This window comes from Lytechinus pictus, chromosome 16 (genome assembly GCF_037042905.1).
Source record: "Lytechinus pictus isolate F3 Inbred chromosome 16, Lp3.0, whole genome shotgun sequence".
Lineage (NCBI taxonomy): Eukaryota > Metazoa > Echinodermata > Echinoidea > Temnopleuroida > Toxopneustidae > Lytechinus > Lytechinus pictus.
In genome coordinates, this window is record NC_087260.1 from 8,374,161 (window position 1) to 8,445,411 (window position 71,251).

At 35.9% G+C, this 71,251-nt stretch overlaps 1 protein-coding gene across 2 annotated transcripts; it reads right to left on the minus strand.

The window, feature by feature from the left end:
* Positions 1-1,520: 1,520 nt before the first annotated feature.
* On the minus strand, positions 1,521-44,340 carry LOC129279187 (glycerophosphodiester phosphodiesterase domain-containing protein 5-like). 2 transcript variants are annotated; one of them, XM_064110842.1, is made up of 14 exons: positions 44,068-44,340; positions 35,991-36,682; positions 32,791-32,894; positions 26,310-26,403; positions 25,703-25,861; positions 21,093-21,186; positions 17,955-18,100; positions 16,694-16,776; positions 15,427-15,577; positions 13,719-13,940; positions 11,736-11,890; positions 9,032-9,179; positions 8,307-8,389; positions 1,521-6,830 (listed from the first exon to the last, which is right to left on the minus strand). In XM_064110842.1, the coding sequence occupies exons 2-14, from the start codon at positions 36,114-36,116 to the stop codon at positions 6,590-6,592; spliced, it is 1,806 nt and encodes a 601-aa protein (XP_063966912.1). In that variant the 5' UTR covers positions 36,117-36,682; positions 44,068-44,340; the 3' UTR covers positions 1,521-6,589. The 2 variants fall into 2 exon arrangements, with proteins under 2 accessions (XP_063966912.1, XP_063966913.1); XM_064110843.1 differs by lacking the exon at positions 44,068-44,340 and adding an exon at positions 43,968-44,060.
* Between the last annotated feature and the right edge of the window lie 26,911 nt (positions 44,341-71,251).

Sequence of the window (71,251 nt, forward strand, 5' to 3'; positions counted from 1 at the left end):
AAAAGAATGAAGTAAGATTTCAAAACATGTTAAAGTTGGGATGATAAAATCTCAGATGCATGTATTTCTTTAAAAAAATATCTAAATGCCAACACTCAAATGAAAAAAAAAAAATCCAAAGGAAACCAGTACACTTCCTCAAATGCAAGATCGCTGCAATGATCTGAAAGAGCATTTACATTATTTATAGTTGTTATGGTGTTTAAAACATGTACATTTGGTGTACCAAAATTTGTGGGCTTTGTGTGGTATAGCATGGAAAAAGTAGTCATGGTTTTCATGTCAATTAATCCTTCCGCGTGTTTGTTGTGATCCAGCCGTCGTCCTTTTAATTGTAGGAGTGGTGGTAGATTACAACATAGATACATGTAGGTAGTGTTTTTGGTTGTGGTTGAGTAGTGGTTTTGCCCAAACACAATGGCCCGTATTCTGAAGTTGGGTTTAACTTAGACCATGGTCTACATGTAACTCTGCTAAAATTATGGGAAGCCAAAAGTATCAAAATTTTTATGAAGTTGTATGTTTCTTATGTTTACTGTGCTCTTTCCTGATTCATCGATGATGAAGACAATCATTTATTTATACTTCCTACACAATTATGAATGATTTGAGAGCCAAATGAGCTGAAATATTATATCTCTACTGTTAGTGTAACAATTGGCTGTCCATACTTAAACCAGACTTCAGAATACGGGCCAATGGTTATATCCTGTCATTAATTGATCCACCATGATCTTGAAGAGAGTTTACTGTTATGCAATGTCCGCTATTCACCCTATCCATCTAATTGTTCCCAACCGCTGTCCATCATCTCTTCCAAACCCCGAATCACTACTTTTTCCTTACTATACCACACAAAGCACACAGATTTTGTATACAGTGTAGCAAATTTACACTTTTAAACAATAAAATCACTAGGGATAAGATTGGTACATGTAGTGTACTCACTGCCAGTGCCATGTTTTCCACATTCCTGGCTGTCCGCAGCGGGATGGGGGGGGGGGGCAGTTCCAGAAATTTAGAAAACTTAACATTTTTCAACCGAAAATTTTCACAAAAATGAACAAAATGGGCCACAAAATTTTTCCATTTCACTTTAGAATCAACAAAGCGCCCTCATGGGTTTCTTCAAAAAATTTCACGCGTCTTGCGTACCAAGGAAAAAAGTGGCGACGTCCACATTCCTAAGTATATTGGAGAAACAAGGATTCATCTCTAAAATAATATGCTGATAACATGACAGAATTCAATAGCATAAAAACTAAGAAATACACTCAGCTCTTCATCCCTTTAGAATGGAAATAAAATGAATGACAAAGTCAGAGCTAAAGCAGATGTTTTTATCTTATAATATCAAATGCTTTTCCCCTGGGCCAAATGGAATTAAACTCCATGAGTATAATTATGAATTATATGCCAAATTTGTACAAAATAAAAGACAAATTATGAAATGTTTGTCTTCACAAAACAAATAATACAGTAATGTAGAACCCTGATAGTTTTGTATATCTTTTTCTTTTGAAATACCTCATGTAGGAACTCTGCAAAGCTGGTAAGAGAAAACATTTTGCGTCTGAATTAATCGGTCATAGAGGCTGACCTGATACTGTTGATGACAGAAATTACTGTTGGACCTAATTGCTGAGCAGGGATTTGAACTCAGAACCTCACAATCTTGGGTCCAATGCTCTAAACACTAGACCACACGACCAATTCCAAGGAAGCACTTTCAATGCCAGACCTGCCAACCTCTGGGAATGAAAAACTGTATTTTTCCACAAAAAAGTGTATTTCATAATAACATGCTTGGCGCACTCGCTCATCGCGGCGCTCAAGCTGCATGCAAGCTAAAATGCGCACTGCTCTTGCAGATGAAAAACATTAAAACATGTGTATACATGTATTTTCACCCTGGTTTGAACAAAATGATTGAAAAAAAAAACAAGTTACCTGCAATTACATTGATCTAATAACCATATTTGTGCACGTTTTTTTTTTTTTTTTACAAAAAACGTATTTTTCAAAGAAAAAACGTACTGCCGTATTTTGGTTGCAAAAACGTACTAAATACGGTTAAAACGTACTGGTTGGCAGGTCTGCAATGCCCTTTATTAAAAGTCAATTTTTGTCATACATGCATTTTAATTCTTAATGTCTACAAACATCATGTTACATTTATTTGTGATCACAGAAGTATTGCCAATAATTTTTAATTAAATAGAAAAGCAGTAAGAGAAAGTAAAGAAACACATCAGACATACAAAATATAATAAAATATATGTCATATAAAATCATAAGAAATTGATTTTAAAAGCAATTTCTGTTTTTTGTGTACTCGTTAAGAATACTAAAAAGAGTTTTTTTTCCTAGAATCTGCGTAGTTGGAGCATCATTTAATGATTCAATTCAAACATCATATTTTACACATGAATTAGCATTAAATACTGAATTATAATGAAATAATTTTGGAAACTGAATTATGTGATTTTGTAGACAATATCACTTGCAACCTGTATACCGAATATCATCCGCGGCCGATACGACTGGAAAGCACAAAAAGCCTGGCGTGTTTAAAGGGTTTCATAACTCTGCTGTTTTATGTTCTGCACACTTCCTTTATACATAACATTTCCCTTGCCAGTTTTAAAGTGAAGGGGATATAACAATCACAGCTCATTCAAGTCATGATATCAGTACAACATACAAAACATTTTGAGCAAATTTATTATGTTTTTTTCCCCATAAATTTGGTCGGGCACCAGTTGACCGACCGGTTCAACTCGGGCCTAAACACATGTACTAGCAAGCAAACAAAATGTGGATATCATGGACTGATAATCTACTTGATAAAGACCATTTTACTAACATTTCTACTTTGTACATTTAAAGTATAAAAATAAATGATATACATGTATGTAAAAGTAAAATGAGAAATAAATCTATTACATGAGGTTACATAATATTACAATAATCTTTTTATTTCATGATGACTATGGAATACAAATGGTGGCTAAGATTTAATGGGTTAAAAACATTACCCAAAATTAATAAGAATTGAACAATGATACAATAGATATAGTGATGCCTGACAACACAAACAAAATTAGCAAAATATATTTATATTTGAGTGACCTTTAACTTCATATGGATTGATTTGCAAGTTCCCTCAATAAGATAATACATATTGTACAACGCCTACTTAGCTTGTTGTACGCAAGCAAATGGGAGGCTGAATGTCAAACATTCGTACCGTTGCACACACGACGTACCATCCAAAATGTACCGCTGCATGGCTTTAGGAGGTGACGTCACAATACGATTTTATTCATTGCGCTCAGTAAAAATGAAGGTCCAATACGCGTATAGCCTGTTGGCTAAATGCGCAATGCTGCCCAAGATCATGTGCGCTTGTGGGATTTTGCTTTTTGCTTTCAATATTTTTGCTCCCTTTTCTTTGATTACTGCAGGGAAAAACTCTTCTTTTTTTCATAGTTTCGCTAATCTCCGAGGCGTTGTACAACAAAAATAGCGAATATTCTTATTCGTGCAATGGTGCAAGATTTCGCATTCGGTGAAAGAAAGAAACACTATTCAACGCCTTGTTGAATAGAGCATCTTTCTTTCACCTCATACGAAATCTCGCACCATCGCACTCATGCCTATTCGCTATTTGTATATAAACAGTAGTCTTCAAATGCAGGAACATCTTCATTACTCTGACCAAAAAAAATCTGGAATTCCTCTTTTCAAAGATTTATGATTAATTTGTCAACCTGAGCTATGGAAAGCCACAGACACCATCACATAAAATGCATATCATTAAATTGTTTATGATGGATTCAGACTATGGAAAGTCACAGACATCATCACATAAAATGCACATCATTCAAAGTGTTTATGGTTGATTCAGACTATGGAAAGTCACAGACATCATCACATAAAATGCACATCATTCAAAGTGTTTATGATTGATTCAGACTATGGAAAGCCACAGACACCATCACATAAAATGCACATCCTTCAAAGTGTTTATGGTTGATTCAGACTATGGAAAGCCACAGACACCATCACATAAAATGCACATCCTTCAAAGTGTTTATGGTTGATTCAAACTAGTGAAAGCCACAGACACCATTACATAAAATGCACATCCTTCAAAGTGTTTATGATTGATTCAGACTATGGAAAGCCACACACACCATCACATAAAATGCACATCATTTAAAGCGTTTATGGTTGATTCAGACTATGGAAAGCCACAGACAACATTACATCAAATGCACATCCTTCAAAGTGTTTATGATTGATTCAGACTATGGAAAGCCACACACACCATCACATAAAATGCACATCATTTAAAGTGTTTATGGTTGATTCAGACTATGTAAAGCTACAGACACCATCACAAAAATGCACATCATTCAAAGTGTTAATGGTTGAAGCAGACTACGGAAAGCCACAGACACCATCACATGAAATGCACGTCCTTCAAAGTCTTTATGATTGATTCAGACTATGGAAAGCCACAAACACCATCACATGAAATGCACATCATTTAAAGTGTTTATGGTTGATTCAGACAACGGAAAGCCACAGACACCATTACATAAAATGCACATTGTTTATAAGTATTTATGGTTGATTCAGACTGGAAAGCTACAGACACCATCACATAAAATGCACATCATTCAAAGTGTTTATGGTTGATTTAGACTATGGAAAGCCACAGACACCATCACATAAAATGCACATCCTTCAAATTGTTTATGATTGATTCAGACTATGGAAAGCCACAAACACCATCACATAAAATGCACATCATTCAAAGTGTTTATGGCTGATTCAGACTATGGAAAGCCACAGACACCATCACATAAAATGCACATCATTCAAAGTGTTTATGGTTGATTCAGACTATGGAGAGCCACAGACACCATCACATAAAATGCACATCCTTCAAAGTGTTTATGATTGATTCAGACTATGGAAAGCCACACACACCATCACATAAAATGCACATCATTCAAAGTGTTTATGGTTGATTCAGACTATGGAGAGCCACAAACACCATCACATAAAATGCACATCCTTCAAAGTGTTTATGATTGATTCAGACTATGGAAAGCCACAAACACCATCACATAAAATGCACATCATTCAAAGTGTTTATGGTTGATTCAGACTATGGAAAGCCACAGACACCATCACATAAAATGCACATCATTCAAAGTGTTTATGGTTGATTCAGACTATGGAGAACCACAGACACCATCACATAAAATGCACATCCTTCAGTGTTTATGATTGATTCAGACTATGGAAAGCCACACACACCATCACATGAAATGCACATCATTTAAAGTCTTTATGATTGATTCAGACTATGGAAAGCCACAGACACCATCACATAAAATGCACATCATTCAAAGTGTTTATGGTTGATTCAGACTGTGGAGAGCCACAGACACCATCACATAAAATGCACATCCTTCAAAGTGTTTATGATTGATTCAGACTATGGAAAGCCACAGACACCATCACACAAAATGCACATCATTCAAAGTGTTTATGGTTGATTCAGACTATGGAGAACCACAGACACCATCACATAAAATGCACATCCTTCAGTGTTTATGATTGATTCAGACTATGGAAAGCCACACACACCATCACATGAAATGCACATCATTTAAAGTCTTTATGATTGATTCAGACTATGGAAAGCCACAGACACCATCACATAAAATGCACATCATTCAAAGTGTTTATGGTTGATTCAGACTGTGGAGAGCCACAGAAAACATTACTTCAAATGCACATCCTTCAAATTGTTTATGATTGATTCAGACTACGGAAAGCCACAGACACCATTACATAAAATGCACATCGTTTAGAAGTGTTTATGGTTGATTCAGACTATGGAAAGCCACAGACACCATCACGAAAATGCACATCATTCAAAGTGTTTATGGTTGATTCAGACTATGGAAAGCCACAGACACCATCACAAAAAATGCACATCCTTCAAAGTCTTTATGATTGATTCAGACTATGGAAAGCCACAAACACCATCACAAAAATGCACATCATTCAAAGTGTTTATGGTTGATTCAGACTATGGAAAGCCACAGACACCATCACATAAAATGCACATCATTCAAAGTGTTTATGGTTGATTCAAACTATGGAGAACCACAGACACCATCACATAAAATGCACATCCTTCAGTGTTTATGATTGATTCAGACTATGGAAAGCCACACACACCATCACATGAAATGCACATCATTTAAAGTCTTTATGATTGATTCAGACTATGGAAAGCCACAGACACCATCACATAAAATGCACGTCCTTCAAAGTCTTTATGATTGATTCAGACTATGGAAAGCCACAGACACCATCACATAAAATGCACATCATTCAAAGTGTTTATGATTGATTCATATCATGGAAAGCCACAGGCATCGTTTACAAAATGCGTCATCTAGAGTGGGCGTGTCTTCATTGGACTGGTAGAGTACCTCCTTATCACTCTTCCGATGGTGATGATGGTGGAAAGTCTTCTGACGTGGTAAGTCGCTTTAGCTTATTCAAATTTCAGTTGGACCTCGTCGTGATCCGGGGGAGTGATGTTAGCGACAGGATTTTCCATCATGATGTTCATGTTTCTAATGGTGTCATCCGGAGTGGGCGTGTCTTCATTGGACTGGTAGAGTACCTCCTTGTCACTCTTCCGATGGTGGTGATGATGATGATGAAATGTCTTCTGACGAGGAGAGTTCAGAGAGATCGCCTCTGGGTTGATGCTATGATTTGGGTGCCTCACTCTGTAGAAACAAAAGAATTAAAATCTAAATGAGTCATCGAAACTAACATCATTCAGATTTTACCATCCACTCACCCGTCATTGCATTGTACCATTATATTTGGCAACTCCCCCCCCCCCCCCATTCCCCTTTCTGTCAACCTGTCCTTCTGTAAATTTTGTATATACAGTCTATATTTTAGTTTTAATATAAAATTACTTTTGTTTCTTGTCTTACTTGTCATGGCCCAATATTTTTTTGGCATTAACTGTATTTCTTTAAGGAGTGAAGAAGCTTGAAGCTCCCAGCTTATTTCATTACACCTCTGTATGTTACCCACTATTTAAAGGACAAGTCCAACCCAACAAAAATTTTATTTGAATAAAAAGAGAAAAATCCAACAAACATAACACTGAAAATTTCATCAAATCGGATGTACATGTAAAATAAGAAAGTTATGACATTTCAAATTTTCGCTTAATTTTATCCTGGTTGGTATGCAAATGAGGAGACTGATGAGATCATCCACTCACTATTTCTGTTGTATTTTATTATATGAAATATGAAATATTCAAATTTTCTCTATATTGTCAAGTGATACAACAATAATTCCTCCCTGAACATATGTATTTAGCATTGTTTAATACTATATGGTTCAGTCAAGTTGGTCTATATTGTCAAATTTGTAAAACAATGAAATATTGTATAATTCAAACAATAAAAAACAAAAGAAATAGTGAGGGACGTCATCGACTGTCTCATTTGCATGTCACCGAGTTGTGCATATCACTGTTTTTTTTTAAATAAGCGAAACTTTAAAATGTCATAACTTTCTTATTTTACATCCGATTTTGATGAAATTTTCAGCATTATGTTAGCTTGATTTTTCTCTTTTTATTCAAATCAGCATTTTCCTGTGGTGGACTTGACCATTAAAGGGGAATTTCACCCTGACAAAAACTGTGTTGTAAAAATATGAAGAAAAAAAATAATGAGAAATATTGGTGAAAATTTGAGGAAAATCCTGTAAAGATTAAGAAAGTTATAAGAATTTCAAATTTTTGATTTGTGATGTCATAAACGAGTAGCTGCCCCATACGTTATGTAATATAAAATAAAATGCGTAAATTTCATTTTATTAATGGTTCGTGATGACTTATTTTTCATTTTCTTTTTAGGAGTGGGTTTGAAATAATTTGTGTATTGATATACTGAAGGTACAATAAAAACCATTTCTGATTTTCAGAGAAAATGACATTTCATTGATTTTTTACCATACAATATAATATAGGAAAGCTACTCGCATATGGCGTCACATAATATTAAATGTATTTTAATCAAACCTTTGCCAATATCTTTAACTATTTTTCATGCTATTTTTACAATAAAGTTTTTGTCAAGGTGAACTTCACCATTAATACATTTCATTCAATGTGTTTCATATTGCTGTAATTACTGTTCACATACAGGTATTACTGTTCAAGAAAGGATGCTTACCTTTGTAAGAGGAAGATTAAACCAACACAGACAACTGAAACAGCATCTACTAGTACCCAAGCCAACAGATAGGTGCTCTTTGTCTGAAAAGATACAATGATTATGAAATATTATGTGCATGATAATAAATAAACCTCCTCCTCTTTCCTCCACCCTCTCTTCCTCCCTCCTTCCATCTTCCTCCTTCCCTCTCCCTCCCCCTCTTCTTCTTCATCTCCTCCACCTTCTCCTCCTCCTCCTCCACCTTCTTCTCCTTCTCCATCTTCGTCATCTTCTTCTTCTCCATCTTCTTCTTCATCTTCTTCTTCTTCTTCTTCTCCATCTTCTTCTTCTCCATTTTCTTCTTCTTCTCCTTCTCCATCTTCTATCTCCTCCTCTTCATCTTCCTCATCTTCTCTTCTTCTTTCTATCAATGATATACTTTGTAACATGCACACTAAAACATTTGTAATAATAAAATATTTCAAACTTTGTTAACTTTCACAATTCAACTTTTGCCGCAAACATAGTATTCTAATAAATCAATTTGAATGAAGTAATAAATAAATATAAGCTCACAATGGAGGTTACACAAACAGGGATAAAATCAGTTTAAAAGGCCTGTTTTCAGAGTATATCAAGTTAGATGAGATATACCGTTATCCAAAGAAAATAAATTTTAGATCATTTATATCAAAATATTAAGCTCACATACAAGCACTAGAGAATTTTTATTTTGCACCTACCATATGCCAGATGGGTGTTTGCACATCATTGAGTAAGTGGCAGGCACTTGTAGTAATAGATTCAGCCCCCACACACCAGTAGAGCGAGTACAGCCACACTTCATTGATGGTGTACACATTTGCAGATATATTAACTTGGGAATACTCACTGGAAATAAACAAAGTACAAATCAAGTAATAATATAATGATAATAATAGCTGGATTTATATAGCGCTTTTTGCCTGAGATACAAAGTGCTTGCTATTTTCACGCCGGCTTTAGCTCGAGCTACCATCATCGGCGCTCAGTGCATACAAGGAATTCATCTTGCCGGGTACCCATTCACCACACCTGGGTCGGGTGTAGGCGTAGCACAGTGTGGATACATTTCTTGCTGAAGGAAAACAGGCCATTGCTAGTATTCGAACCCACGACCCTCTGTTTGAAAGGTGAGAGTCAGAACCACTAGACCGCGCCCATATAGGGTATTTGTATAGCGCACATATCTACCTTGATAGGTGCTCAAGGGGCTCCTATTACCCCGGCTAAGCTTGGTTTCCGATTCTGACACTCCAAGCTTTTTGAGGAATTCCTTCCTGTACCCATTTACCTCAACTGGGTTGAGTGCAGCACAATGTGGATCAATTTGTGCTGAAGAAAATTAATGAAGGAAAGTATAGGTGATTCAAAGTATATCGAGTACAAGTGTGCCGGCTCAAGTCAAACAAGTTGGTCCACTGGCCCCTGGCCATGGCTGCCGGTCATTGGTGCACTTTCTTCCTGACTTGTGGAAAAATTAAATAAGAAACAATTGATCCGTTTTAACCCCCCCCAAAAAAAAAAAAAAAAAAAAAACTTAAAGGTCTTTTAGGCCTTAGGTCCCCCAACATTATTCGAGAAAATTCTGCAATGTGAAAGTATGTGCAACATTGTTTCAGAACTTGTTTCTATCACATCTCGTGCAACTTTTAAGACCAAACTAAAGATGCCTGGGTATGCGGTCAGAAAATTACTCAACATTATCATGTAAAATGCATTTGACCAAAAATTGCTCCAAAATGTGATTTCATGTACAAATCCAAAGCAAAGTCTGCTTTACGCCAAAATACCTAACTGCATCATTGTTTTTACTTTTACTGACTAGAATCAACTGAATTCATGTTGTTTATGATCAGAAGAGTCTCGTCAATATTTTCCAACGAAAAAGCAATAAAATGTTGTGTTGTCGCTGGATCTAATGCTCTTTAACTTTCAACCAGACTTAAATGAGACGAATGGATGCAGGATGTACAGTTCATATAAACATTTATTAATTACAGATGATTACTTGATGATAATGGCAAATACATGAGTAAGTCTGATGGTGACTAAACTCTGAAGATGAAGATAACATAAATGCTGCAAACTGATGTAGTATACTTTTCTGTAACTCTAAACTCCAATCTCTATTCTCTCTTCTGTAAAACTCTACTCTGCAATCTGATTTGGGTTCAGAAGTGAACCCCTTTATATTGGTCTGGTCTAGATGCTTTACAACCAAAAAGGTGTTGGTCAACCTTGGACGCTTGACCAAAACAACCTGTACGTCATAACTTTACTCTGAATTGGGGGAGTTGACCTTTTAGGGAGAACATGAAATGTAGTGAATAAGAAACCCATAAAATGTGTGTGCGTCAGAAGTTTAGCTGGAAGAAGAATGAGTAATACTTTCTTGAGAAAGTTGGAATTGGTAAACATATGATTTCCTTTTATACTTCCTGTAGAAGTATTGATTATGTATTGATATATTATTGAATATGTGAGATAGGTCTTATCATCACATAACAAAAAGACTAAAAGTTGAAAAACAAAGAAGTACATAGGAAATCTAAAATGGAATAAAATACAAAAGAAAACATTCTGATTTTGATTCATTTATTCCAATGCAATCAATATCAACTACATCATAACTCAAGCAGCCGATATAGTCACGCAACAAAAATTGAACCGTCCTGCGTGGAAATTTTATGTCTATAGTCCCACTTGGTTGATTGAAGGTTTGAAATTCAACATTAGGCCTCAGTCATGTTGGATATTTTTTTGTGTACCATTAATGGATTACAGACCAAGTTGTTGTTGACAAATCAGTAGATCTCGATGGAAGTAGAGGGTTGCAAAGAGAGGGAGGGGAGCGTACAAGAAAATACAAAAGATATAGACTAGACAAGCAAAAGGAGTTAGAGAACGTCAACATGGGCGGAGGAGCACAGGATTATCCTTTGTTCATGGGGGGGGGGGCATCTATTGTTGCATCCCATCCCCCCAACACAAAAGATAATCCTCTACTCTGCCACCCATGATTATCTAAGTAATAATAATAAACAGTTCTTGTATAGTGCATATCACGATTATGAATAATGTCTCTATGCGCTTCCAAAGGACTTGGATATTATTACCCCAGCTGTAGCTTGGCAGCCGTAATTACTAAGATTACAGCGCACACGCATTTCAAGGAATAAATTCCTGCCAGGTACCCATTCACCTCACCTGGGTTGAGTGCAGCACAATGTGGATAAATTTCTTGCCGAAGGAAATTACGCCATGGCTGGGATTCGAACCCACAACCCTCTGTTTCAAAGTCCGGAGACTAATCCACTGGGCCACAACGCTCCAAGTAGTATCCAATTTTTTCATTATGTATAAATAGTCAAATAAACAGAATAAGAGAGAATAGGTGAGACTTACTCTATTTCTTTGTCTGAAATTTCTGAATACTCTGCGTTGACCTGGGTGATATTACTCTTCTGAAGGTCAGAAATATCCGATCGGCCCTCTGCGGTTACCACGAACCCAGGTGCCTTCTCACGTACGTAGTCTCGACCTCCACCCAGCCAATATATCTGTGCAAAAAAATACATAAATAATGTCATTGATAATATTACTGGTCTTTTGCCCTCACACCTGTGTGACCCCATTCATGTAAAAGCACTCTAGTTACATGTATCATCTAAGATCTAATGCCAATAGAGATACATGTATCCAGAGCTGCCAAGTTGTATTTTGCATTTTCAGTATTCTTATCTCCCAAAATCAGTATTTTGACAAAAAAATCAGTATTTTTACCGTGTGAGATAAATATTTTGTATTTTCCCCCAAAAAAGTGTATTTCATAATAAAATGCTCGGCGCACTCACCCATCACGGCGCTCAAGCTGCATGCAAGCTAAAATGTGCACTGCTCTTGAATATGAAAAAAAAAAAAACATTTAAACTTGTGTGTATCTCACCCTGGTTTTTACAAAATGATTAAAAAAAAAAAAAAGTTACATGTACCTGAAATTACATTGATCTAATAACCATATTTGTGTACGTTTCATGAAATAGAGACATATAGAGATGATTTTTCTCAATAAATTTCGATTAAAAAGAAGAAAAAAAAACAAAAAAAAACGTATTTTGGTTGCAAAAACGTACTAAATACGGAAAAATCGTACTACTTGGCAGCTCTGTGTATCCATATCCCAGAATGTCGAAACAATGCTGGCAAGCGGGCATCCCTAGCCACTGCTCCAAGTCCAAGCACATGGAACAATCTCCCCAACTCAATAAAGAATGTAGGTTTACTCAAAATAAACTCTAAAAACACATCTATTCTGTCAATGCCCGCTTGCAAGCATTGGTCTTTCAATGTTCTTTCATTTTTATTCGCACTCATGTTTTTCTTTTGTTTCTTTGTAAATAATTTTCATCTCTATGTAATCAGCTCTGTATCTTTTAAAGAAAGGCAGCTGTAGAAATGTTATAATTATTTATCATCATTATTATTCCATCATCCACAGGAGACAGGAAAGGTATTTGATTCCCCGGCTTTTCATAAAGTCGCTCATAGATGGGTACCCGGTAGGATGTGAAAGTCATGGTAGCTTGTCCAGTACTGTGTGCGCCTCACCGGCGACTGACTGGAATACTCCCCAGGGAGTGGAGGATGTGCATACATTGTGTGCGGGAATGACTGATTGAATCCAATGACCGGGGTAACAATACATTTGTAAAGCGCTTAGACACGTCGTTCCGATGTATTATTATTATTGTTAAAGGGCAAGTCCACCCCAGCAAAAAGTTGATTTAAGTACAAAGAAAAAAATCCAACAAGCATAACACTGAAAATTTCATCAAAATTGTATGTAAAATAAAGTTATGACATTTTAAAGTTTTGCTTAATTTCACAAAATAGTTACATGTATATGCACATCCTGGTCGGTATGCAAATGAGGAGACTGATGACGTCATCCACTCACTATTTCTTTTGTATTTTATTATATGAAATATTCTAATTTTCTCCTCATTGTCAAGTGAAACAACAATTAATTTCTCCCTGAACATGTGGAATTACCATTATTATTTACTACTATGTGGTTTAGTCAAGTTGGTCCTGATAGTCAAATCTGTAAAAAAATGAAATATTGTATAATTCAAACAATAAAAAACAAAAGAAATAGTGAGTGAGGGACATCATCAACTGTTTCATTTGCATGCCACTGAGTTGTTCATATCACTGTTTTGTGAAAAATAAGCAAAACTTTAAAATGTCATAACTTCTTTATTTCACATCCGATTTTGATGAAATTTTCAGCGTTATGCTAGTTTGATTTTTCTCTATTTATTCAAATCAACATTTTTCTGGGGTGGACTTGACCTTAACTTACCAACAGCTTTATGAAACACCCACCTGATCTTGTCTTATACCGGACTGGAGAATGGTGTCCACGACAACCTCATCAATGTTGTTACGAAACGGATGACCATGAGGGGGTCCGAATACATCAAAGATTGCAGTCTTGTTGTACTTTATAGCAATCTCCATCAGATCAGACAGACGTAGGATACCCTGATCGTCAAACCGCTCCCGCGTTGCTCGCGGAATAGACATGCCGGTGTGAAAGGGGTCTTTCTGTTTGAGGGTAAAACAAGAAAATAAATAAAGCCCCCATCACACTTATTCCGAATCAAGCAGAACTGGCCGGAATGAAAGGACTATTGTTCGACCACCAGTTGGTCATTTAAATCTACATCGAACACCGTTCGAAAATACCCCTCGAATGTTTTGAACATGACCAAAACCTTCGGGACGGCCAAAAGAAATGACAAAAATATTTCGAATGCACTCAGAATATCCAAGAATGTAGCACGAATTATCAATCTGACTCCATTGCGGTTCATTTTGACTAGTGTATGATGATTCACCTGGTCAATTTACTGAATTTCAACTCCAGTTTGGTTCCTCCCCAAATTTTTTTTGTTCCAGCTTCTGATTGATTCCTGCTGATTCCGAATAAGTGTGATGGGGGCTATACATAGGATTTTTATAGTGTACATATCCACCTTGTTAGGTGTTCAAGGCACTCATACATGTACGTTACCCCAGCTAAGCTAGTCTAATGAGTTCAGTGCTCACAACAACAAAATAATGTTCTACCATCAATTCTTAGCCTGCCACGGACACATCCAAATCTATGTTTACTCCTAAACTTTGCTCGAATCGTCCACACAGGGTTTCCCCTTTATCCAGCAATTCCTTCCTGGATCGATCACATACCGAGCCATTGACCTCTTCTGCTTTATTCATACATATCACCTCATAAATTTTCATGTCTATGGCCCGTATCCTGAACTCGGGTTTAACTTGTACTCTGGTTTAAAGTTGTGGTGTAACTATGGAAAGCCAGTTGCTACATAAATCATTAACGGTAGAGGATTAATGTATCAGCTCATTTGACTCTCGAATCATTCTTAACTGTCTGGGAAGGATAAATTAGATTGTTTTTCAACATTAAATATGTGAAGCATTTAATGTAAACAAAATTTTGACATGTTTGGCTCTCCATAATTCTAGCACAGAGTTTGACCATGGTCAAAGTTAAACCTGACTTCAGAATACGGGCCTATGAGTGCAATTTTATAGTCATGTCAACATGTGCAATTTTTTTAAATTTCTATGTAAAAGCCAGTGGAGGTTAACATTTCTATGTATAAATGATAGACCAATATTAATTGAACATTGGATTGAATTGAATGAAATGTTTAATTTAGTATATGTTAAGCTTAGTATATGTAGTCATGTCAACATGTGCAATTTTCTTTCTGTTAATTTTCTATGTAAAAGCCAGTGGAGGAAACGTCTCTATGTATAAATCATAGACGGACAAATTGAAATTGAATTGAACTGAAATTGGATTGACTAGAAATGAATTGAATTGAAATTGAATTGAAATGACTTGAATTTAATTGAATTGAAATGACTTGAATTTAATTGAAATTAAATTGAAATGACTTGAATTTAATTGAAATTGAAATTGAATTGAAATGACTTGAATTTAACTGAATTGAAATGACTTGAATTGAAATTGAATTGAATTAAAGGTTGAGGAAGCGGTTACCTTCAGAAACCATGAACCAGCGTTGAGCTGTTTTAATTCATCCCATGTAAAAGACTCTGCTCTATCTTGGGTTCTATTAGGAAACACCGACGCTACATCTGTGGTCCTCTCTAATGTATCATCATGCATTAGGAATGGCACACCATCGAAGCTGCATAGATATAAACACAAAATACAATTATTCATTTGAATTCCATCAAACACAACAGTCATGTAAAATGTGTGGTGACGGGCTTAGTCAAATCATTTGACAACATGAAAGAAAGATTTCCAAATAGTTTCACATCTTTACATCCATAAAATGCCATCTGGATTTAGTTGGAAACTGTTGATTGGATCGTTGGAAACTGTTGATTGGATCAATCGTAACTCTTTGTAAGACGGGGCCCAGGACTAGGTCAAAGCCAGTGGTGGGTGGTCTTAAAAAGGGTAAACAATGCAATTGAACCAATTACCGTTTCGTGTACGTGTTCTGATAAGCGATTTAAGAGGAATAAATAACATGTACACCTGATAATCAGGACTTGAATTAAGAATTTAAAGGGACAAGGCCATTTTTTTTTAAAATGCACTTAAAAGAAAGGGACAGCGGTGCTCACTGTAGGGGTCATCCAAGGCCATTATACTTCAAATTTATTCTCATTATCATTGTTATCATTTAAATCACTTTCTCTTATTTTTTTGTAGTCGCTTTATTTTGATATGTTTTTGTAGATTACTTGTTTATACCGTCTCCATTATTGTATCTAGCTTTGTTAATTAGTATTGAAACTAAGTTTAGGGACTTGCCTTTTATACAAGCATTGCTTTTCAGCTAATATCTTCTATATTTCTTATAAAATGTCATTGAACTGTCTCCATTATTGTATATAGCTTTGTTAATTACATGTAGTATTGAAACTAAGTTTAGGGACTTGCCTTTTATACAATCATTGCTTTTCAGTTAATATCTTCTATATTTCTTATAAAATGTCATTGAACTGTCTATATTGTTTTGAACTATTACCTCAATAATATTTGTTGAACGGAAATAAATAAATCTAAATCTAAGGGCTTCAATCATAAAATGTACTAATGGGATACATGCACTGGATTACCACAGGGCACCAAGGCCACAGGCCAAAAGGGCTTTTATTTTGGCCTTGAAGTCTATAAATATTTGGAAGGGCATCAAAGCCATTCCTAAAGGCATCAGAGGCTATGGCCTTGAATAGCCTTAATCCAAGCCCTGGATAATTTATCTCTGAGATAAATGAAAGACATTTACCTTATTCTTACGTCACTCTCTAATCCATAAACACTGTGATTTACTGCCGTTTCAAAGGATATCAAAGTGTTCTCTGGTGCTATCTGAAAACATGTACAAAATATATAAAGGGATTTATACAGGGAACAAATTTATTATGAAACAACAACATCAACAACACAATGATTTCTACTAATACTTTCATTTAATTTCAACTCAACTTTATATACTTTATATTAATTTGTGTATTATCATTATCATTAAATCTTTATCAGTACAATTGGCAATTAATACTCTTCTGATGTACTAAATTTTTCAGTTCAATTTTTTCCAGGGCTTCATTTTTTAGAACATATCACAGACACAGGTGACAAAAGTCACCATGCAGCTAATATTTTTAAAGGCAAATCAACGTTTTTAATAGACAAAGCTTTAGAATTGTGAAAATAGTCAGAGAATTCAACATCACATGATATCATTGAATTGATCACATTTTTCCCAAAGATAGAGATACATTTTGTCAACCACTCATTTCATGAAAGTTGTCATTATCATAGTAACAGTTACCATAGTAAACAAGTACTTTTCAGCCAATGAGAACCGAGGAATATTGCCAAATCTTAACTTGTTGGCAACAAATGTTAATAATATCAATAAGCATTTACATACATGTACATGTAGCGCCATCCATTTAGGAATAATCTATTCAGAGGCACAAAGTGGAGCGTTGTGGCCCAGTGGATTAGTCTCCAGACTTTGAAACAAAGGGTCGTGGGTTCAAATCCCAGCCATGGCGTAGTTTCCTTCAGCAAGAAATTAATCCACATTGTGCTGCACTCAACCCAGGTGAGGTAATGGGTACCTGGCAGGAATTTATTCCTTGAAATGCCGAGCGCTGGAAAGCTGCTTGAGCTACAGCTGGGGTAATAATATCCAAGTCCTTTGGAAGCGCATAGAGACGATATTCATGTGTAACGCGCTATAAAAGAACTGACTATTATTATTATTAATTTTCAATATTACTCCTGGCCAGCTTTAGCTTGAGCTCCCTACCAGCACTCAGTGCGTGCAAAGAATTAATCCTGCTTGGTATCCATCCACCTCACCTGGGTCGAGTGCAGCACAATTTGGGTACATTTCTTGCTGAAGGAAAACAAACCTTGGCTGGGGTTCGAACCCACGTCCCTCTGATTGAAAGACGAGGGTCATAACCACCAGACCACAACGCCCCCATAAAGTTGACATAACGCCCCCACGGAGACAATATACTGAGTTTACTGACCTCTTCTGCGCCTCTATGTCCAAACATCTTTGGTTTCGGGGGTAATTCTATCCTCTCAGCCACACACGGCACATCCAAGGCAAGAGGAATAAGATAAAAGAACAGCATGGTGGCTGTATACAAGACTAGTAGGGATGCTTTCCATGCTAATAAGAAAAAAATTATAAAGTATTCATTCAAGGCTAGTACAAAAGTATTTACATGTACATGGACATTGTACCTGTTGATCAATGCATATTCACCTACATCAGAAAATATGTCACACTTCATCTCTGCTCAATATACTATGTACTATATATATTTTCTGAATTCCTTTTCAAGTATCTATTTATTTCTTGGGTCCCGTAACACAGAGGTTAATCGTATGCTTGATTTTCATGATTGATTGCAAATTACAGTCGATGCAATCAATAGTGTAAAAATATTCTACGTCTCTACGATAACTGCTAAGTTTTGTGTTACGTGCCCTTGATCTTATTTTCTATATGGTCTCTTTATCGAGTATCTTCTCTTTTTATAATAATATCAACATCATCCCCTTTTTTTCTTCCATCCAATTACAATGTCCCCAAACTCTTTGATCGGTCTGTCAAAAATATATATATTGTTCATTATCTTCGAAAGGGTGAATGTCAACACACTTTCTCCATCAAAGGTCAAGGTCCACTCGGACTTGGTGCTGCAACGTTCTTGTCCCCAACGGTAATGGTAGATGAGGTATCAAAAAACGAGGCAAACGCCAAGCGTTGTCTCGCCTGCATATTGCAGTCATGAAGAGACTGCTATATGACTTAGATGGACATCTGTTACGAGTTTGGCGATCCCACCTCAAAGCTATAGAAAGTTATTGAGTGTACAGCACAGCACAGTGCCAGTCATGGAAAGTTCATTGACCTTTGACCTTATTCAAATTCGGCTCACATTTGAACTTGGCCTGCACCTTCAAGAGATGGACCTCTGTTATGAATTTGGCGATCTCACCTCGAAGCTATAGAAAGTTATTGTGTGTACAACACAGCACAGTGCCAGTCATGGAAAGTTCATTGACCTTTGACCTTATTCAAATTCGACTCATATTCGAACTTGACCTGTACCTTCAAGAGATGGACGTCTGTTATGAATTTGGCGATCTCACCTCGAAGCTATAGAAAGTTATTGTGTGTACAACACAGCACAGAGCCAGTCATGGAAAGTTCATTGACCTTTGACCTTATTCAAATTCGACTCATATTCAAACTTGACCTGTGCCTTCAGGAGATGGACCTCTGGTATGAATTTGGTGATCCCACCTCGAAGATATAGAAAGTTATTATGTGTACAACACAGCACAGTGCCAGTCATGGAAAGTTCATTGACCTTTGACCTTAATCAAATTCGACTCATATTCGAACTTGACCTGTGCCTTCAGGAGATGGACCTCTGGTATGAATTTGGTGATCCCACCTCGAAGATATAGAAAGTTATTATGTGTACAACACAGCACAGTGCCAGTCATGGAAAGTTCATTGACCTTTGACCTTATTCAAATTCGACTCATATTCGAACTTGACCTCTGCCTTCAGGAGATGGACCTCTGGTATGAATTTGGTGATCCCACCTCGAAGATATAGAAAGTTATTATGTGTACAACACAGCACAGTGCCAGTCATGGAAAGTTCATTGACCTTTGACCTTATTCCAATTTGACTCATATTCGAACTTGACCTGTGCCTTCAGGAGATGGACCTCTGTTATGAATTTGGTGATCCCACCTCAAAGCTATAGAAAGTTATTGGGTGTACAAAGTTATTATGTGTACAACACAGCACAGTGCCAGTCATGGAAAGTTCATTGACCTTTGACCTTACTCCAATTTGACTCATATTCGAACTTGACCTGTGCCTTCAGGAGATGGACCTCTGGTATGAATTTGGTGATCCCACCTCGAAGCTATAGAAAGTTATTGGGTGTACAACACAATTGTTGACGACGACGACGACGCCGACGCCGGATATAGTGATACCTATGTCTCGCTCCGCTACGCAGGCGAGACCGAGACAAAAACTGTGGATTAATCTTTTTTTTCCAAAGCTAAATGGAAGATTGCCTTTCCAACACATATCTTCATAGAAGCTTGAACATATTTTGGACCATCCCCAACTGACCAAGATATTTGCATTATTGTTCAACGTTACTCATGTCATCAAATGAAACAGTTATGGCAATGTACATATGCAACGTACAAGCATTATATCCTCATGATGACATGTGCCTGTCTGTGCAACTTGGGCAATATTTTGAGGCTTATAATTGCATTATGATTGGCATTAGTGGAGCCATATGTACCATGACATCACACGTATCCCAGAAAACAGTTTTATTTATTCAAATATATTCATACAGGATAAACACAATCAGCAAAAAGGCTGTTTTATATTGCAGTCCTGTGACGTAACTCAATGAATTAAGAAAATAATAATTAAAACAAAGGCAGGAATAAAGTACAATAGTGAGAAAGAATAAAGATATATCAGGAATGTAAAGGAAACCAAAACCCAAGAAGAGAAGCAATCTTATTGGAAACAGTACAATGAGAGGAACAATTTAAAAAAAAGTTTCATCAAAATCGGTTATGAAATAAGCAAGTTATGGACGTTTAAAAAGTCTTGTTGTACTTTCTATGGGAATCCTCACATCGGCAAACGTGCTTCAATATTGCTGATTTTGTGGACAACTCCCCATATGTTTTGTACACAAATTTTCAGATTTCCCCCCTTATTTTACATATTTCACATTGTCTCCTACTGACCTTGACATATGTGAATTATATTTTCCCATGACATATGAAGTGATCAGGAGGCAAGATGCAATTTGAAAGATGAGGAAAATCTGAAAATTTGTGTATGAAACAAATGGAGAGTTGTCCACAAAATCAGTCATTTTGAAGCACATTTGCCAATTTGAGGATCCCCAAAGAAAGTACTTGAACAAGACTTTTTAAACGTCCATAACTTGCTTATTTCATAACTGATTTTGATGAAACTTTTTTCAAATTGTTCCTCTCATTTTACTCTTTCCGATATCAAGTTTGCTTCTCTTCTTGGGTTTTGGTTTCCTTTCATTATGAAATGGATGGAGAGATTTATCATGTGACTGTACCTGAATTTTCTGTTCTGTACCAGAGCCCAGCAAATGGCCACGTTAACGTTGTGAGAACGACGACTAAAACAATTTGAAGAATTGGTGATGTCACCTGCAAAAGAAAAAATTAAGAAAGATATTATATCAATAATGTGCTCCTACATGTTTATGTACATAACATTACTGAGAAGAAAAAAATGGAATGCATCTGGCAGTCTTGCATCTGCATTCACAATTTAATATACAAATGTAGGATGTACGTACATGTACTGCAGTAGTGTTGACTTTGAAAACAAATAAGCTGAATATTTTTTTTAATATAAAAAATGGATAATAATATCCCTTGTCATTGACCTCAGATCTGTAATAGCTCCATGCTCAGATGAGCTTGACTAAGTTAGAGACTGGTTAAATCCATTTCCATTAATCTTCTCATACAAGTTTCAATTGATTTGATCAAATATTGTTTTGGAAATTATAATTCTCAACCTTTGATACATGTTAAATTGTGTTAAAGTTGAAAATTCATAGACCGCCAAAGGATCTTTGACCTTGATCATGTGAGCTGATGCTCATGCTTAATGATTACCCTTATGTACAATACCTTGAATTACGCCCTACATGTATGTGTAGCACTTTCAAAGTTACAATGACATTTGAAAAACTTAACCTTGATAATTATCATGTTGTTGACGACGACACTGCCACAGTTGGAAAAGCAGTGACTTTGTCTCTCATGTATGTATGCAGGCGAGATAGAAAGCACAGCCGACTAATTAACATTTCATGAACATACGTAGCATGAATATAGTATAGGCATTTTAGTGATGTTTTCCCCGAGAGTTTAAGAACCTTACCAAAACTACATGTACATTTGCATTGTTCTTGATGTTAACGAGATAATCGCTAATGACACAACTGATTAATGAAATCAGTAAGTAACTAACTAGACTGTTTGGCAACTGTCATCTCTAAATATAATGCCGTGCCAGGATCTTCGTGGCATGACCTTCCAATGAAAAACAAACAAATTGCAAATGTCTACATACTAGCTAGACAGAGGACTGCTGTAAATAGTGTACATGTAGGTAACGGACACATTCCAATCTGGTGGGTGTTTCATGAAGCTGTTCGTATAATCAAGTTAAGAGCGACTTTAAGAACGACTGGCGATCCTTTCTTGTGGTAAATGGTACAGTCATTCGCAATGGTTAAGCGCGTAAGAAAGGTTCACCAGTCGTTCTTAAAGTCGCTGTTAACTTACAAACAGCTTTATGAAATGGCCCCCTGGTGTGTGTTTCATAAAGCTGTTCGTAAGTTACATGAGCGACTTTACAAACGACTGGTGATCCCCTCTCAAGCGCTCAAGCTCAACCAACATCAGTGAAAAGTTGGTGTACATCATTACCACAAGAAAGGATCACCAGTCATTCGTAAAATCGCTCGTAACTTACAAACAGCTTGATGAAGCACCCACCTGATATCTGGGGGACGTCTTACAAAGAGTTGTGATTGATCCGATCAATCGCAAAAATGGAAAGCCAGCAAAGTCAACATACATGTATGAAATGCAGGTTCACTCAAAAGATTTTCTAGATATGAATGTACATTATATCCACAAGTTCATTGATTTCTTGACAATTTGGTGTGTTCTCCTTTGTTTACAAAGGACATTTTGCAAATTTTCTGTAGAAAAATTTATGGCACTGATGGATTTCCATAGAGTTACGATTGATTGGATGAATCCTGACTCTTTGTAAGACAGGCCCCAGGTTGGCCTGACAACAAAGTAAAGAACAAAACACACAAATGAAGGCTTTTATAGTGAACTGAAAATCAACTAAATAATTACAACTCGTGATATCATTGACAAGCAGCACCCCGGCCCCTTACACACATACAAGTACATGTATATATAAAAGCCACCTTGATGTCAAGGACTTTCCCTTTAAAGGGGAGTTCACCGTGAAGAAAACTTTCACATAAAAATAGCAGAAAAAATAATAAAAATACTGGTGAAGGTTTAGGAAAATCCATTAAAGAAGAAAGTTATTCGAATTTCAATTTTTTTGATTTTTTTACATCACATTAAATGCGAGTAGCTGCTCCATATGCTAATGAAATTTAAAAATGCATAAATTTCATTTTTTAATGGTTTAATAGTGATAACTTCTTTTTTATTCTCTTTTTTAGGAGTGGGTATGAAACTATTTGTGTATACATGTACATGTATGTATGTACTAATTTACAATAATTACCATTTTCAATTTTCTGAGAAAATTACATTTCATTTATTTTTTTACAAACGATATGAAGGAAAGCTGCTCGCACATGACGTCACAAATCAAATAATCAAATTGATGGATTTTCTGGAAAACATTGCTTCAGTCCATTATTAAAGAAGGAAAAGCAGAGCTAGCTGTTTAACAACATACTGTATTTCAAGTGTTGAGAAATTGATTTCTTCAAGTAAAACTCTTGGGTAAACTGATACATGTATGTTGATCCCGGTGAAGCCTGGGGTCTGTTATACGAAGCCGAGCAACCATCGTACAAGAATATCTTTGTGACTGACTGCATTGCCCACAATGCACAATCAATCATAAAAATCAAGCTCACAATCAAGTGCTATCATTTGTGTATGCAGGACCGTGGAAGACTACAGCCAGGATCTCAGCCTCAAAACAGAGGATTTCCTTTCATCAAATCGCCATCAAATCTATTTCCCTCAACAGTTCCATGGATCAGTTTCCTTTGCCCATATACTTCAGGTTTATACCACGGTCTAACGCTATGCTAAAATCCTGGGGAGCCAAAAAATAGTTTATACTGTATATTTCGTATGTTTACTATTTTGTTTTCTTTTGCTTTCATAATGAAAAAAAATCACTAAGTTATCATTCCCAGACAATGATGAACAATTTGGGTGTCATAAAATTGAATGTGTACTGTTAGGGATATGTGCTCCAATTGGCTCTCCATAGTTAAACCACAACGTTAAACCAGGGTTTAATTTAAACCCGAGTTCAGAATACGGGCCCTTTAGTTTAGCCCAGGGAATTCACAGCTAGAGACAATCGGACAATTACTGTCTGGTCCATCTACATGTATGTATCTTGAATCTCTACATAGTACAAACGCTGTTTAAAATTTATACAACACTCGCTGATTATTATATGAACCTTACTACATCAGCTGTTTAATACATGTAGTTGAAAGTAACAAGCATGCTTGATTATCGAGAATTAAATATAATAAATTAAACTTTGTTGTTTTAGACTTCAAACACTTGTAAAACCGTAAACAACTACTGCAAGTGTAGTATAAACATTCAAACAGTGTTTTTACTGTGTAAGACTACAACTAATCCCGGGGGGGGGGGGGTGGTGGGGGCCACTTACATAGACAAGTGGATACCATGAGTAACCAAAAAAAAATGTAAAAATTATCTCTTTTTCAAGATAGGGCACGTTACGTACTTATCGTAATAAGGGTGTCAAAAACACTAAAATAATGAAAAAAGGGTATATATTTCGCTATATGGGAAAACTATGTGTTTACGGTCTAATTATACTTTATAAAGGATGTACATGTACTTTTTGCCCCAACACTACGTGTTTAGGGTCCAATTTGAGCAAGGTGTGTGGGGTGGTACTACATGTAAACCCATGAAAGTAAAGGTTAACCTGGAGTCTGTGACATAACAATTAAGATATCGTTGAATTTGTTTAGGGGGTCAATTCAGGGTCAATTCAGAGAATACTTGTCAAGGGAACCATTTTGTTTCCAATACTTGTTAAGGGTAGGGTTTCACATGACACCAATGCTTGCTAAGGGGTGCATATTCAGAACATGAAAAATACTTGTTTAGGGTGCTTTTCGAAACCCCATGGTCACGCAAGGTATCCACTCGTCAATGGAAGTGCCCCCTACCCCCCCCCCCCAGGGACCTTTTACCAGAGAAAAATGTCTTTTTAAAGATTTCAGTTCAAACCACTGATTGCATACATGTATATGGGTGTTTTATTTTTAGTTATGATGGAAATCAACAAATACCCCCAACAAGGCAAAATTCCATTGAGCCTAATGCCCTAAATGACCTTTGACCTTGGTCATGTGACCTGAAACTCAGGCAGGATGTTCAAAAAACCTTGATCACCCTTATTATATGTCCAATATACTTTCTAAGTTATGATGACATTTCAAAAACCTAACCTTTGGTTAAGGTTTGATGTTGACGACACCGATGCCGTCGGAATAACAGTGCCTATAGTCTAGCTCTGCTATGCAGGCGAGACAAAAATCATTAAACTGGACAGAAAACGAAAATGGATTTATAGCTCTGTGAAATCTCTTTAACTCGAAAGTACCAAAACACAGATGTATTTGTCACAAACATGTCGTGCTGCGGGAAAAATTTAATTTAATTCTTTTTCGGCACTACTTTCGAGCTCACCAGCACAGTTTTTCTACATTGTATTACAGTTTATATTGGACCCTGTGAAAATTTCATGGGATCTTTAATAGCTTTCCAGGGCACTGCAGGGCATTTCGGCGGCAAATTTTCCCCAAGCCCCATTTATTCATTCCCCTGTGCATGCATAGCGGCAATACTGATTTCTACTTACCTGTAAAGAGATGGCTAGTAGATGGAACTCCGACAACCAGAGCTTGCTCATCATAGCAGCCGTGGCTATACAGCCTACTAAAATGAAGACTTGAAGGGCTTTGTGGAACCAGTGGAGGTAAAGTTGCTGTCCTATAAAACAATGACTGACAGCCAGAAGCTAGGGGGAAATAAAAGGAAATAAAATTGTTGAGAATGGAATTAGAAATGAAGAGAGAGATAGGGTCAAGAGTGATGAGAACAGGCAAAAAAGTTTTTTTATCATTTTTTCAGTTTATTTATTCATTCATTCATTCATTCATTTATATTCATTTATATATTGATATAAAAAAAAATGGGGGGGGGGGAGCTTTTCATGATTGTTTATTAAAATCTGCAATGTTGCATGTATTGCTTCGAAATCAGAAGAAATCAAATTCTGCAAAGGTGCATGAAGTAATCTGAAAACTACATGTGTAGAACAATTTACAAAAACCTACAATAATTATAAGTATTAAAAGTGAAAAATAAGAAATCTTCAATCAAACTGTAACCTGTCAATCGAATATGGCGGAATAAAAAATGGGTTGAGAAGATTTTTTATTAATATCAAAAGAGAGAAGACTTACCAATAGCATGCATAAATATATCAGAGCGATGACACACCATGAGAATAGTAGAGTAAACCAATCAAACCAAACGCTAAAATCCTCCCAAATAAACCTGTATCAATTAAAAGATTAAAAAAATGCTGCTTCAATTCACTTTCTGAAGTTTTCTTTATATTTCCTACAAAATTCTATTCTACATGTATGATAAAGAGAAATCATAAATCTGGTTCATCATGATAAATGTGCTTTTATATTGCACGTATCTAAGCGCTTACAGATCGGCTTCAATCAGTCATTCCTGCATACAATTTACATGTATGCACATCCTCCACTCCCTGGGTAGTATTCAAGCCAGTTGACATTGAGGCACACATAAAGACACAATTCTGAACAAGCTGCAGTACAATGACTTTCACATCCTATCAGGAACCTATCAATTGCTAACTGCCCTTTCACACGGTACCAAAATTGTAATTTGAATGATGATTCCAGTGAAAAATAATTATAATGACGAATTTCTAGCACGTGTGAAACCAAACTAGAATCACAGAAATCACAATCACGAATTCAAATTCTTCTCTGGAGGTGAATTCCAGTCAAGTTTTACTCAAATTATGGTACGAATTTTACGTCTGAAAGGGTTGACCTCCAAAACATCTTTTGAGGGGCGGAGCTTACGTGACCTTTCAAGCACTTCCGTAGATAATACAATTGTCATGCACTCATCGTAGTTTCTTTTTTGCAATGCAGTGCTTTGATTGGGTTTGATTGACAAGTCACCAAGGACACAATACCGTCTTTGCTCAGGAATTTGAGTTCAAATCACAGTTTTCGAGTGAACGTGTGACTAGTACAATGATTCCAAAGACAAATTGCAATTCATTGTAATGATTCAAGATTCTTGTGTGAAAAGGCCCTAAAGTACCTGGGTTGAGGGTGGCAAGTGTGGATTGATGCCTTGCAAAGGACATGTGTACATGTACTGTACACTTTTCATTTCATCAAAAACAATAGAAACCATTTTAATAACACAGCGTGTGACACTGGCACTGGTCCAACGGTCCCAGACCAGTAAAAATTGCTGTCGGGCCAGTAACTTTTCAGAAATAGCCAGATATACTGACCAGTCTGACATGACCAGTAAGATATATATCAAACTAAAATGATATTTTCCCCTCTTTAGTAAATAATAAAAATGGCTTTGGCACCTTAAAAAATGTTTTTCCAAAATTGAGAAATGGTTCTCATGAATAATGTTGCGCGTGTGTATGTGTTTACCGTTTATTAGGTTTTTTTTTGGGGGGGGGGATAAAAGCAATAAAAGACAGCAAGAAAAAAGTTATGATTTCCTTTATTTTGGGGGACCAGTAAATTCTAGGTTCGGACCAGAAAAAAATAAAAAAACTGGGTATCTACTGGTCCAACATGAATAGGTTGGACCAGTAGAATAAAAAGGGTTAGTGTGGAACCCTAAATAATACCAATTCACATAACTTAAACTAAAATGAGTTTGACATTTTGCCATGGAGGTGATTTGAAGCGAAGGCTTTCAAAAATCTGAAGAGTTGGTACATGTATCACGAAGAGAAAAATCAAACTCTATTGGCAAAACACTAACAAATCCATCAAGTTTTGCTTGACATACATGTACAGTGTACTGTAGAGATATGGACATCTTTGTCGAGTGCAAATAAGGGAACAGATGACGTCATCCGCTATATCATTTGTATGATTTATAAAAATTTAAGCTGAATTCGTCCTTGAACATGTAATGTGATTCATTGATAAGGTACCTTTAAAGAATAGTAAAAAAAAATATTGTACATACATGTATACAATGAAATACATGTACAAGTGAGTGTGTTACATCATTGCCGACTTGACATCTTCTTTGCTCATAAATACTTGAAGCCTAAGGTGTCTACAGGTTACTGGTACATGTACATGTATTTTATACTGTACATGTATGAAATGGTCAACCTGTACATTATATACATGTATGTACCCGTTCGTACAAAATTCAGGAAATTACTTTGAAAAGATGTTTAAATGACCTACATGTATATGTCAGACAGGAATCCGATCAAACCAAACAGATCCACAATGTAATGTAGTGAAGTACATTATGCACAGACATTACATGTATGTATTGGAAGGGGGTGGGTCTCGGGTCTCCGGGCGATGATGTCAGCATGGTGATGACTCATCCGTTAGTCATACCTTGTACATTATAGATCAGCATCTTTATACATACATGTAGTATGTTCAGACCATACAGTCCACTGCCTTCAAAAACTCTATACTGCTGATGTCCAGGGTATTTTTTTTTCTATTTGACCCTTCTCTAGCATGGTATGGGCAGAATAAAACTTATACAGTATCTGAAGCTTTCAATTAATATATCAAATCATATTTTGTAGATACATGTACATGTAAGTGGCCAAAAGGTGTTTTTTAAATGAAATTAAGACTTGAAAATTGACCCCCAAAAAATTACATTTAAAGAGAGGGCGCTAGGTACATGTATGAACCCACATCAAATTTGAATCTGAAATTTAAATCTGAATATTCAAAGACCACTACACTTTCATAATGACTGGAATGTTTATTTTGTTGACCCTTTTCCAAAGCTTTTTAAAACAAAGCGAACTCTCACCAGGGAAAAAATTACATGGGACTCGAGGCGAATTTGCCCCCAAATTGCTCAAAAGAGCCCTGGGATACATGGAGCGAGCAAATGATACGCCCGCCTGTAACGCGTAAAACAGAATTATTGCTCAAGCAAGAAAAATGGAAGGTGGCGACTTGACCTATGACCTTTTGACCTCAAAATCAATAGGCTTCCTGAGATCCATACTAGTATCATACACAACAAATTATATGAGCAGGTTATCGCGTTTACAAAGAAAAGTTAACGGATGGACGAACGGACGGACACCGAGCGTGATACAATAATACGTCCTGTATTAAGACGGGCGTATAAAAAAGTGCCCCAAAATTTCCCCATTCGATGCAATGTAAAAGCTTAACTGGTCTGGTAATGAATTGCAGACTTGGCAAAAAGTATTAGAACACCCAGCATATTTACCAGTAATAAACTGTTTTCATTCAGTTGGCCATTATTTAAAGGAGAATGAAACTCTTGGAGCAAGTTAGCTTTTGTGAAAGCAGAAAAATCAAAGAATAAGATCAACAAAAGTTTGAGTAAAATAGGACTAGCAATATAAGAGTTATGAGCATTTGAATGTCGAGATCACTAATGCTATGGAGATCCTCCCATTGGCAATGCGACCAAGATCTATGATGTCACAGATGAACAACTCTCCCCTTTTGGACACTGAAAATATACCCCAAAACATCTCTTTTTGCTCATTCTAATCATATGACAAACGATTCATCAATGATATAATGTTGTGAAACCTCTGTACTTGTCCTCTCATAAAGAGAACACCTCACCTTGTGATAGACTCTATAAAAGTGAGAATATAAGTGAAATAAATACTAAAGTAATGAGGGAGTTGTACGTGTGTGACATCACAGATCTTGGTCGCATTGCCAATGGGAGGATCTACATGGCATTAGTGATCTCAATATTCAAATGCTCATAACTTTCTTATTATTCATTCAATCTTCCTCAAACTTTCAACAATATGTTTCTTTGATTTTTCTCTTTGATATGGATTCAGCTGGTTTCAAGGGTTTCATTCTCCTTTAAAGATGTACCTACATACAGTACATGTACTGTAGTTGAAATGTCTTCAAATCATGTCATCAATATGCTTAAGAAAACTATATCTTGTAGTCATGCATTTTAAACTTGCTCTATTGTGTGTTAGGCCACTAACTGCAAAATCTTAAACTCATGCACCGAGATCAAGAAGAAAGTGTCATAACGTCAAAAATATTTAATTTCTCCCTAGAAAAGTAGGCTTATACATTTTCTGAAATTTCTGATAATTCAAAAAATGGCATACAATAGAGTAGGGTAAAGAAGTAAAATTTCATGTGGCAATTTAAAAGAACAAAATTTGAGGGCCCCAGTATTCTTTAATTTGGAGCCCTTACTTTAATGATTAATTCCCCTCTACCTCTGGCTATAAATTTCTCACCATAATTTAATCGCTAATGAAAATTCCAGTAAAAAGTCAAAGGGATTGTAATATTCCTTAAAATTTGAAAGGGATTTATTCATTTCATGAAAAAAATCTCCAGTTTGAATCATAATATTTGTTTTTATTTAGGTCATATTATGACCCAGGGAGGGGGCTAATTCCTGCTACCCCCAATGAGACCACAGTTTCTAAAAACATGGCAGGTATTTGGGGCCATTGTAGAATGAATATTTATTAAAGTCAGCAAAGTGTTATCTCAAATACTGTTTGAGTTGTTGCCGTGTATGTAATTACCATTACGCATTTATCTACATGTAACATGTAGCCATTTAAAAAAGAAGAAGATATAATTATAATTAAACTTTAACCTCACAGTGGTAGAATGTTTGAGAGGTGATAACGGAGGAGTCTCTTGTTAACATGCCTGGCACTTTGCCACATTCATTAAACAAATATGCAGTGTATACATGCTGAATTACATAAACATTTCTAAAAAGAGTAAAATTCATTGAAAAAAAAAATGCTGAAAATGTCATCAATGGCCCACAGGCCACACTTTTTTTTTTTTTTTGGGGGGGGGCTCAGCCTTATAATAGCTAAAAACAAGACGGTATAATACAAGTATTAATCGAATTTCACCCTCACTCAGTAGGTAGTTTCAGGCCACAGGCCTAAAAGTCAGTTCCAGGTAATTTCTGATCAGGAAATTTACCCCGATCAGAAAATACAAGGTAATTTTGGAAATGTGAAAGCAAATTACACGTAATCTCCCCGAAAGAAAATACCCGCTAAATAGTAGGTACTACATGTACTTGTCAAAATTACGAGAACTTTCGCAGGGATTTTTCCAAGGTTGCAGGTATTTTGGCAGTGTGAAAGCAAATTACGGGAACTATTAGCACAGCATGTAGTAGGGCGCGGGCGCTGTGGGTGGCTGCCCTGCAAGCGATTTTGAATCTCGCACCGTGCCTGCTTAGCAGACCGTATACTGCGCATGCTTGTACTGTAACTTCAGGAACTTATCCCGCAGGGTATGTTTTGGGGGTGTGTGAATGTGGGAATAATTAACAGGAATTTACTTGCCGGAAAAGAGTTCTCGTAATTTAACGGGAATTCTTGTGATCGAGGCGGTTTGAAACCACCTAATGTGGATGTAGAATGTTTGAGAGGTGATGATGGAGGAGTCTCTACATGTAGTTGCATGTCTGGCACCTTGCCACATTAATTAACAGTCTATGACCAGTACAGTATACTCCTCAAACACAAAAATCAACACTTATTTCCTGCCTATTACATGTACATGTCATGTACAATGTAAAACTACTTTCATACAACATTTACATTATCAGGAGTACATGTACAGGCAGCTGACAAAGATGCAGTTCATAGGCTCAACATAATCATATTTTCTAGGTTAATATCTATTGTATTAAAATATATCCATTGTTTTTATTAGTTAGTCAGCCCACTTGCCCACTTTGAAACATCTGAAAGTGCCCTATAACTATTTTTATTAATCTGTTAGAACATGATATCATTATCAAACAGGAAAAAATATCGAAACACTTGAATCAAATTATTTTTTGTACATAATGGAGGATTAATTTAAAAGAGAGAGAGAGAGCGGAAACAGATCTGGTTGTTAGTAGAAGAAGGAAAAAATAGTCAAAATTGATGGATTTGCTTAAAACACCAACCAAACCAATCGCTATCTCATAGTAACCTTTGATCAAAACTACTGCTACTGCTACTACATGATCATAGCAAAGTATGCACAATGTAAGCCCTATTGGGTGTATAATAGTCTGCAGACACAGAGACTGATTAAAACTTTGAACAACAAGTGGGTCTTCTCACAAAGACTAGCACCGGGCCTTCAGTACACCAGGCATTATGGGTTGCACATTCAGACCCCTTAACTTGAGTTTAATAAGGGCTTGCACAGCAGACTGTAGGCGTACAAGTGGTACATTTGTACTGTATAAAGATAACATACATGAACAACTTTTAACACATAGTAATGTACATTGTAGGTTTGTAGCAAAGAACAAAATCAGTCCATGAGAATTTAAATCCACATTAATAAATGAAGCTTGAAATTCTTATTTTGCCCTCATCCGGCTGACCATAAAATGCAAAAGAAACAACCAAACAGAGTCGTTATTTTTTTTAGCAGATCAAAAATATACAAATGCAATGTTTTTGTGAGAAAATGTCAGATTTGGGCAAAGAATTTGTTCAAATTTGAAAAAGGCTAGGAAAAACAGAAAAAGCACTGAAATATACATTTTGACTGCATGATATGAGTTGGTTTGTTGGGGTGGACCTTACAATTACCTTTCAGTATTCTACTTGATATTTAATGATAACGTCTTAAAGAAACTCACCAGTTGAGGTCATCGGAATCATTCTGTGCTATGAGCCAGAAATATAGCCATATCAACATGAAGATGAACGATGTCACTACTACTCCGAGCCAGATCTTCTCGTACTTAAAAAAAAAGAAAAAGGAAGAGTCAAATGAAATATGAAACTGAAAGTAATTGTTATATAAGAAATCTTTTTTTTTATTAAACATGTGTTATTTTGTTCCATTTTTATTTCAGGTACATGGGCACATACATGTACATCATGTATGTATAAAGCACATTAATGATCATGCATATGAGCCCACATGTACATATACATGTACTGTACAGTATGTAAACTATTAACATTATAGCAATTCACTAAAAAATACATGTATGTAATCCTCATAAATGTATTTCATAAGGAGATAAACAGGAAATCAATACTTTGTTATTATCATACTTCCTGTACATGGACAGAAAAAGTACATACAGTGTACAATGTGTTAATGTATAGTAGATTTTGTTGACAGTTTTATATACTGTATGATGACTCATTTTTCTGCACGTTTGTTTGTCATTGACCAAAACCTTTCAATAGGAACAAATTTCCTTGAGGCTTTCACTGGATAAGGTGCTACTGTTTTTTTTTATACTATTTCCTTGTTTTGTCTAAAAGCAATAAATTAATGAAATGTATTACAGAAAAAAACAAATGGAAACCATTACCTTGACATCTAATGGAAAAGGATTGATATCCAATGCATTTTAATGAGATGCTTTATACAATAAAAGTCAAATGTTAAAAATTCTTTTATAATCACATTATCAAACAAATCAAACACAAGTTTAATCTGTAGGTCTTATCTGGTTTGTTTATAAATGTACTGTAGCACTGTAAAAAATATTTACTCTTAAGATCAAAAGTATGATGTACATGTATTTTAGCTATTAAAAGTAGATTACATCTTCTGTATCTTTTCTTAATGTATAAAATGTGTATCCAATTCTTTTTTAATGAAAATCAAACAGGAAATCATTATTTGAATGATTACATGTAGGTGGCTAGGTGCATCACTAAACAAATTATTGCCTTTTTGCTATTCAACCAAATGTAAATCTCATTCTCATGTAGAACATTTTCATTATAATTTACTTAATTTCAATGTGACATCTTTCCTTGATGTACATGTACATGTACATCAAGGAAAGATGTCACATTGAAATTAAGTAAATAACGGAAGGTATATAAAATATATTTTTACTTGTTAGCACCTCAGAACAATTTTAAAACGTTCCTGGTTGTCCGTTTAGTAATCTGAGATATTTACAACTTCTATTCTGTTTTTTTTTCTTTCTGCCAATGTCTGAATAATACGTCATTTATATATCTTTTTGGAGAACGGGATTTCATAACGAAAGGTATATAAAATATATTTTTACTTGTTAGCACCTCAAATCAATTTTAAAACGTTCCTGGTTGTCCGTTTAGTAATCTGAGATATTCAAGACTTCTTATTTTTATTCTGTTTTGGTTTCCTTTCCGCCGTTCCTTTTGGAGGACGGGAGTTCATAACGGAAGGTATATAAAATATATTTTTACTTGTTAGCACCTCAAATCAATTTTAAAATGTTCCTGGTTGTCAGTTTAGTAATCTGAGATATTTACGACTTCTATTCTGTTTTATTTTACTTTCCGCCATTGTCTGAATAATATGTCATTTATATTTCTTTTTGGAGAACAGGATTTCATAACGAAAGGTATATAAGATATATTTTTACTTGTTAGCACCTCAAATCAATTTTAAAACGTTCCTGGTTGTCCGTTTAGTAATCTGAGATATTTACGACTTCTATTCTGTTTTATTTTCCTTTCCACCATTGTCTATTAAATAATATGTCATTTATATATCTTTTTGGAGAATGGGATTTCACAACGAAAGGTATATAAAATATATTTTTACTTGTTAGCACCTCAAATCAATTTTAAAACGTTCCTGGTTGTCCGTTTAGTAATCTGAGATATTTACGACTTCTATTCTGTTTTAATTTCCTTTCCACCATTGTCTAAATAATATGTCATTTATATATCTTTTTGGAGAACGGGATTTCACAACGAAAGGTATATAAAATATATTTTTACTTGTTAGCACCTCAGAACGATTTTAAAACGTTCCTGGTTGTCCGTTTAGTGATCTGAGATATTTACGACTTCTATTCTGTTTTATTTTCCTTTCCGCCATTGTCTAAATAAACTGTCATAAATATATTTCTTTTTGGAGAACGGGATTTCATAACGAAAGGCATATAAAATATATTTTTACTTGTTAGCACCCCAAATCAATTTTAAAACGTTCCTGATTGTCCGTTTAGTAATCTGAGATATTTAGGACTTCTTATTTCTATTTTGTTTTATTTTCCTTTCCGCCGTTCTTTTCGGAGGACGGGAGTTCATAACGGAAGGTATATAGAATATGTTTTCTCTTATTAGCACCTCAAAACAATTTTAAAATGTTTCCGATCGTCCATTTAAGCAGCGCGCACGCGCGCACATGTATCGTGAGCGCACGTAATGCGCGCGAGCGTAACGCAGCGGCGCGGCGCTATATTTGGGTGTTGGAAAATATTATCAATTTTGAAAAATGCGCCACGCGTAATTCCTTACTTTGCGAGAGCCCTGCATGTATATCTGATTTGATTTTACAATGAAAATCTAGATTTAAACTAGAATCATGTCAAGAAGTTCTGTTGTCTTTTTGCAAATATTAGAACTGTGCAAAACAAAATACTGTATCTACATGCATGGTGTTCAATAAATTTAATTAATCAATGTCAGTAAATTTTCTTTTCAATTCTGATCACTTGCCAAAATAATGTTTAACATGTGCTGAGTGTTTGTGTATAATCTCAAATGCTGCATTTGTTATTGTAGGTGATCATTACAAAAATTGTAGTTGACTCAGGGAAGGAAATAACTTTTATTTTGAAGAACTATGTTTTCTTTCAATTTGGAGCAATTTATTGAATTTCAAGGGCTAACATTTTGTGCAGTATCACTGGTACTGCATTCAGAATATGACTTTTTTAATACTTTTTTAAAACTGCTGGTGTCAGTTCTTAGGGCATCTTGCGAAAGTTGTTGCCCAAAATCATGTGTGAAGGGGGGGGGGGGGTTTCACCCTCATGTTTTCATCTCCTACACCGTTTCAGACTTATTCTAAAGAAAAACAATAACCTACCAAAATCGTAGGTTCGGTTGATCTTCTGTAGCGTTTCCATCGGCAACCGTATAAGCCAGTTACGCAAGACAAACAGACCTGCTGACGATACTTCTGTTCCTTCTCAAGCCTGACATGAGAAACCATGTTGATAATAGCAGGTGGTCCTTCCTGACCACTTTTAATAAAGCACCTCAAGTACGAGTGGGATGTCAATGAGTCATGTATTTCGGAACCATTTCAAGTTTGGCAAAGAAAAGAAATACATGAACCCAACAGATGTTTGTTCTCTTTGAAGTAGGAAACTTCTCTTGGTATAAATTGAGCGATCAACAAGTGTAGACCTCCCTAAAAAACAAAACAATGCTTGTTGCAGGCTTTTTCCAAGAGTCTTGTTTGGTTGACTAATATCCAGAAGTAGATCTCACAAATTTTATTCCGTAGCAGCTATTTTCCTGATATTTATCAAACATGGCCATGCACTGTATTAATTGAGGGGGTTGGTCAAATGTGACAGGCGGCTCTTCCTTGTTGTATTAGTACTGCGGTGGAAACACAGGCTCCAGATCCAATGCGGAGAGGTCAAATGTGTCTAGCTCTACACACATTTCCTTCTGATTCTGACTAATCTAGGTTCATCACCTGACCCATCCAGCTCAGGCTTATAATCCTCAGTAGACAAGACGGCTGACTTGAAAGATTATATCCCAGTCCTGTCAAGAAATAAGAAAATAATTGTTCCAATGATGTACCATTGAATCAAAGAAAATCAAAGAGCACTATTCATCAAATCATTTGAATCCTAGGCTATTTGAGGTACATTGAGGACTGGGAAGCATGAGGCCCCCCCCCCCCCTCCCCTTCTGATCTCGGCCGCCATTCGCGCAATCACATCAAATTGTGGCATGCATGTTCTTTACAACATAAACTACAAGCCAGTTTTAAAAATTCCTAAAATTATTTTTTTTTATCATGAATGAAATATGCAAATTTATTCATTAAAAAAATATTATTTGCATATTAAAACCCAATTTCACTTCAGTTTTTCTTCTTTTTTTTCAAGATGTCATCTTTATAATCTTATATAGCCTGGGAGAGTGGGGTAATTGAGGCCCCGGGGAAAATAAGGCCCCCAGTTTAGTTTTTAGCTCACTGCTCAATTATTACAGTGTGAAAGGGATTGCTGTTTGTGTGGTGTTTGAGACAGTTCCTTTAAAGGACAAGTCCACCCCAACAAAAAGCTGATTTGAATAGAAAGAGAAAAATCAAACATGAATAACGCTGAAAACTTCATCAAAATCGGATGTAAAATAATAAAGTTATGACATTTTAAAGTTTCGCTTATTTTTAACAAAATAGTTATATGAACGAGCCAGTTACATCCAAATGAGAACACGATGATGGCACTCACTCACTATTTCTTTTGTTTTTTATAATTTGAATTATACAATATTTCAATTTTTACGAATTTGACAATTAGGACCCCCTTGCTTGAACCACAAAATGTTAAAATAATGGAATTCCATGTGTTCAGGGAGGAATTAAACTTTGTTTCACATGACTGATGAGAAAATCAAAATATTTCATATTTCATATAATAAAATACAAAAGAAATAGTGAGTGGGTGATGTCATCGGTTCCCTCATTTGCATATCGAACAGGGTGTGCATATAACTGTTTTGTGAAATTAAGCAAAACTTTAAAATGTCATAACTTTCTTATTTTACATCCGATTTTGATGAAATTTTCAGTGTTATGCTTGTTTGATTTTTCTCTTTCTATTCAAATCAGCTTTTTGTTGGGCAGGACTTGTCCTTTAATAGCACATATCTTGAGCATAAACAATTCCTCACAGCCCAATACACATGGCCCAGAGGAGCACAAATGCAGTCACCACCTCAAAATCAAAATTTTGAAAGTAGCATTGCCACTCTAATGAGGCTGTTACTGTACCCACCCAGTATCTTTGTTTCGTAAGGCATTATTGTATGCATGCCAGTACTGTGGTAAAATTCACCACTTTCCCTGGTTTTCTGACTTGAAGCCTCTGAACTTAAAATGCCCGATGGGGCAAATGAGCCCCCCCCCCCCCCCCCCGGATTAAAACATAACACACTGTAAGGTTACCTCCGTTAAAACAGTAAAATGCAGTGTATATATCTCCACACTTGCTTACACACTAAAAGTGTTTATTTCCATTTTAAAAAATATTGGATAGGATTTTTGAAATAATCATTAACTGGGTGCCAATGGGAAATTAATTATTAATTAGTCCTCTAATTATTCAGTAATTGTATCAAACCAACTGAACTATTAATTACTTTGATTACAGCAAAATAGTTTTTAATCAAGGGCCTTACATGTATTTGCTCCACTTCAATGGGGCAAATAAGACCCCCTGACAACAATGTCTTATGCTCATTAATATGCAAATGAGATTAGTTCTCATATTTCGATTGGGTAATCTATTGCATACCTAGTATTAGAAATCTAATTCATTTTTCTACTGCTATGCATTAAAAATATATGACAAAATTATAAAGAAGGTGGCCTTATTTACCCCACTCTCCCCTACAGGTTTTCACTAAGAAATATTGCAGAGTCTAGATTTTTTTCCTTATGTATTCTTTTTAGGTGGTCTGTCTATGACAGATCACCTCTTAATTTCGTCAGAATTTTCTTTATTATTTATTTCTTTATTTATTCTTAACCCTTATGTTTGTCGCCAACTTTTCTCGTAATTGGCTCAATCAAAGTGGCTGATTTTTCTGTCATATACAGTTTAGAGTCCATCATAGAGATGGCATACTAAGCTTTTCAAGGTCATCTGATCATGATGACGTCATCTATGCGCCATTTTGTAAAATTCTTAATTTGATCATATCGACATAACGGATCATCAATAATTAACCATATTTACATCAAATAAACTTTAGGTCAAAGGTCGTCCGTCAATGTCATGTAAAGGTCATGACGCGCGCGTCAAAGCTAAAAAAATCCTCAAAATGGCCTATAAAAATTTGTGGGTACGTTTCAGGTCATTTTAAGCATTTCAAAATTTGCGCGCGCACATATATGCGCACGCGTTTCCGCGCGTAACGCCTTAACGCAACGCAAAAACACCGTTTTTTTTATATAATTGCATTGATAATATAATTCTGAGCAATTTGATACCTTGATCAACCTTCTACGACCATTAATGAGGGAATGAGCACCCATGAAAGTTTGCAGCACGCGTGCGCGAGAGCTCTTTCCATAGGCTCTATATGGGCAAAAACATGCCTATTAAAAATTCACTGTACAGCTCTTTAAATAGTCCGTTGACCCCCAATTTTTTTTTCATATATCGATAGAGTATGAGTTGTAAATTTGATTTCATGTCACCATTGTCCCTCAATTTGATCATGACGTCATCAAAATCGCGCCTAAACTGAAAATTTCATTTTTTCAAAAATTATGTCATCAAATTTATGCAAATTTGGCTCTAACTCTGTGAATATTGTAAAGTCAAAAAGGGGCCTAAGCTTTCGATCCTAGCAGAATCTTCTGCTAGGATCGAAAGCTTAGGCCCCTTTTTGACTTTATAATTTACTCCATTGGCTCTCTTTTATTAGATAAGCAGTTTTCAGCAGCTTCTTTTTGCTATCTGTGGATATTGGTCAATTTTCGCCCAATTTGGATATGTTGTAGCTTTAATACTCTTTCTGAGTTATTGCCTTTATTTTTCATTTTAATGAACGGATCATCCTGAAAAATTGCAAATAATACAGGCATTTCATTTTTACTCATTTTGCGTGTAATCTCTATGGGACATGACTATTTCTCAAAACTAGATTCTACATTCCTCTATTTCGTGAGCCATATCTCCACTTTTTCTTGTCAGTTCTCCCTGAGCTTTTAGTATGTTGTAGCTGAGATTCTAGGCTTTTGCAAGTGTTCCCTCCATTTTTTTATCAGATGTCGGGATCATGCCTGTTTTTCGCTTGCAAAATTGGGTTTGTAATTCTCAAATTTGCTTACGTGTAATGATTGTAATCTCTATGGAGAATATCGTGGCTGAATGGATAACGCACTTGACTAGCGTCTTTGGGGTCTCAGGTTCGAGTCCTGGGGTGAACAAGATGATTTTTTTTTCTTTTTACCAACTCGTACATGATCCTTTATGACAATTAAAAGGTATAAAAGTTAAAATTTAGCAAGATAAAACAGATTATAATGACTTTTTTTCATATCACATGTATTTTGCGTGTAATCTCTATGGGAATATCGTGGCTGAATGGATAACGCATTTGACTAGTGCTTTGGGGTCCCAGGTTCGAGTCCTGGGGTGAACAAGATGATTTTTTTTCCTTTTTTTTTTCTTTTTACCAACTCGTACATGATCCTTTATGACAATAAAAAGGTATAAAAGTTAAAATTTAGCAAGATAAAACAGATTATAATTCCTTTTTTTCATATCACATGTATTGTCATATATATCAAAGAGAAATTTGTCAGTGCTTTATCATCTCCCGTCTTTCACAACCATAATGAACATTCAGTTGTCATCATGATGATCATATTAATCTGCATGAACATGGTGATAGTGATCATGATGGCGAGAATAAGGACAGACCACCTAATCCGTCCACATGACGAATTAAAATCCAGTATAATTTCTTTTATTAAGCATATCCTTGTTTTGTTCTTTTTCATTGTTTATCTCAATGAAAATTATTGCACACCATTTAACATACGTAGACTAGTTCAAATGTCAGACTCAGAGTCTAAATTTATTCCTATGCATCCCTTCTCGGGTATGGTGCAGTAGTATGGGATCAATACCTGCAAAAGGACACAAACAGACTCGAAAGTGTCCAAAGGAGAGCAGTTCGCTTCATCACAGGGAAATATGTGTCTAGAGATGAGGGTTTCATCACAAACAAGCTAGCAGGTGGGTGTTTTAAAGCTGTTCATAAGATAAGAACGACTGGTGATCCTTTCTTTTGGTAAATGGTATACACCATAGGCGATGGTTTAGCGCGTAAGAAAGTCGCTCTTTACTTACGAACAGCTTTAAGAAATGATCCCCTGAACTCCATCTCCCAAGCCTGAAGGAAAGAAGAAGGAACCCCAAACTCATCCTCTACTTCAGAGTGGTCAGGGGGTTGGTGCCAGCTCACCCAACCCAAAATTTTGCTCAACCTTTAAAATCTAAACGATGTATCCGTGCCAAACAATTTGAAAACTGTGACACTACACTGACTACAAATATTGAAATAGGCAAGTGACAAATAATAACAAAGGCTACAATCGAATCACAGCACGAACTGAACAATACAGGAACTCGTTAGACATCCACTATCATTGAGTGGAATCACCTGAGTGACGCTGTCATCAACTCATCATCGACAAGCTCATTCAAGAAGGCCATTGATAGAGCCTTTTAACCTTCACTGCGCCGTCTCTCACACGATGCGTTTATGCCCAGGAGGGCCCTGCATCGTACACATCCAGATCTAGATCCACATCCTAGATTAAAGGACAAGTCCACCCCAACAAAAAGCTGATTTGAATAGAAAGAGAGAAATCCAACAACACTGAAAATTTCATCAAAATCGGATGTAAAATAAGAAAGTTATAACATTTAAAAGTTTCGCTTAATTTTTCAAAACAGTTATATGCACATCCTGGTCGGCATGCAAATGAGTAGAGTGATAACATCATCCACTCACTATTTATTTTGTATTTTATTATATGAAATATAAAATATTTTTATTTTCTCATCATTCTCATGTGAAACAAAGTTTAATTCCTCCCTGAACACATGTACTGTAATTCCATTGTTTTAACATTTTGTGGTTCAAGCAAGGGGGTCCTAATTGTCAAATTCGTTAAAATTGAAATATTGTATTATTCAAACAATAAAAAACAAAAGAAATAGTGAGTGACATCATCGACTCTCTCATTTGCATATCATTGAGTTGAGCATAGAACTGTTTTGTGAAAAATAAGCGAAACTTTAAATGTCATAACTTTCTTATTTTACATCCGAGTTTGATGAAGTTTTCAGCGTTATTCATGTTTGATTATTCTCAGTTTATTAAAATCAACTTTTTTCTTGGGTGGACTTGACCTTTAATAATGCAGACGAATCGGAATGAAGAACAGTCACCCTTATGGAATTATATCTCCCATTGATTTTGTGTAACAAGGTTTACTACATGTAGATCTAGCAATACACACAAACTAAAAAGTGAGCCATTTTAGGCATGACACTGCGTCATGAAAAGTCATGATGCCATAACAGTTAGAACTAAGTTAGGTTTACGTCGTGCCATCGCGAGACTTCAAAGAAAGAAACTTGTCATGACAAAATTTGCGGACAAGTGCGTTCCAGAAATTGCATGAAAAGTGGTCGCTAACTTCACCCAGCATATCCTTATCACACTATGATAATCAGAGTTGAAAATAGACGGGAGCGACGAGTGATTCCGCCCTCGTGTGCTTGGGAATCACTCTCGCAACTGCCAAGTGTCGAGCGACTCCCAACATGAAAATCGCTCCTGTCCGGGCCCGTCCAGTCTCCCATTTACGACTGCATAGTAGTCAGACAGCCAGGCCAGCGCAGCTGCAGTTTTTACTTTCATGCATCGTCGCATTCTGATGTGTAACTGAGTGGATATTTTTAGAATCACGGGTGCTGCGTTTCAGAAAAATGCGTATCGAGTTTCAAACATTCGATATTCCGGGTACCATTTTTCAAAACACTGCACGGTACCGGCACCAGGTCTCGCCATAACTTTGATAGTAAAAAATTTCCTTTTTTATTGGATTAATTTTAAATATACCATCCAAAATTTGCAAGAAAATAAGATCGTGAACTCAGTTTTTTTTTAATTTAGACTCTAAAGTAATTTTCGGCGACTCCACTTCCTAAATCTGAACTAAGCCACTAGGTGGTCTGGAAATATGGCGTAGATCCCTCAATTTTAAGACCAAAATTAGGATTTTCAGTGCAGATTTTTGGTGAGTAAACAGTCAATGCCTGAGTGTACAGTATATGTATTGGCACTCATGCAGTTTCATACCCGCCTGTGTTACGGACTTGCGGTGATGATTAACCGAGAGCTGTACTGAGTTCAGTGGCTGTGCTAGCGTAGTCAAAGCTTAGCTTCATGAATAGTTGACATGTTGAAGTTAGCTGTCAGGCTGTGATGCATTCAAATGATATTTCATAAAATATTTTTCAAGTGAGTTTTTATCAAAAAGTAATTATGAAAATGATTCCTCTGAATACAAATTCTGTTCAAATTTGATAAACTTCATCCTCTTCAATTTGATGGACAAAATTGTATAAGTTAGAACGTTCAGTTAATTTAATAGGGTCTATATACGAAAATACAAACAATAAACATTAGAAAAAAATTAGATCTAACGTTAGTCTACAATGTAATGAACAATAAATTAAACAATAATTTACAATTATAAATAAACAATATTTACTATTAAATGAATTTGAAAACAAGCAGGACCAGCTGCATTGCGAGACCATGCACTGAAATCTTGATCATCAAAAAAAAAATGGCTCTGGAAAACTGACAATGGCTCTGCCTCTAGCTGGTAAACTGAAAAATGGATCTCATTTTTTTTCAAGATTTCAACACTGATGGCAATTCCCCCTCCCCCATCAATCAAAACAATATAGAATTTTGAGTCTAGAGAAATCTGGCTGATGCAGCTGCCACGCCCCCCCCCCCCCCCCCCCCCCCGATGGGTGGGGGTACTGTACTGGTAGATTTGAGGAGTTAGGCCTAACTTAATACTTTGTTTAGCTTTCAGTTTCAGCTTTCCTTTGCCATTTTAATAAAAATTTATGCATGAATTGAATGGCCACTATTATAGTTTTACTTAGTTATGTGGAAACATGTAGGCCCGGCCCTAATTCCTAACCAGGGAATACTGACTAACTTAGTAACTTAATAAACTTGTTAGACAAGACTGAGTGAGAGAACGCACCGAATGTATTCATCCTAGTTCCTACCAAACCATCATCATCATCAGCCCCCATCATCGCCTCACTCGTCTCAGTTTCACACATGACCGGAAGTCAACTCACCAAAAAACACAACAGACGACAGTGCAGACTTGAACGACGGGATCTGCAATCAATTATGAACGTTGGATCGATCTTGATTATCACCAATGGCCACGCAAAATGATAAACAACTCGATCACTTCATTAAATAGTCTGGAAAATTAAGCTACCACTAAAAACAGTGCCACTCAAGCATTTTTCTTGGCGAGTCGAGAACGGGGTCGAAAATGAATCTGAAAAGTCGGGAGCTCGTATCGATATCATCGAGAACAGAAAACTGTACTTGTCGACGATATAGATGGCGTCCTGGCAGAAAGCTCAGAGTATACTCTAAGAAAGCTAAAAAGTGATGGGGGCCCAGATCGATGATGACCATCCAAGAAGTTCCGAGTGAAATATAGCTAACATACAAACAAAACTTCAGTCTTAAGGACGACCCCCCCCCCCCCGCTGGCATAAAAATGTGGTGCTTAAGGGCCATGGACCCCTAAAAAGTTTCACGACCAAGAAAGAAGAAGAAAAGATACCAACGTACCCCCTCCCCCCGCCCCGTCCCCGGCTCTCGGCGTTCGGCATTCATTTTAATTATGCTTTACTATATTCAGTTTTCAGCTCATCATGTCACATACGCTGCCAGGCTCAGATGACATAAAGATATTACAATGTGAAATAAAAGAAACATACTATACACTGAGGAATAAACTTTTCACAAACAAACATTCATTTTGTTGATATACGACGGTCAATATATTGAAACATTCTATCTCTAATATGCCACAGACAGTAAATGGTAAAAAAATTGTTGTTTTGTTGCCTCTGTATTAACTGACAGGCCCACTGTTCAATTATCTTACAACTTTCACTCTGTTTGGGTTCTGCTATATATCAAAACAGTTTGTTGAAAAATAACTTCAAATAGTATATGATTTATTCATCTTTTTGAATATCATAAATCTGATCTCAGAGTATTCTTTTGCGAAAGAAGATTAATGCATATTTAACCCATCTTACCGATCATAAAACGATTTAAATAATCAGTTCTTATATCACATATCTTTTTAAAAGAGGCCAATATATCTGGTAATTTTGAATTATCGTTTCACTAACGTGGCGTACCAAATGCAATATTATGACTGCTTTCATATAGTAACTGGTTTAAAATATTTTTATATTTCAAGTGAGGTAATTAAAGTATCTGTAATGAAACCTTGAATATAATTCGTCACTCCAAAACAACACCCATTCGATCCGGGTCTTCGGTCTTTATGTATATTAAAATTGGACAATGATTATAATCACCGCCTCTATATAGCTTATTTTCATAGAGATTTTAGCAATGCCTGCGGGAGTGTACACACATAGGTCCCGGGCAATTTCGGCCTATATGTAGTTATCATAGTGTGGAATAAAATATATTCTTTTTTGCTCGTTTCCCATAATTCATTGATTTTTTTCTTTCTTCCTACCCCCGCGGCCCCGGCACATTCTCACCAGTCGATGGGAGGGGGCACGTGCCCCATGCTTGCCCGCCCTCCCCAGTAATTACGGAAATGGCCAAGCATGAGCATAGATAATAATTCAGGTATGTATACATTGAACTTGAATGCTTTTAATTATCCAGAAAAGTTATGAATTTTTTTTTACCCATGTGACTTGACCACTTACGCCTATTATCTTCTTATAGCTTAGTTTTATGCAGGGGTCGCGGAACGGTTTTGAAAGTGGGGGGGGGGGGGGGGCTGACCATGCAAAAAATCATGATCACAATCAGATGGTAGTTTTTAGGTTTTTGTACATGCACGGTTTTGGAAAAATGTGGGGGGTGCGGCTGATCAAGCCCACCCAGCCTCCTCGTTTCCGCATTCAAGGAAACAGCACGTTGAAAATGTCCGCTCTTTTAAAGGCTCTCAGAATTTTTATATAGACCCTATTACAAAAAAAAAGAAGTTATAAGGCTGCTGTAAAAAAATTATTCATCCTCATCTTGAGTATCGCCCCACCAATTGGATGAAACACAATAATTGTACTAATAACACAATATCATGATCATACATCCCAAAAAAGCTTTAAATACCTCAAAACAGAGTAGTAATAAATTACTGTTCACTGTTTCGATCGATTTTTCCAATTTTGTTATGATGTAAAGATAATTGAAAACTTATTTATTCACATATTTAGATTAATGAACAATTTGCCCCCTAACATTTGAAGCAAAAAGAAAAGAGAGAAAAATATGTTGTAACCAATCGTCCCTTCATCGGAGGGGGGGGGGGGGCGATCCTGGGGGCAGGGGGAACAACGCCCCCACATTTCAAAGCATTAACATGTGTCCCTATAATCTCTATACCCAAGAAAAATACCCTCTTACAAACATGTTCAGTGCCCTTTCCATCTTAGAATGACCCGTTTTATGAGTTAACAAGTGCCCCTTTCTTCTTATAAGTGTCTTCTCGTATGAGATAAGCTGTCCTTCTTATTTCGCTATTTGCATGTCCGATCAAGCATCCGTTTTCCTTTTTAGCGTTCACCCTTATGAAAGTGTATCAGATAGACAATCGCTTTCAAAATGTTTTTATTGCCCCTTTAGCTCCCTTTTTCATAGTTTTCATGAGTTATTGATCGAAAATATGAAAAAATGTCGATCAGAATTATGATTGCGATATCTTTAGATAAATATACAAATTATGAAAATGGTAATTTAGGGTCAAAATATGGCCAAATAATGATCACTACAATTGCGATTTGGCAAATGAAACCACTTGATCTATTTAGAATTTGGGTACATTTTTACTTAATCCCTTTTATTGGATGTGGTTATAAAAGCATTCTGTGACTAAGTGACCCTTTTCCAGAGAGTGGTCAAACTGTCATCTGTGGTCAAAAATTCTCCATAATGGCCAAAATGTCGTGAGGACGGACAATAACATTCACATTTAAAAAATCAGCGCAAAATTTTAATTACCCCAGATAAACTTGTCAAACCTTCCCCGCCACCAAAAAATCTGATTAAAGCCCCCTATCTCCAAAAATATAAAGACGCCCACCAACCCCTTATGTTAAAATTTGCTAAATTTTGCGTCCCTACTATTTTGGAGGCCCCTTCGCTTTCGGGTTAATTTGGCGACCCTCAAGTTTATGATCAATATGGCGCCCCTAATGGTCAGCCCCCCACTTTTGGCTAAGCCCCCCCCCCCCCCCACTTTGAAAACCGTTCCGCGGCCCCTGCTGTGAGACTTGATTATGTTCTTACAGATTACTGAGTAGCTGACTGGCATTGGGAATATTGTGCTATATTTCAGATTGTGCGGAGTTTGGAAAAGAGAATAACTTGTTTGCTATTAATTGGAACAGAGGAGGCGGAGCGAATTTTAAAGTGGGGTGGCACAAGAAATAAAGGGCAATTTATCTTTTGAAAAGTGCATCTTAAACGAATGAAGTATAATAAAAAAAAATCGAACATCTACCCCACTCTAACAATGAAATGATGTAAATAAAAATTCACAATATACCTTTTTGCCTGACATGCCTGAACTAGCCGTGTGTTTCGATGTAATTTTAGAATGAACGATTTTTTAAAGGGGAATTTTATTACCATAAATATGTTAAATCATTATAAGCTATATTTAGTAGAGCGGATAAGCCGAACAATTGTGCAAATTATGACTAAAGCATGAAACTTTCACAAGTATTAGTATATGCCGTAAGATTTATTTTAAAGATGGGAGGTAAATTTATAAATGCCATTTTCGGTCGTTGCCATGGCAACGGATTTATTTCTCCAAAATAACATACATTCCGATGTAAATGGGAAATTAACATGATACAGATGACCAAAATTATAATCTTCAGGCTCCCAATTGAATACATATGAAATTTAGAAATATTCAGGATCACCAAGATTGGTCCGTTGCCATGGCAACGGCTTGTTTTTCCCCAGAGAATTAAAAAAATTTGATTAAAAAACGTTGTAGAATATTATTTATCTTTAATTTCCCCTAATTTTACAGTGCTAAACAAAGATATTTTGGTTGCTAAATGTATAAATTACATTTCAAGCTATTGCCATGGCAACCAAATAACTTTTAATTTACAAAAATAACATGGTTGACAAGACAATGGACAGGTGGAAAATACATTTGGAAATGACTTAATCTGTATGCTTAAGTTTTGACCCCCTCATTTGAACATAAAATATAGAAAGTGTTCTGCAGGAGTTCTTTATAAAGAATAAAAATGATGTTGCCTTGGTAATGCTTGAATTAAATTAACAAAGAAACAATATTGCAAAGGACCCGTTGCCATGGCAACAGCTTATTTCCCTATAGAAAGGTACAAATATTGATAAAAATGACAAGGTGACAAGGTTATGGACAGGTGAAAAATACAATGAAAATTAACTTAATGTACATGCATAAGGTTTGACCTACTCAATTGATTTAGGGGAAATAATACAGTGAGTGTTCTGCATGAACTAATTAGAATGATAAACATTGATGTTGCCTTGGTAATACTTGAATTCAACGATAAATATCAATGATCCAAATGGCCTGTTGCCATAGCAACGGATCATTTAGTACCAGTTTTGATTATAAAAGGACTGTAGAATCTGATTTTTCTTGCATTTCCCCTAATCTTATAGTTAAAGAACTCCTGCAGAACACTTTCTGTATTTTTTGTTCAAATGAGGGGGTAAAAACTGAAGCATACATATTGGCCCGAATTTAGTCTGCTATGCAGACTCTGAATGGCTCGTGAAGTGGGATCTGCAGCTGGTTTGCGAGCGAAGCGAGCCATTTCCAGTAGACCTAGTCTGCTATGCAGACTCCTTGAATCAGCTGTGATACACACACTGCAGATGTGGGTCTACAGTTGTAGACTAGCCCGAATTCGGGCCATTAAGTCAATTCCAATCGTATTTTCCACCTGTCCATTATCTTGTCAACCATGTTATTTTTGTAAATTTTATGTTATTTGGTTGCCATGGCAATGGCTTGAGATGCAATTTACACATTTGGCAACCAAAATATCTTCGTTTAGCATTGTAAAATTAGGGGAAATTAAAGATAAATAATATTCTACAACGTTTTTTAATCAATTTTTTTATATTTTTCTGGGGAAAAACAAGCCGTTGCCATGGCAACGGACCAATTGGAACTATCTTGGTGATCTTGAATATTTCTAAATTTCATATGTATTCAATTGGGAGCCTGAAAATTATCATTTTGGTCATCTATATCATGTTTATTTACCATTTACATGGGAATGTATGTTATTTTTGATAAATTAATCCGTTGCCATGGCAACGGACGAAAATGGCATTTATAAATTTACCTCCCATCTTTAAAATAAATCTTACGGCATATACTAACATTTGTGAAAGTTTCATGCTTTGGTCAAAATTTGCACAATTGTTGTGATTTTGGGAGCTTATCTGTTCTACTATAATGTGGTTTGAAAAAAAAATAAAGTCGTTAACAAGACAACACTTTCAGGCATTAATCCAAAGATGCGGGAGCACACCGTAAATCCCTCCCCAAAAGGGTTTCCTTCATTTTTTTTCTCTCTCTTCTGGGTGGAAATACTGTTTACGTGGCCTTTTAGAAGAGAAAAACGAAACTGGATGGAAAAAAGAGAAATATATTGCAATATGGAATAAATATAAAGTAAAGAATAATCGAATTTAGGGCCAAAATACGCAGATTAAAAAGTGTTCCTCATAAAGGGCACATTATTTTTATTGGGAAAATGAACCATTTTTTCCTATGGGAAATCGTGGGAGGCAAGTGCCCCTTCCTGTGGTTTTGCTTTCCCAGCAAAAAAGGAGGTGCTAATTGCAATCAAATTACTTTTAACAGACGGAATTTTTTAGACACAATAGATCAAACGGGGCACTTGATCATAGAGGTGACAGGAACACACTGTAGAAAAGAAATTTTATTTTAAAAAGGAGCTAAAGGGGGGGCAATAAAAACATTTTGAAAGTGATTTACTGATAGATGCACTTTCAGAAGGCAACATAACGCTAAAAAGGAATACTGGTGCTGATCGGACACGAAAAGAGCGAAATAAGAAGGGCCGCTTGTTTTATACGAGAAAAAGAAGAAGGCCAAAATGACCATAAGCTGTTGAATAGGGTAATTAGGAATGACATATTTGGAATCGGCATAAAATTCTACACAAAATAGACCTATAAATGCATTCCCATTTTATAAGGGAAGAATATAAAACAAGCTAAAGACCTCAAATTCCTGCCGATTTGCACAGTTTATTAAGCAAAACTGAGCGAATGGTCAGTTATGTCAAAAGTACCCAAAATGACCCTCACAATTATGTCAAACCTGATGAAATAAGTTACATGAGATCAAAATACTTTTGAGATGTTCAATTTAAAGAATCAATACACCAGTATTTGGTGTCACAGCACACACTTGTAATAACTCTGGTAACATTCAAAGTAATTTTGGATAAATTGAAGTGATGTCATTGGTCATTTTGAGGGCCATAAGTCAAAGTGGTCAAAATGACCATAAGCTCTTGGATAGGGTCATTAAAACTGATATATATGGAATCGGCATAAAATTCTACACAAGATAGACCTTTCTTTAAAGGCATTCCCATTTTATAAGGGAAGAATATAAAACAAGCTAAAGGCCTCAAATTCCTGCCGATTTGCACAGTTTATTATGCAAAACTGAGCGAATGGTCAGTTATGTCTAAAGTACCAAAAATGACCCTCATAGGTCAAAACTGACGGAATAAATTACATGAGGTTGATTGGTATGATCTAGCACACATTTTAAAAATAAATGTGAATTTCCAAAGACATTCAATCGAAGTTCTGATCAATATTTGTAACACATTTCGGACAAAAAATTCATCAAAATTGTCATTTTTGGTCAAAACGTGGCCAAAATGACCACTTGTATTGTGATTTGGTAAATTAAACCACTTTATCTGGAATCTGGGTGCATTTCTACTTAGGATAGACCCTTTTAATTGGATGTGGGTACAAAAGCATTCTGTTAAGGGACCATTTTCCAAAGAGTGGTAAAAATTGTCATTTTGGGTAAAAAATTGGCCAAATATCGTGAGTACGGTCAATAAGACTGACATTTTTGGAATCAACACACAATTTTACCCCGGATTAGCCTGTCAAACCTTCCCCACCAAAAATTCTGAATAAAGCCCCCTATCTCCAGGGTAGCGTTTCAGAGTACCATTTTATCCAACAGTTACCATAGTAACATTGCCTCTCAGCCAATCAGAATCAAGGAAAGATGTCAGATCTGACAACTTGTCAGAGAAAATGTTGATGAAAACGCTCCCCTAGACTACAATATCCTGCCATATTTTGACTTGTTTATCAGTAAATTAAAGCAAGTATACCAAACAGAAAAATACATTGTTTATAAGGACACCGCTATATGCATAGATTTGTTTTTAAAAATGGAATCATTAGATTTGGGATAATTTAGACAAACAAACATGTATTGCTGTCTTATGTTTCTTTTCTGTTTTATTTTTCTTTTGCTGATGTTCTATATGTTGTGGGCGCGTCGTGGTCTAGTGGTTCTGAACCTCGCCTTTCAAACAGAGGGTCGTGGGTTCGAATCCTAGCCATGGTAGCTCGAGCTAAAGCCGGGTTAATAATAGCAGCGCTTTGTATCTTCAGGCAAAAAGCGCTCTATAAATCCAGCTGTTATTATTATTATTATGTTATTTTGTATATAAAAATGTAACCTATCCACACTGTACACTGTTAAGCTTTATTGATACTAGACTTGATTATGAAATGTGTTACTCTGACAACTCTGTATACACGTATGTACGTACGTATGTATGTATGTATGTGTGTATGTATGTATGTATGAGAAGGTTATACCAAATAAAAATGTTAAAAAATAATAATGTTCGTTTTTTTTTCAGTTTATTCGAATTTTTAGAATAATGTAATTATTTTTACAAAATAAACACGCCGTTTTTTTTTATACAGCACTGTGTAATATATTGATACAACACTATTTAATATATTTAGTGCAGTTTTAAATTGAGTGTGTTTAAAATCTTAAATAACGAAGTCGTAACATATTCAATCATCAATCAATGATTGTTAAACATAACATGTAAACAGGAGTGCACACAGTTTTAAACAACATATTTATCTGTGTTTGTTTTTTTTTAAATATGCATTTAAACCAAATTTTAACTTTCCATTGTTTAGATAGGAAAATATTAATTTGTTTGTTTAGTTGGGTTAAAAAAAAATCAATGGGTTATTGCATTCAAATTCGTTTAGTGCTATTATGTAAATCTATTCTACTGATTTGATTATAACAAATTGTATGTAAAATGCGTACAGGTCCGTTGTGGAGAGCAGTTATATTATGTTACTGTATGGTACCCATTGTCAGTTTGCATAAAATCACAAATGAATTAATTTATCAAGAAATAATAGAAAACAGGCTTTAATAAATAACAATAAATTTCTGATCCAAATTTCATCGGTCGTGTCTGTGGAGCATGCATTTGTCACATTTTACGGATTATAATAATATGCAGAGCAATTGTCACATTTTGCGGAGCAAATGTCAGCGGAGCAATTTGTCGCATATTGCGGAGCAATTGTCGCATTATGCGGAGCAATTGCCAGCGGAGCAATTGTCAGCGGAGCAATTGTCGCATTATGCGGAGCAAATGTCAGCGGAGCAATTGACGCATTATGCGGAGCAAATGTCGGCGGAGCAATTGACGCATAATGCGGAGCAATTGTCGCATTATGCGGAGCAATTGTCGCATTATGCGGAGCAAATGTTGGCGGAGCAATTGTCGCATTATGCGGAGCAAATGTCAGCGGAGCAATTGTCGCATTATGCGGAGCAAAGGTCGGCGGAGCAATTGACGCATTATGCGGAGCAAATGTCGGTGGAGCAATTGACGCATTATGCGGAGCGAATGACTGCGGAGCAATTGTCGGCGGAGAAAATATCGGCGGAGCAATTGTCCAGAGCAAGTATCGGCGGAGCAGTTGTCGCATTTTGTGTAGCAGTTGTCGGAGAAGCAGATGTCGGCAGAGCAATCATCGGGTCACCCCTTCCCCGATAAAATATGTGTAAGAAAAAGGAAAGGAAAGATCTAAAGGGAGAGAGAAAAGACAAAACAACAAGACAAAACAAAAACAAAAAACCCACAAAACAAGTTAAACAAATTAAAAACAAGAGCAAAGAAAAACAAATCAATAGTAGGGGCCTACTAAAACTAATAAAACAGACCTCACCTAAAGAGGTCTTGGCCTCGTCTTACAAAGAGTTACGATTGATCCAATCAATCTCAACTGAATGGAAATCCATCCTTACTATTTTTTACGAGAAATTTGTACAGTCTCATTAGTAAACAAAGGATTACACTGAATCTTCAAGAGAACTATGGATGTATGAATATACATCATTAGCGTACCTACGGGGGGGGGGGCGGCAGAGGGGGCAGACTGTCCCCCCTGACGAGTCACAACCCATGCAAGGGACGTATCCCTGCCCCCCCTCCCTGACTGATCCCTGACGAGCCACAAGTGGCCTGTTCCTTTGAACTTGAAGATTTTTTTTTTTTTTTTTGCTGGTCAAATTTTTTTCTGGTACGAAATCCTTTATTTATGGTTGAAGACCTTTTTTTTTTTGCTTGTCAAATTTTTTTTCTGGGGCGAAATGTCCTTTATATGCGGTTGAAGACCCTTTTTTTTTGCCCCCCACCTTTGGAAAATCCTAGGTACGCCACTGATATACATCAGATCTATAGAAAAATATTTTGAACAAACATGCATTTTACATGTTGTCGTTGCTGGCTTTCCATAGTTGCGATTAACCGGATCAATCGCAACTTTTTGTCAAACGGGCGCGGACCCCACCATCCTGCAATCGATAGGCCTACTTAAAAAAAACAAAAACAAAGAGGCGATGGGATCGCGGAGATGTACTTTAAATGAGTTCATGCGTAAAATGCGGGGTAAAATTATCAATTCTTTAGTCAAAGAAACTAATCTGCATAACACGCAACCAGCATTCGTGTATAGAGATTAACAGCTTATTTTCTTCAATACTTGAACCAAAACAGCCCTCCCACTTCGGTTGGTCCAAATTTTATTCAAACGCACAGACAACCCCGGTCGTTGATGGAGTTTAGGTCTAGAGTTTTGGATTATTAACAGCGTAGTATTTAAAGTGAAGGTAAGTGAAAAAGAGACTAATACGCCATGTCTTGCTCCCTCGATCGTTTTTTTTCTCATTACTCTACTGGTCCATCATGTCCATTGTATATAATTTTTTGCATACGGGCATTTAATTTACCTATTAGTCTAGGAGATAGGGGGCTTTATTCAGAATTTTGGGTGGGGAAGGTTTGACAAGCTTATCCGGGGTAAAATTGTGTGCTGATTCCAAAAATGTCTTACTTACCGTACTCACGACATTTTAGCCATTTTGACAAATTTTTGACCAAAAATGACCATTTTGGCCACTCTTTATATGTAACTAATAGAGGAAAGGCAACTCTTTCGTCTCCATGTGGTTTTAAGACAATGAAAATGGATTGCTTTTTAGCAGAAAACCCTTTAGCCTCAGTGGGGGCTCAAAATTTGCAGATTTTTTCATAAATTTGAAAAAATACGGAAAAAGGGGATGGTGTTTTTGGCATCCCACTGACGGGGGTGGCTTCGATTTTCCAGTAATTCTTTACATGTAGCAGATAGAAGAATGTCTACTCTTTTGTCTCCAAGTGGTTTGAAACAATAAAAGTGGTTTCACTACATAGTAGAAACACTTTTTTCATCAATGTGGCTCCAAAACGTCGAATTTTCCAAGAAATGGGCAAAATACGAAAAAGGGGCTGGGTGAATTGTGGCAGCCCCCTGAGAGGGTAGGCTTTGCTGTGCCCTCACTTTTTTTTAATGTAGCTGATAGAGAAAAGCCTACTCTTCCGTCTCCAAGTAATTTCAAGAAAATAAAGGTTGCTTTTTACCTATCCGAAGCATAATTTTTCCACATTGAGGGCTCCAAAAGGCAAGATATTCTAATAGTCAAGCTTCGGATAAGGGTTGGGTAACTTCGACAGGTTCTTGCGGGACTATGATTTAAGGTGCCCGAATGTGATTGCTTGCGACATGCAGAGCAATGCCTCCTCTAACTTTTCCAAGAGGTTTCAATAACATAAAAGTTGCTTTGATATGTAAAAAACGCAATTTGCCCTCATACCCATATATGTAATATACACTTTTCTATCGCGACGCTCATAACATGCATTTATGCGTGCTAGTCACACCAACAAATGCGAGGCAAGACCGATTGAGTCTATTTAATTGTACACTTTTGAAAGGCATGCCAGCGAGCGCATTGTAGTCGGTATCACAAGTGTGACTAGTGACGGAGGTTGCTTTTTGGTGTCATTTTATCTCAATATCAGGGAATACATTTGGAGGTAATTTTCCTATATCTAAGCAAGTTAAGACATTAATACTGCCATGAAGCATATTAATGCTCTCGTTAATGTATCCTCTTTCTTGAAGAAAATTGTTGATATTAATGACAAAACAGAAAGATATCAGTGCACATGCAAATTTTTGCCTAAAAACATTGACATTTTGGCATAAATTCTTATATTCTTAAAAAAATATTAACCGGACTGTCCAGAAAACAATTGCAATCGATTTATACTATCTAATTCATTGTGAAATGCGTATTTATTTAATATTTTTCCATTGTTTGTGCAAAAATATAAAAATAATTGATTTTCATGAAAAATCCAAGATGGCCGACAAAATGGGGTCCTCTGGGCCTTCCGTACAGGATATGACCCGGCAGCAACACATTTTCTTGACCACTGATATCATGCCAACATGTTGGGACCATCAAACCTTATGTACCCGATCAGCTGAATAAACTCACTGAGCCCCCGGACTATTATGGTCATTCTGGCTATATTTCCCCCATTATGACCAATCCCATTTGTTCAATACTTCAATTTATCCAAAAATACTTTTAATGTTACTAGAATCGTTACAAGGGTGTGCTGTGACACCTAACACTGGTGTATTCTTTAAATTGAGCATCCCAAAATTATTTTGACCACCTTGGTCATTTTGGTCACCTTGACCCTTGTCCAATGTGTATACTAATTCAGCATATATCGAACATGGTGAGGAGACAATTCAGGATTGCGTTAATATTACCATCAATTATGGTTAAACGGGAAAAGTTTGAAAGCTTTTGGGTGAAAATCAATGCAATAATTTATATAAACCAGTGTTATTGGCCTAACGATTGGACCCTGTGGTCATTTTGATCACTTTTTCCTCAATAATGACTAGTGACCACACATTCTTTGATTTAAAAAGGGCTCAAATGTTGCTTAATATCATTATTAGCGTGAGCTGCGACACCAATAATCAAGAGTGTTGATAAATGTGATAAAAACCTTCACATCTATATTAGGTTATTCGACAATGCACAGTAAAACAAATTATACAACACTGTTTACTATATGAAACTTACAGTAATTGTTTAAACAGTTTAAACAAGTGTTTGAATCTTAAGCAACAAAGTTTAATTTTCAATATCTAATCTTCAATAAATTAAACATGATTGTTTGAACGGTTAAACAAATACTGTAAGGTTCATATAGTAAACAGCGTTGAATAAAATCTTAAACAGCGTTTTTATTGTGTTTACTGGTCATTCTCATGATTTTTGGCACATTGACCATTTTGTAAATATTCATGGAAACTTCAAATATAGTGGGCAGCAAATTCAGGAATGAGATATTTTAACACCATTTAAGGACATACTGTATTACAAAATTGTCTGCAGTATATCAATACAATGATTCCAAATATATCAGTCTTTATTACTATTTATTAACTAGTGGTCATTTTGGTCACTTTTGGTCCCTACAATTACCAATGACATTTGCATGTATCAAAAGAATTCCAATGTTGTTGCTCTGTATTTTTGTAATATGTTTACATCAATCATAATCAGCGACAAATTCAATATGGTATTTCAATATGGTATTTCAATATATACAATTCAATATGGTATTTCTGGTTCTAGGACAATTACCCCCCGGACAATCACACCCGGACAACTACCCCCCCCCGAGGACAATTATCCCCCGGACAATTACCCCCTGAGGACAATTACCCCCCGGACGATTACCCCCGAGGACAATCACCCCCCGCACAATTACCCCCGAGGACAATTACCCTCGAGGACAATTACCCCCGGACAATTTCCCCCGTGGACAATTACCCCCGGAAAATCTCCTTCTCTCTGGCATCGATGTTAGAATCAAGCGGGACCCATTGTAAGTCTTGGTCGGTGGCACAGGTTTTCGAAATATTTTCTACTTTATTTTATTTTAATAACTTTCTCTTTCTCTTTTATATTGCTCTTTCTCCTTTTTTCTCTCATTTTCTTCTTTTTTCCTTGCTTTTTCCTTTTTTTCTTCCTTTTTTGTTTTGTTTAGCAGTGCCTTCTGCATCATGAAAGGGGGGGGGGGGATATGTAAACTGGCCCTCATACTAAGTTTTCATAGAACAATTGAGCATTCGTGAAAGGACATGATTATACATAATAATTACAAATGCTGAATATCTCTGATTCCAACTGATCTGATTTTTTTTTAAATATTTTGGGTTTAATTTCAGGAAAAAAAATCAGGCAAATAGATAAAACGTTAAAAAGACACCTTCGCGGGTAGAAATATTGAAAGTCGATAACGCAACCATCAACATATAACTTATAAACCTGTTATTTTAAAACAATTCAACAAAAAGAAGCTAAGAATTATGAACCAATTTGTGCACATTCCAGATTAAGATGTGGCTTTAGTTTATAACTTAATACAATAAGCTAAAAAAAATATGCAAAGATGATACACACAAGAACACCTTGTAATTTTACCATTTAGGCCCTAAATGGTAACATTACAAGGTGTTCTTGTGTGTATTATTTTAGGGTGAAAGCAATTAAACGTTAAAGAAGGAAATTAAGTACCAAAATTACTAAATTGTAACCAGTATGACATAATCAAATACAGTGTTTTTCATACAAATTGGCAATCATGATAGTGCTAAGCATATACAATTCGTTTAAGGTGCATTTTAAGGATGGTTTGTGAGAATTTATAAAAAAGTAGGCCTATTATACAAAACAATAGGAACTTGGCGAATCAAATAATGTGACCGCGCAGTGTGAGCTGAAAATATTGATATTTAGACCATAAAACGGACAATTTACGGATCTCTTGAAAAAATCAATTTGTAAATGAAAAAAATAATGAAAGCCTGATATCCGAGCTGAAATGTATTTTGTATATTGACTTCAAAACTTGATATTTTAAGCTCTATACATGGGCGGAAATCCCAGGGGGACAGGGAGGACGCGTCCCCCTAGTATTTTGGAAAGGGGGGACATAATATCAAATGTCCCCCCTACTATTTGTGGTCTTTTATTGTAGAAAAAATAATAATTCAAAATCGAAATTATACACATGTATCCTCGAATTTCGAAATATATATAAACAGATAGTTTTTGTTAAGAACTTGGATAGGAAAAGAAAAGGCATACCGGCCCGACAATTCTCGAACTCGCATCTAGCCCTATATGCCAGCCAAAGAGTAATGACATTGATGACATCGATGGCCATTGTCAATTTCATAACTAATAAAAATGAAAATCGCCCCTGGATACTTATAAGTAAATTTAGTGCATAGATCAGGGGTTCTCAAACTACGGCCCGCGGATCCGGCCCGCGAGACTCTGCTGGGTTTTTTTTAATCACTTTTAAGTCACAATATGAAACATAGCTCAATATGATTACATTGTGTATCCATGTTGACCTAACCGTAATAAAAGTAATGGCAGTCAAATTAATTTGACTTTTTAACAAAGTTTAGTGGAGCCTTTTCGGTCTGTTCGATCTACTTTCTTATTAGATGACCAGCACTGTTCTCACCATGTTTAGATCTACATACAGGTGCGAAAGTGCATTTTCCACAATGAACATTTTAAAGAACTAACTCATACCGAAGTACCTTGACAGGGGCCGTGGAACGGTTTTCAAAATGGGGGGGGGGGGGCTGGCCATGCACAAAATCACAATCATATGGCCATTTTTACGTTTTTGTACATGGTTTTGGACCCCCCCCCCCGCTTCCGCGGCTCCATTGCACCAGTGCCTTCTGGCAATTACACCTTTGTGCCAAGGTTCAAGCAACTTGTTGCTGACAGACTGTCACGTTTCCCATATTGAAAGTGATTAGGAGACTGACACCCTTGTTAGAGTATACAACAGACATACTCTATTATTCATTCTACTTTGACTACAAAAAATATTGATACTTCAAAACATTATCTGTCTCCACTATACCAGGTATGTATACGTACAATCTAGATTCCTTTTAACAAAGTACGAGAATTTTGTTATCATTAATATTGCTCTCGCTGTATTTTGAAATCTTTACTAATTTTGCCTGCGTTCCACATGAAACTGTTATAAATTTGTTGGATTAAATGCTCCCAAAGTAAGGGCCAGATTGCACAAGAGAGCATCTAGGACCCCAACCGCAAGGGTCTTTGCGCCTCGCACACATTTTTTTCTTCTAAGTATCCATTTCACCCTGGCCCTTTCAGGTTTACTTGGAGTCTCATCTGGCCTTTCAAGGAAAAAGTTTGAGAACCCCTGTCATAGGTAGATCAAGGGGGCGAAGCGGCGGCCCACCCCCTATTGGCGGCGCAAAATAGGAAGGTGAGGAGAAAATTAAGAAAGATAGGACGAGCAAGAAAATGAAATGATGGAAGGGGAGGGCAATAATTGAAAAAAAAGAAAACTTTCAGGTCATAGTATAAAATACAAAAATTCGCTCTTGCTTTGCATTAATACACAGCCATCTCTTTATTTCAAAACGTGCTTAATTTTTTTTACTTTTTAGATCGAAATATATTAAATCAAATTATTTATTTAGGAAGATATCCATCTTTTCATAATTTGTAGGTTTAAATCTTTAAAAAACTGTTGCGATTGTTCAGTTTTTAGGTTAGAAAATACAAACTTAGGCTCGCGCTTCGCGCCCGCATTAATTGTTTAGATTACTATCTTGTTCATAATTTAAAAAAATACTAAGAATGTCCAGTATTTAGGTTGGGAAATCAGAAACTTCCACCTCTTGCTTCGCGGTCGCATTAATTGTTTAGATTCCTATCCTGTTCATAATTTTTTTAGGACTTTCCACAGTTATGTTTGTGCGCATCATGATCTGCGCATATTTTACACTCTGCGCGCTGACGTCACAATGGATGAACTTGTGATTTAATCAGCTGTAGGTAATGTGAGCTGATTTTTCTCCTTATCTACATTAACTGCAAATCTGATGTGTTATGTTATGAAGCTAATGAACTGGAATTATTCCATGGACCATTTTTTAAAATTCCTCTACGATTTCAAAATAGTTTCTCTGTAGTGCTGCAAAGTATGATGAATATGACCCCCGAGTATGAATAAATGGAAAAGTGGTTCGGAATTTTTCCTCACATAGATACTGCTTTTGGCGCGTTTGCGGGTGTTTTAAGAAGCAAATTTGCTCTAATAAGAGTGGTGATAGTTTGAAAACAAGCACATGAACCCATATTTTTTAATGTTTGCACCTCTTAGGTATACCTTCTGCCTTCATGTACAACTTTGCAAAGTTTGGTGAAAATGATATGGGTTTTGAATAAAGTGCAGCATTTCTTATACTTCTCAAGTTTGTTATTGAAATTTGACATTTTTGAGGTTGAGTATCTTTCCCGCAATTTCTAAGAACTGAGAGTGTTGTTAGACTTAAATGAGCAAACAATTGACAGCAATCGATAGATTATCCATCTTACGGATACAATTATTAATCATATTGCAAAATTTGATGAAATTTTCATGGATTTTGACTGATTAATAGGGCTTTAATCTCAATGTTGTGATCTCATGAGGTCTAAAAATGCCGAATTCTTTTGGATGCGCAATTCTTAAGAACATCATCCATTTTGGGTTAACTTTTAAGCTCTATAGCAAAAAATCAAGCACATGGACCCATGTTAATTTTTGCATATTTGGAATATTCAGGTGCTAAAGTATCTAAGTGCAAAGTATGATGAAAACGACATGGATTTTCAATGTTTGGGAGAAAGAATACGGAACCACTCGCATTTTAGACGGTATTAACAGACTTTTGCTTGTTTTCGGTGCATTTTGGGCTGTTTCAAGCCAACGCGCAATACTTTGGACACTGATAATTTGAAAAAAACGAGCACATGGACCCCAAATTTGGAATGTCTTAACTTCTTTAGAATATATTTTTCTACAAATCTTGAGAGTATGATGAAAATGACATGGATTTTGAATGTTTGGGAGCAGGACTAAGGAACCATTCGTATTTTAGACATTTTGGACGGTATTAGACTTTTGCCCGTTTTAGGCGCATTATAGACTGTTTAAGCCAACTCGCAACACTTTGGACACTGATAATTTGAAAACGAGCACATGGACCCCATAATTTAAACATCTTAACTTCTTCAGAATATATCCCTCTACAAATCTAGAGAGTATGATGAAAATGACATGGATTTTGAATGTTTGGGAGCAGGACTAAGGAACCATTCGTATTTTAGACATTTTGGACGGTATTAGACTTTTTCCCGTTTTAGGCGCATTATAGACTGTTTTAAGCCAACTCGCAACATTTTGGACACTGATAATTTGAAAACGAGCACATGGACCCCATGTTTTTAATATTTTAACGTCATCAGAATATATTCCTCTGTAAATCTAGAGAATATGATGAAATTGACATGGATTTTGAATGTTTGGGAGCAAAACTACGGAACTATTCGCATTTTAGACGGTATTATTAGACTTTTGCACGTTTTCGGTGCATTTTAGGTGGATTTCAATATTTTAAAGCCAACTCGCAGCACTTTGGACACTGATAGTTTAAAAACGAGCACATGGACCCCATATTTTTAATATTTTAATGTCTTTAGAATATATTCCTCTACAAATCTAGAGAGTATGATGAAAATGACATGGATTTTGAATGTTTGGGGGAAAAACTACGGAACCATTAATTCGCATTTTAGACGGCATTATTATACTTTTGCACGTTTTGGGCGCATTTGGGCGATTTTCATGCCAACTCGCATCACTTTGAACACTCATAGTTAAAAAACGAGCACATGGACCCCATATTTTTAACTTCCCTACACCTTCGATATGCATTCCTCTACAATTTAGCCGAATTTGATGAAAATGACATGGATTTTGAAAAAAGTGCAGCTTACAAAATACTTTTTTAATTTTTGAGTAGATTCACGTCTTTGAAGATTTGTTTTTTCCGAGTTTTTGCACCATTCTTGCCAAATGAGGGCGCTGCTGACTCCAAATAGATATAGTTCTACCAATTAAAATACTTTCTCTTTCTTTTGTATACACTTTGTTATATATCTTGAAAATTTGATGAAGATTGATGCGGTATCTACTGAGTAAAGATGATTTACACTCATTTGATGAATTCGTGAGGTCTAAGAGAGGCATAATTCTCTTGATTGCGCAAGATTGCATATCATTCAAATACGGCGACTTTGAAGACCCGTAGAAAAAAAATAAGCACATGAACCTATGTTATTTCTGGCATTTTCATAATGCATAGATACCAAAGTAACTCTCTGCAAAATTTGGTGAAAATGACATGGACTTCATTTTAACTGTGGAACGTCCTTAAGTACTAAGAATGTCTAGTATTTAGGTTGGAAAATCTAAAACTTTCAGCTCGCGCTTCGCGCTCGCATTAATTGATTAGTTCCTATCCTGTTCATATTCTTTTTAAGATGCTATGAATGTCCAGTTTTTGAGGCCTTTCATCTTATATGTTTATATATGGTATACAATTCATGTATGTACAATTGATGGAAGTGAAATAAATAAATTTGAATTTGAATTTGAATTGAATCTTTAGTTAGGAATACCTCCCCTCTTCGAAATATATATATATAATGGTCACAGTTTTGACCATCATTCATTTTAACCATCTAGGTGGGTTTTTTTTTGGTATAATGCTTCACAAACCTCACATTGGCATGATTGGTGAGCAGTAAAGAAGAACTTTGAAGAAGTACTGGGTAATAAAACACATTCTATATGAAATTATTCTCTCTGTCGATTTTTTGGCCACTCTTTAAGAATTTAGGGCAAGTTTTCCACTTTCAACTTCACCAATCATGCCAATGTATGGTCTGTGAAAAATTACACAAATGGCGAAGGTGGTAAAATGTATGATAGTTAAATCTATTCATGAAATTCACTTTGACGAATTGCTTTGTAATGACGCACCTTTGATGACGCACCTTCATTCAGAACATAAGGGGAATGATATTAGGGCTATTTAAGGACCATGCAGTGACCAATGGGGTTGCACAGTAGTGAGGTAATAGGTATTTGGCACAATTTTTACCCAAGGTGAGCTTTTAATATTTCCAATCGAAAGGGATTGAACGCATTTCCATAACTGCTCCTCAGTCATGCGTATTTACTGCTAAAGTCATACATTGGATAAATGGTCACAGTGGCCAAAATGGTCACAACAGTTTGATTATGTACTATTAGTAATGTTATATTGAAATCAATAAGTATTTTGTCACTTATTATGATTGATATAATACATCTTATTAACAATAAAAAGGACAATGTTCAACATTTGAATCCGTTTTGAAACATTCAAATGTTATTGGTCATTGTTGGGACCAAAAGTGACCAAAATGACCACTAGCTCATAAATGATCATTCAGACCATGGACCTATTTCGTAATAGGTCCATGTTCAGACTGATATATTTGGAATTATTTAATTAATCTACTTCAGAGAGTTGAGAAATATGTCCTAACATTAAATTATGCTAAAATGTCTCATTCCTGAATTTGCTGCCCCACATTATGTGAAATTTCCATTTATATGTGGTCAAGGTGGCTAAAATCATGAAAATGACCACAGTGCATGGTCAAACAACCTTATGTATACTCGATGTAAAGGATTTCATCACATTTATCAACACTCTTCACCGAGTATTGGTAGTTCATGCTGATAATGACACTGACCAACATTTAAGCATCTTTTTATCGTCAGAGCATGAGGGGTCACTGGTCATTGAGGAAAAAGTGGTCAAAAGGACTACAGGGTCCAATAGATAGGCTAATAACAAATGAAAATGAAAATGAAAAAATGAAAATCCATAATTTATTGTTAGAAATAGACATAACATGAAATACTCCGAAATTTTGCTTTGCCCAATTGATCGTGGGCCCGGCAGCCGCTGATCAGCAGCGCCAGATCGACGAGTCTCTATCCCTTTAATCGTTGAACGCCAAACAGGGTAGCAGCAACTCCCATCTTTTAACGTCTTTTGGTCTGACGCGGCCGGGGTTTGAACCCTGACCTCCCGGTTGTGAGACGGACGCTCTACCAAGTGAGCCATCACTGGACTACATGAAATCATTGTGTTGATTTTCACCCAAAAGATTTCAAACTTTTCCCATTTAACAATAATTGATGCTAATATCAACGCAATCCTGAATCTATACTCACCATGTTCGCTATAGGCTGAATCAACATACACATTGGGCAAGGGTCAAGCCCGGGGATCAAGGTGGCCAAAATGACCAAGGTAGTCAAAATACTTTGGGGATGCTCAATTTCGAGGATTCATACACCAGTGTTATGTGTCACACCACACCCTTGTAATGATTCTGGTAACATTCGAAGTATTTTTTGACAAATTGTGTTATTAGTCATTTTGGGGGCCAAAAAGAGGCCAAAATGACCAAAAGCTTTTAAATAGGGTCAATAAATAAAATAAATAAATATAATAAATTTATTTTTAATAACCATAAAATTCTACACAAGATAGACCTTAAATGCATTCCAATTTTATAAGGGAAGAAAATAATACACGCAGAAGACCTCAAATTCCTGCCTATTTGAACAGTTTATTATGCAAAACTGCGCGAATGGTCAGTAATGTCTAAAGTACTCATAATGACCCTCATAGGTCAAAACTGATGTGATAAGTTACATGAGGTCGAAATACTCAGCTTTTGAGATGTTCAATTTAAAGAATTAATACACCAATAGTTGGTGTCACAGCACACCCTTTTAACGATTCTGGTAACATTCGAAGTATTTTTTGATAAATTGAACTGATGTTATTGGTCATTTTGAGGGCCATAAGTGGCCAAAATTACCATAAGCTGTTAAAATAGGGTCATTTACAGTGATACATTTGGAATCAGCATAAAATTCTACACAAAATGGACCTTTGAATGCAATCCCATTTAGAAGATACACACCAAAGACCTCAACTTTCCTGTCGATTTGCACAGTTTATTATGCAAAATTGCGCGAATGGTCAGTTATGTCTAAAGTACCCAAAATGACCTTCATAGGTCAAAACTGATGGAATAAGTTACATGAGATCAAAATAATTTTGAGATGTTCAATTTAAGGATTAATACACCAATGTTAGGTTTCACAGCACACCCTGGTAACGATTCTGGTAACATTCGAAGTATATATTTTTGGATAAATTTAACTTGTGTTATTGGTCATTTTGAGGGACATAAATGACCGTAAGCTTGAATAGGGTCATTAAGACTTATATATTTGGGATCAGCATAAAATTCTACACATGAAGGACCTTTGAATGCATTACCATTTAATAGTAGACCGGCCAAACGTCAAAAAGGGCTCTAGATAAGGATTCGACGGCAAAATAATTTTTGTTAATGCTTGGCATCCCAGCTAAAAGTCTCGCTAAAATACTCAGGAATAGTGTACGGCCGGATGCCAAGCACACTTTTGCGTGAAAGTGTCATTTTAGCGCCGTGAAATGTGAAAGGATGTAAAAAATCACGAATTTTTATATTTTGACGGAATAGGTTAAAATTTTTGATTACCTTTGATATGCGATCCTTTTTATTTGAATTGTCAAATATAAGTCTGATAAATATACATTTCAAATTTGAAAATTACACACACATATTTGGCGCAGTGAAACATAAAACCGCGATTTCCTCAAAATAAAAGTTTGTGAAAACTATCAATAGTTTGAAGTTTGTTTACACAACTTGCTTTCTTCGATTTAAATGCGTTTACCCATTGAATATATAGTAAATGTCCTAATGTTATAAATATTACAAGAATTTTCAATTAAGATGGAAGATATCTCATTTTATGTTATCCGAAAGGGGTTAACGTATATTTTACCAGGTGCGCATCTTTAATTAAAAATTGAACATACCGTACATTATGTACATAATTACATGTTTAAAGTAAATACTAAGAGTTTTTATACTTTGGAAGTTTGGATAGCAAAATTTGTCATTTCTTGGCATCCCAGCTTAAAGTCTTGCGGAAATGCTGAGGAATAACGTACAGGCGGATGCTAAGTGCACTTTTGTGTCAAAGTATCATTTTTCGTGTAAAATCTGAAAGAATGTCGAAAATCACGTATTTTGATATTTTGACGGAATATGTTAAAGTTTTTTATTACATTTTTTTAAATGTTGATATGCAATCATTCTTATTTGGGGTTAATTAAAATTAAAAGTCTAATAAATGTACATTTCAAATTGGAATATTACACACACGTATATATGACTATATGGAACACAAAATCGTGATTTACTCAAAATATATGAAAACTATCAATAGTATAAAATGTTTGTGTTCCGCATCTCAAATTCGTCAATTTTTACGCGTTAACCGTATAAACACATAATACTTGTCATGTCACATATAGCAAAAAAATTGAAATAAGATGTAAGATATGTCATTTTATGTAATCCGAAAGAAAACAATGTACATTTACCGGACATGCCGGAAGCGCATGTTTTATAAAAAAACAAACGGCGCATAATACATCTATATTGCACATAATTATATACTATTTATACATCATACAGTATATAGATCAATGCAATACCCGTCATGATTTGATTATGTTTACGTTTGTAGAGTTTGAATTTCTTGCTATTTCCGTTAATTAAAGGGTGCTGAACGCAAATCTACCTGTGGCGATATTCATAAATAGGTCTGATATTTTGCCTTACCATGTTAGCATTAATTTTATAAGAAATATCTATATCCCAAAACATAGAAAATGTATGAATAAGACGATTGAATTAACATTTGTTTTAAACTATTCATTCAAAGTACATATTACTTCAGTTATTGGATTATCAATATGTGTAAAAATGGCCATTACCATGGCAATACCTATTTTTTGTGTCTCGCCTCCATAGCAGAGCAGGACTATCGGGGCCACTTTTCCGGCGGAAGAGACGGCAGTGTCGATATAACAGCGATATCAACCTTGAAATCTTAATCAAAGTTAAGTTTTTGAAATGTCATCATAACTTTGAAGGTATGGGTGAAATGTTCATGACACTTGCAGAGTATTCAGGTATCACTGATCGTCTTGCATGAGTTTTAGGTCACATGATTAAGGTAAAAGATCATTTAGGTCACTGAACTTTGGCCATGTTAGGGGTATTTTTTTGAAATGTAATCATAACTTTAAAGTTTGATCTAGTTCATGAAACTTGGACATAAGGGTATTAAGTATCATCGATCATTTTGCACAAGTTTCAGGTCACATGATCAAGGTCATATGTCATTTAGGGTCGATGAGCTTAGTATTTTATTATGACATGAATGACACTTTTGTGAATAATTATTAGTTTTAGTTGTTTCCAAAGTTATGCTGCTATATTTATTGAAGAAATAACATCTTTATGTGAAAATATGAATAAGTATAATCATAAATATTTCTTGGTCTCTTGCATTGCAAATTAACATTTTTACTCAATTCATTTTACTTGATTACAACAAATCTATGTTTACCTTCAATTTTCGCATTTGCTGTTATCATAGGTCCATGCTTTTATTATCGTAGTCTAAGACAGATACGTGCACATGTAAAATTATACATTCAATCTATATTTCAATATCTGCGCTGGACTCTGGTCATTAGCCTTTAGATTCGTTTGTCATGATGGTCATAGGACTGCATTTCCCAACATGACAATGCATGTGATGAAATGAGATTTGAAGAAAAAAGGATTAAAATGTGAACTCTAAAGGCGACCGCACACCTAACGATTGGTCTGCGACCCGATTTCAGAATAAAATGTAGTAGAATTTGATGCTAATATTGAGACTTGGAATATCTTACTGTGTAGCCTAATGTTCTAAATCATCGTACGAATACCTATGTTCAAATCTGTGACTATGCTATATCATCCTTAGAATAAATGCGAATTTGATATCTACTAGTAATGACGTCATAGCAGTCGTACGATTGGCTACGATTTGAAACTAATTTGGCCTTTACTCCAAAATAAAGGCTTGCAATCTTTCAAAATGGTTATATTAGTATTCTTTCAATTAATTTTAACCTCAAATAAAATGATATGTTCCATTCACATTTTCAGAAAATTAGCAAATTGCGATTTGTTCCAAAATCGGATCGCGAACAGTCGTAAGGTGTGCGGTGGCCTTAAGAGCCTATACTCTTTTGGTATTTCAAACATCTTTCTCCACATATGGAAACTTTTAGCTCGATCAAATGGTTATAGACCGATATATTTATTATTTCTGGTCTAATGAACTCACTCAAAAAAATAGTGGGTAAAAGTGCCCCATGAGGGTAATTATGTGTCCAACCAACATTGGTCATTTCTTTGGGGCATTTTATGTATCCTGTGTGATGAAAATTTTGCAAATTTTAAAGTAATTGCAATATTCCCGTATTGGGTAAAATACTGCCCCAAATTTGGTTGGACACATAATTATCCTCGTGGTGGTTAAAATTTTACCCAATATTTTTTACAGTGCTGTTCAATTAGTTGCATGAAACAATGCCTTCTAGATTCTAAAATCAGGAAATTGGGCTATGGACACTGCTAAAGGCCTTTTGATAAAGATGCATGAAAGTGAGGGGGAGGGGGGAAACCTGCCCTAAAAAGTTTCAAGAAAAAGCATAGAAAAACAGAAGGAAAAGAGTGGAGAGCGTGTTGGGGAGGGGGTCAGCGGATTGTCTCGCTTGTCGATTTTGCTTCTCCAGCCCTCTGTTGTTTATCTCGCCTAATGTCGACGGCTCGCTTATTTTCTAAAATTTTCTGTTAGCTATTAGGGTCTTGCTCATATAACTTTTCAAACTAGATAGAAATATGTATTTTTTGTTTGCTAATTTATTCATTTATTCATTTATTTATAATGACCTCAATTGAGCGTAATATTGTAATTTAAAACATTGATTTCTTACTAACACCAATTCTGCCCTAAATTAAGGCTTTTGTTTAAAAGACTCGGTCACTCAGTACGCTCACCAGTAGTGCAGCTAGGATTTTGTCAGCAGAGGAGCACGGGGGGGGGGGGGGGGGGGCTTGATATTCTGCAGGGGGTACCAAAAGAGATTTATTTATCAAGTATTTATTATCAAGTACATATTAGCTTTATTCTGACAAGGCCTAATTAAATAATGAGAGCGCGAAGCGCAAACAGATTTTTGTTGTATATGCCTTGAAATTTAGAGCTGAAAATTAAACAATACGTAGGTGTACATGATTCGTATCTAATTCTCATATTAAAAACATTCAGAAATTTGTATTATTCTGACATGAAAACCGGACATTTAATACATATTTTTTCAATAAGCGCAATCTGATCTTTTTTTATATTCCAATCTGTAAACTGGACAATTTAATGACATTTTGAAATAAAGAACACTAAGTGTCTATTTAAAAAAAAAAACAGTTAAAGCGCGAGCTGGCTTCTTTTTTTTTTGGGGGGGGGGGTAATCAGAAAGGAAACATTCTAAGGCGCGATATCTCAATCGGTAGAGAGGGGATTCCGGTGACCTGGCTTCGATTTCCACTTGGTGCGCTTGTGCCCTTTGGTAAGGCATTTAACTCCACATTAAAGAACACTCGGAGAGGACCTTAAGCCGTCGGTCCTCTGGTTGCTTGCTTACAAGCATTCATGCTTAAATTAGGTTAAAAAATCACCACCAAATCATGAACACTATCAGTATCTAATTAAAATGTTGATGCGAGCCCGAACCGTGAGTTGAAAATTTTGAATTAAAAACGGATCATTTTTTAAATGTCTTTAATGGCAGAAAAGGATGTATATCTCACTAAACAAAAATGACAGCGTGAAGCGCGAGCTAAAATTGGGAGAGACTGAGAGCTAAAAATTGGATATGCTATGCACATTTGTTTAATCATTAACTTGATGCGTATTTTCCTAAACAATGCGAGCGCGAGGGGCAAGCAAACAAAAATTGCATTTTCTAACCTGACAATAGCATGTCTTATAACAGATAGCAAGCTGTTTATCTCATTTGTAAAAGAAAAAATGCCAGAGCGAAGCTCGGGTTAAAAATTTATTCGGCATCTTTTTGTAATCCTGAGTAGGATGCCTATCTCGCTAAACTAAAATAGAAAAATTATGATATAGTACATAATATATTTTGTACCAGTTATTTTGACAACGGGATATTTTCAGCCTCATGTAATCCTTTCGGGCACTACACATGACCTTAGTCAGCGGGGGGGGGGGGGCATGGCCCTGGGAAGTAGGGGTGCTGAAGCACCCCCAAGATTTGACTGGGGGTACTGCGTGTATTATTCTTCATTTGCAGCACCCCCTGGGATTCTAGTATAAATTAATAAATGTAACACAAAAGTGCCCCTTTTCTCGGGACCAAAGTGACCATCATTTTTTAGTGAAAGTTTTCTTTTGCTTGTCAAATTTACATCAGCACCCCCAAGTTAAAACATCGTTCCCAGGGCCCTGCCCAACCCCCGTGTATTTTTTCTCTTGTTCTCTAATCCTATATAGGGACTCTTAGGGCACCATCAGCTCAATGAAAGATTCTGAGCTCAAGAACCAGTGACTTAATTCTTTATTCGGATCGAATATTTTAACTGAATGTTCTCGATTGCATAGTGCAAGTCCAGGGGCCTGTTGCATTCGATTAATCACGTTTGATTAAAGATGTCATGCCAATCTTTTTAAACCTCCATTTTCCTATCGGCCCGCAAGTTGTGGGCCGAAAATCTAAAAAAAGGAAATAGAT

What these genes read in the sequence shown, in the direction of transcription:
- LOC129279187 (XM_064110842.1), bottom strand. Translation starts at nt 36,116, where the DNA reads ATGGTTTCTCATGTCAGGCTTGAGAAGGAACAGAAGTATCGTCAGCAG. An exon ending in TACTAGCCATCTCTTTACAG is followed by an intron (nt 21,187 to 25,702) that starts GTAAGTAGAAAT and finishes TTTCTTTTGCAG; the next exon opens with GTGACATCACCAATTCTTCA. An exon ending in GACATAGAGGCGCAGAAGAG is followed by an intron (nt 16,777 to 17,954) that starts GTCAGTAAACTC and finishes ACATGTTTTCAG; the next exon opens with ATAGCACCAGAGAACACTTT.